The sequence below is a fragment of the Coenobita brevimanus genome, chromosome 62 (assembly GCF_032717465.1).
Source record: "Coenobita brevimanus isolate Jiangsu-jjx chromosome 62, ASM3271746v2, whole genome shotgun sequence".
NCBI lineage: Eukaryota > Metazoa > Arthropoda > Malacostraca > Decapoda > Coenobitidae > Coenobita > Coenobita brevimanus.
In genome coordinates, this window is record NC_137015.1 from 13,886,417 (window position 1) to 13,958,505 (window position 72,089).

The following is a 72,089-nucleotide window of genomic DNA, read 5'->3' on the forward strand; positions in this document are numbered from 1 at the left end:
ATCAGGTGGTGATAATGTCCAGTTTGTTAGAGGCATTTCACCTTTAAGTCTTTCCAACGCTTTACTAGAAATAATGTTTGTACATGACCCTGTATCTACGATCAGGGACAGTTGGCCTTTCCCTATGATCCAAGGAATAGATAATAAGTCCACCTTAGTAATACCTGCCACACACGCATCGGTGGATTGTACTATTTTAATTACTTTTGTGTGCGGCCCTGAGCTTCCCCCGAACTAGCTGGGTTCCCTAGTTTCTTCCTCTTTTCAGTGACAAAGGGGCAACAGTCTGTTTCATGAGGACAATGCCCATGTATGACACACCATCTTTTCACCTCTGGCTTAACAGCCTTGGTCCTTTGCTGTGGAGAACTAGTAGCTGTATCTCTCCAGCCTGAAGTTTGCAAGGCTTTGCTAGCTTCTGCATAGCATATGCCTGCCTTCGCCAAAGCCTGACTTTCAGTACAGTTAGGATGCTGCTGTGCTATATCAGTAGCCAGATTAGGTACAGGTATCTGCCACAAAGGAGGAGGGTTAGTCTGACTTTGCATTCCCATATTGTTAGTCATGCCCCAGGTATTTGGATAAGGGCCCTGGGTTTGCATGCCAATATTAGTATTCATGCCCCATTGATTAGGATTCTGAGTTTGCATGCTAATACCATCTGTGTTTATACCCCATGCATTTGAATAAGGAACAGAAAATAAATTCTGTCCAAAACCTTGTGGTGTATTGAAAACATCTGAAGTATACACAGGTATGTGAGTGGTTGTAGTACTATCACTAATGACTGGATTTTGCATATCCTGAGTGACCAAAGGTACTGTTGTAGTCTCAACTTCCACAGTCTCCTCACTAGGATTACCCTCATTAGCAAGACTAGTGGCCATTTTGGATCTGATTGCTCTGGGACTGTTGAATAAGTATGACAGAACGCAAATGCAAAACGTTCAAATCCTCATCCAGTCTTTCAGAAATATCCTCATCACCTTGATCCTCAATATGTCCTTCACTCATTTAATATGTCTGAGCACTTTTATTTGATGTATCAACCCACTCATAAAATGTTGAGTCTAGTGGGGTTGGCTTATCTCTATTTCCCTTAATTCTACATCCCCACTTTTTCACTGTATCCATCCAACCTTGTCAGTAATATTCCCCTCCCAGTTACAGGAAGATAAACTGACATAAAAAAAGGATAGTTATGGTAAGTGACAGAACGGGACACATATAAAATACACAGAAAGTATATTTATTTCAAGGGAATTCTGAGAAACCTTTATTTCCACACATTAACTAACTAATGTGTGTTGATTCAAGTGTGTGTGTGTGTGTGTGTGTGTGTGGATTACTAATGCATGGACACTACCTAGATATGAAAGTCCAGGATGATGTTCCACATTCCACGTTCCACACTCCACCAGACTCCTCCAACCATACGCAGCAGCCCGCTCGCTGTGGGAGTTAGCAAGCGACTGGTTCGCCCTGCACCACGCCAGACAGATGCCACAGATGCACCACACACAATCGTGGCACCTCTCGGCCGCTCTCGGCTCCCCCTCGGCTCGCTTCGGCCGTCCGCGCCTCTGGAGTTGCTAGAAGTCGCTAGTTGACCCACTCCTCACCGCACTGGCTTGAACTCCCCTCATCTCGCCTCTCGCACATGAGAGCGAGATTCTTGCCAGTTTGCGTTTGAAGATGGAGATATCTCGCACACCACAGGGCGAGATAACTGCCAGTTTGTGCTTAAGATAGGAATCTCGCACTGGCAGAATAATGGGAGGAATTAATATGCACCACTCCAGTTTATCTGCTCCACTTAACTCACTGGTAATTAGTCCCCTTACAACAGTAGAGTAAGATTTTCTGTTTCACCTTCAGGAACGAGCGATTGCAAGGGTTACTGGTTCACAGCATAAATCCCTTTAGCACTTGTCGTATCCCAGCACTGAGCACCAATTTAATGTATCGGTACACGGCTAGCACTAAATATCGTGCCACCGCTAGCACCAATAAAATGTATCGTCGCACTGCTGGCCACCAGTTTAATGTAGCCATTATGGAGTAGCAGTTGACTACATATTAAGTGTTCTGCTGTTTAGTATAACTAGACCACCGTGTTGGATCGACGACACTGTCTGTAGTACACGTCAGCTACTCGCCGTCACTGCCCGACACTTCCCACCAAAGGTCCTCTGCCACGAGAAGGTGGAAGCTGGTCTGTTATTAAGCGGTAGCGTAAGGTGACAGAAATGAGCAGATTAAATCTCTCTTTATTGGGTACAGAATAATATAACTGCGACCCGAGAGATATGTAAGAGCGATACCACCTCCCTTTGTAACTATAAAACGGCTTCTGATGCTGTACACTCACCGAGCCGACTAGGGCGCGGTGCTGAGGTCAGCTAAAAAGTGAGGTGCCGAGCATTTACATATACTCTGGGCTTATGCAAAAAGTAGAGATAAATGACAACGCTACTAGCACATTATACACCTCTGTTAAATGGCATTAAGTACATTCACATATACCAACATAATAAATGGTTCCCCAGGACTTTACACTTACGCACTATTCAGATATCTTATCACTTCTCCTAACCTTCATTTTATAATTGAAACAGGGTGGGACTTGTGGTCTGCCATCCACCTTCTTCTATACCACAGCTAACAGCAAAATGATATTTGGTTGTTCATCATTCACACTTCATTACACACTGTTAATTATGATTAAACAGCTTTAAAAATTATTATGTAAAATGTGTGATACTACAACTTCATATGGAAAAAGATGTTGACACCAGAACAAGTTTACACTAATATGAAATTATGAGGATAGGCTTACATGCAAACGCTTGCTCGCTCGTCACGCGCTTACAAAGCGCACTTTACTGGTAGTGAATTTTGAAGTGAGATTCAGAGCATGAGTGAATGGCTGCGAGTGAGAGGAAGAGGGAATGTACAAATGAATGCTGAGTGAATAAAAATGAGAATGGGAATGAGCAATATAGTGAGTTGGTAAGCATAAGAGTGAAAGCGAGAATTTGATTAAGAGAGTAAGCGTGAGAGTGAGAACAAGGGTAGGAGTGAGAAAACGTGCAAGACAGAAAAAGAGCAAGCAGTCGCACTGGGCAAAAGTGGATAGCATGTTAGCCACTTTTGCGAGCCACTTTCATTTAAACTTACCTCATGCTCTAATTAAATATTTCATTCACAGTTAAAAATATGTTGAAAAATGATATATACCTCATTTTAGTACTTAACACGTCAACAAACCCCGTAGAAAGCTGAATCCCACTGACTGTAAGTCATTCGGCTCGTAACAAAGGCTAACATGTTAGTCGTTTTCTGCCCAGTGTGACGCTGGCTAAGTTACATCAGTAGAAAAGTCACGATAAAAGCAAGAACAAGCACAAATAAAAGAGTAAGAGCAAGCAAGAATGAGATACAAATTAATAACAAATGAATAAGAGCACTAGTATGTATAAGGATGCTAGCGAGAAGAATAACAGCATGCTAGAATATAAATAAGATTAAAGGAAAACAAGCATACTCAGAGACCGCATACCCCTGACAAAGCAGATCATATTACGAAATGAAAGGGTTTTCTATAAGGAGCAGTATAATCTTGGCCCCATGTCACTATCTTGTTTAATTCGTGAGGCTTATAATTTTGTGATTTTTATTATTTGTGCATTACACTGACATTCGATTTTTTTTTTTTTCACGAAATTTAATCACATGTTCCTCTGATGGTCTTCATTCTTCCAAATTTGATGCAGTTCCGACCAAATGTTTTACCACAGTGATCATAACAGACAGACAGACAGACAGACAGACAGACAGACAGACCTCGCCAAAAACATAATATCCTTAGCGAAAGCACCGATAGTAGGAGTGAGGGTAATAGTCGGAGCTGGCGGAAATGGGTAAGAGAAAGTCAGTAAGAGTGAGAAAATGAGTAGGAGCAAGACAGTTAAGATCAAGAGTCAGGATAAAAGTCGAAAGAAATCAGCACGAGTGACAATAAGAGAACACATGAGAATAAGCGTGGGTGTAAAGATGAGAAGGAGAAGAAGAAGTAAGAACAAGAGAGAAGACAAGGAACAAGGGAGGATACGAATGCTGTAGGAATGAGAGTACGGGTGAGAATAAGAGCTAGGAACAGACGAGAAATACGAGAAAAAATAAGAAAGAAGAGAATCAGAGTAAGAACAAACGATAATAAGAGTAAGAGTAAGAATAAGCATGAGAGTAAGAATGAAAGTGAGAATAAGAGGAAGAGCAAGAGAGGATAAGGGAAACAGGGTAAAAGTGTGACAAGTGAAATTAAATAAGAGTATTAAAGTAAGAGTAAGAGTGACAGGGAGAGTAAAATAAGAGTGAGAGTGAAAGCGGGGTACATGGGCCTCTCGCAGCCAGACCGGAAACAGGGTTCATCTTGAGACACCTCCACCAAGGCAGATACCGACCCCTCCCCGCCCCACGTCCTTGCCTCCTCCCTTCTCCTCCCTCACTAATATTATTCTTCTCTCTCCTCCTCCTCCTCCTCCTCCTCCTTCTCCTCCTCCTCCTCCTCCTTTTTCTTTTTCTTCTTCTTCTTCCTTTTCCCTTTCTTCTTTTTATTTTCTTCTATTGATTCTGTTACGTATTTTTCTCCTGAGCATTCCTCTAATTCTTCTTTCATTTCTTTTTCTTCGTCTACTTAGATCTCCATACCACACTGAGGACACCTACTGTATTTCCTCTGTTTCTTCATTCTTCTTCTACATATTTTTTCATCTTCGCGCCACGCCTCTATTTCTTCACCAATTTGCTTCAGCCTTGGCACAATTGTTCCTTAGGTAAATACTCCATCACATCTTTTCCGTTTATTGATCTAGGGCCAATGAATGGTTTTGTAAGGTGGAAAGTCAGACCGTACGGACACACAGGCTTTGAAAACTTCCCATTCCTCTTACTCGTACGTCTCTTCTTCTCCTCCTTCCTCTTTCCCAGTTACTTGTTTTTCTTCTCATTATCTCATCTTCTTTCATAGTCTCTATCCCCCTCTTTTAATTCCTCTTAAGCTACTTCTTCTTCCCTGGCGTCTACTTTACCCTTTTACTTCTTCTACTTCGTCTTACCCTTTATCTAGTTCACTTTCTATTACGTCTCCTATTTTTCTTCCCCCTATTTTTTCTTTCCTTCCATCTTTCTCGTGTTCATCTTCCTTCACATTTTTCCTCTGCTTCTTTTTCCTCCTCTTCCTGTCTTTTCCTCGTCCTATATCTTTTTCATCGTCTTGTTATTTTTCTTACTTCCTTTTCTTCTCGATTACTCTCGATCAGTTTATTTTCTTGCTTTTACTTTTTCTCTCACTTTTTACTCTTCATCTATTCTTTTCCACTTTCTCTCTCTGCTCGGTTTGCTTTCCCCCCTCTTGCTTTTTCATCTCTCTCTACTCTCCTTTTATTTTCTCCCTTCCTCTTGTTTCTCACCCTCTTTTGTTTCACTTTCGTTTTCTCTCGCTTCCTCTTCTCTTTCCTTCTTCCCTTTCCTCTTTTTCTCTGTCCTGCTATTTTACTTTCGTCATCATCCTTTCCTTTATTCTTTCCTCTCTTGGCCTTCCTCTCTCTTTCCTTCTTGTCTTTTTCCCTCCGTTATCTCCTCTTTTGCTTGTTTTCGATCTCTTGCTCTTTCTTCTCCCTCTCCTTTTTCCTTCCCTTTTTCATAATCTTCAGTTTGCTTCCCCTTCACTCACTCTCTCTCTCTCTCTCTCTCTCTCTCTCTCTCTCTCTCTGTCCCTTCTCCTCTTCCTCTTCCTCCTCCTCCTCTTGCTCCTTCTTTTTCTTGATGATCTTTGGCTGCTATGTCTTCTTTTTTTTTTCTTCCTCCAGTTCCTCCTCCCTCTCCTTTTCTCTGACTGAAATCATACTTCGTCATTCTTCTTTCTCTTCTTCCTTCTCCCCCTGCTCTTCTTACTACCTGTTCTACTCTATACTTTATTTTTATTTTTTTACTACACCCCCCAAGCAAAGCGAGAGCGGGTTTTATATTTAGGGAAATGTGCGAGGGCCGGTGTGCATGTGTTAACCAAACTAACTAAAGATTTTTATTCGTTTTTAACAAGAGTTGTTGGAAGGGTTGAGGGTCAGCCCATGAGGGCACCTATTGTTTTTTAGAACAACAGGTCAAAGGTAATGGCCTCAGGGCTAGATCAAACACTGGCCTAGAATAATCCCCTTTTCTTTTATCCAGTTTTGATAAGACCTGGAGGAAAGGCTGATGGTGAAGATAGAATGAAGTTATTTAATTTTGAGAGCATTTGGTCAAAGGTCACCGTCATAGAGCAAGATCAAAGATCGAAAAATAAAAGGATTCAACTTTGAAAACGATCAATTAAAGGTGCAGGTCACAGGGAGAGGTCAAAGGACAAGATCACAGGGAAGGGTCTACCTAAACAGTTTTGATCTGATCTGAACCAATTGTAGTGGACGGGTCGAGAGACAACGAAGGGATTCAACGGTGAGAGCAGTTAGTCAAAATTCAAGGTCACTCAGCAAGGTCAAACTTCGACCTGTGTGTCTGTGTGTGATCGAAATAGTTAAGTTTTGATATGATTTAGATCTGCCTTACTGGTCGAGCTCAAGAGGCTGACCTAGCGTTTTGGAGGACAACAGGTCAAAAGGGAAGGCCACATGGCAAGCTCTACTTAAACACGTTTTTCTGATTTAGACCATACTTTGTGGAATGGTTCAGGGTATGACAACTAATGAAGGATTTGATTTTGACAAAAATTAGTTAAAGATCAAAGTTACTAGGAAGTTCTAAAGTTCGTGTCACCGGGCAAAGTCAACTCAAACGCATATTAAAATCTAATATGACCCAAAGCCGGTGGAGGGGTTAAAGGGTCAGTAAGAATGAAGTAGTTATAATTCTGAAAGTAATTAGTCGAAGGTCAAGATCACAAGGTAAAATTCTTCTTCGTACTCTTCTTCATTATCATTAGACATTATGATTATGATGATGATGATGATGATGATTATTATTATGTAAATGATGAGGTGAAAGAGAGATTGTACAGGTGCTTGAGGATGCAAAAGTGGATGAATGTGGATTAACTGAAACTAAATGGTGAGGCGAAAGTGTGAGAGAATGGGAGTATGGATGGGGATATGAGCGGGAGTGGGTAAGAATGAGAGGACAAAAGAAGGAGTGTGCTGCACCGTTGTATGCAAGAGATGGAAGGAGAATATAAGAGAGCATGGATCAGTTGGCTCAAGGATTGTGTGGGTAAGATTGAAAGCTGGACTACAAATGTCGGCGATTCTGTGTGTGTATGTGCCGATGCAAGATCGTGCAAGCAGAATGAAAGAAGAGTTCTGGACAAATGTCGAAGCATGCATGGAAAAGTAAAAAAGGAAAGAAAGAGTGTTTTTGCCTGGAGATATGAATGGAAAAGTAGGTTATGTGAAGGTGGATGGAGTAGTTGGCGAGTGGGGTGTGCCTGCAGAGGTGAATGAGAATGGCGGTGCTTTAGTGGACATTTGTGCCGGAAGCGGGTTGGTGAAAGCCAATACTCACTTCAGACACAAAGTGATCCACAAGTGTACGTGTCGAGTGATGAGAAGGGTGGGTGGTGAACTGAATGAACGGAAGGCAATGACTGATTATGCGTGTGTGGATGATTGGATGAGAAGGTGTGTAATGGATGCAAGAGCGTAAAGAGGTTGGGGGAGTGGACTTTCTAACCACCACTGAATCAAGGTTCAAATGAAATGGAGGAATAGAAGAAAGGAAGGACAGGAGGAAGTGGTTCATGCAAGGAGGGTGGAAAGGTTACAAGAGGATGGAAAAAAGGCAGAATATATAAGAGTGAAGTGGAGGAGTGGTTGGGTAAATATGGACTGGAGCAGATGGGGACGTGGAAGGTGTGAGCAAGATATGCACAGAAGAAATCTGTGCAGCATGTGAGATGGTGTGTGGGGTGAAGAGAAGACGAAAGGGGTGCAAAGGGACAGCATGGTGGAATGAAAAAGTGAGACAGGCTGTGGCACAAGAGAAGAAAGCATATAGTGAATGGATGAGAAACAGGGGTGTGGAAGAAGTTGAGAGACGGAAGAGACAGTAATATGTAGAGAGGAGGAGAGAGGTAAAAAGATTAGTAAGAGAGAGTAAGAAGAGAGTGGATGTGGAATTTGGAAGCAATTCGAGTGTAAAGTGGAGGGAATGTAGGAAAATGTTCTGGAAAGAGGTAGAGTTGGGCAGGGTGCCAATGAAGTTAGTCGGGGAGTGAAAGATAAAAATGGTAATTACTAGTGGAGAAGGGTGAAAGGGTGAGCAGATGGAGAAAACACTCAAGAAATTGTTGAACATAAAGAATGAAAGTAATGTGAGTATAAGTGGCGGGGGAATGGCTGGGAGATGGAGGGATGTGAGAAAACAGAAAGAAATCAGTAGGATGGAAGTTGTAGAAGCAATGAAGAAAGTCAAAATGGGGAAAGCCCCAGGAATTGATGAAGAGCGTGGTGAAATGCTGAAGCTAGTGGTAGAACAGATGTGGAAGATGTGCAGACTGGCCTGGGAGGAAGCTAGAGTCCCAGAAGTTTGAAAGTCGGGTATAACTCTTCCCCTGCTCAAAGGAAAAAGGGGAAAAAGAAGTGTGTGGTAATTATAGTGGCATTTGTCTTAGTGTAACAGGATACATACTGACAAAATTAGGGAAATAACAGAGGAATTAGTTGGAGAAGAACAGGGAGGTTTCAGGAAGGGAAGAGATTGTGTATATCAGATATTCATTCACAGGTCTTTTGTGGAACAGTTTTTAGAGAAGGAAAAGAAGTTGTATGCGGCCTTCATGTATTTGGAGAAAGCATACGACAGGGTGGATTGACAAGGATTGAGGAAAGTATTAAGAATATCTGGAGTAAATGGGAAGTTGCTGAATGCCGTGATGAGTATGTATTAGGGTGCTAAGGCTGCACTGCGTGTGGATAGTGAACTTTTTCTAAATGGATTGAAACAGGGATGTGTCTGTCCCCATGGTTGTTCAGTCTCTATATGGATGGGGTTATAAAAGATATATAAGGTAGGGCAGTGGATGTAGGAGCGGCCCTAATGAGACAGGGCAGTGTTTGGTAACTACCTGTACTGTTGTTTGCAGATGATAGTGTTGTTAAGTGAAGACGACGGAGAGCTGCAAGGCTTGGTGGATGAATTGTAAGAAACGGAATCTAAAGGTGAATGTAGGGAAGATTAAAGTTATGGTCTTTGAGAGAAATGAAGTCAGTGAATGTACAGTGAGGTTGGATGAGGAGGAAATGGATAATGTGAGTGCGTTTAAGTACTTGGGTAGTGTGATGAGTATGGATGGAAGTTTAGAGGGTGAAGAGCTTGAAAAGGTACAACAAGGAAGAAAGGTTGCTGGTTCCTTGGAAGCAGTGATAAGAAACAGGGAAGTGAGCATGGAAGTAAAAAAGTTACTGCATGACAATATTGTGATACCATCTCTGACGTATGGAAGTGAAGCCCGGACCTTGTTGGAGGGACAGAAGTCAAGAGTGAGAACAGTGGAAATGAGATATCTGAGAGGAGCATGTGGAGTCACATGGAGAGATATCTGAGAGGAGCATGTGGAGTCACATGGAGAGACAGACTGACAATTGAGGAAATGAAGGAGAGTTGTGGTGTGTATGTGGATGTGACAGGAAGCTTTAGGAGAAACACACTGAGGTGGTTTGGCCATGTGGAGAGGATGGAGAATGAGTGACTGACTAGGAGAGTGTATGTGAGTGAGGTGGGGGGGGAGAGGGAGGAGGAGGCCAAGGATGAGATGGAGTGATGGAGTGGAGACGTATATGAGAGAGGAGGGTGTGAGCTGGGGGCAGGGCAGTGAAATGCCAGCAGACAGTGAGACACGGACGCGATTTGTTTGTGGCCACCCCTGACGAGATTAACCCCCATGAGCCAACTGACGTGTGTAACTGTCACGATTTTGAGTGCGGAGCAACGCCTGTTGATGTGTGTAGCCGCAAGGATCTTTCCACCACCCTTTGAATTTTAACTTATCCTTACTCACTGACGGGACCACCTGGAAACGTGGGGATACTTTCATTTGAAAGAGGAAGAGTTGGTGAGTATCTTTAATTTTTTTCTCTGGCTGTAATAGTTTGGCAGATATTAAAGTCTGAAGTAAGGGTACTTTTTTCCATCATGAATATCCCCTGTAAGGAGGAGCGTGCGACATCGGAAAACCCCCGGCGTGTATGGATTAAGGCGTCTGGCAATAGATAGACAGAGATTGTTATTATTATCATTATTATTATTTTTATTATTATTATTATTATTATTATTATTATTAATATCATAATTATAATTATTACTACTACCTTATGATGATGATGATGATGATGATGATGATTATTACTATTACTATTATTATTATTATTATTATTATTATTATTTTTATTATTACAGGCATTATTATTATTATGACTATTATTATTGTGATTATTATTATTATTACTATTAGTTATTATTATTATTATTATTATTATTATTATTATTATTAATTATTATTATTATTATTATTACTATTATTATTATGATGATGATGATGATGATGATTTTTATTATTATTATTATTATTATGGGTATTATTATTATTATTACTATTATTATTGTGATTATTATTATTATTATTATTGCTGTCGTTGTTGTTGTTGTTGTTGCTACTGTTGCTGTTGCTGCTACTGTTATTATTATTATTATTATTATTATTATTATTATTATTTTTATTATTATTATTACTAGATATTTAATATTATTTTTATTGCTGTTATTTTTTTATCAATATTATTATCATTATTATTATTATTAATATTATTATTATTATCATTATTATTACTACTACTACAACTACTACTACTATTACTACAAAATCAACAACAACAACAACAACAAAACAACAACAACAACAACAACAACTACTACTACTACTACTACTACTACTACTACTACTACTACTACTACTACTACTTCTACTACTACTACTACTACTAATACTACTTCTACTACTACTACTACTACTACTATTATCATCATCATCACCTTCATTATTTGACGTTGGTGTCCAGACCACTGACAACAAGAAAACTATTATTTCGGCGACTGCTAACGGTACAGCAGATCTACGCATATTGTTGGATATCTTACGAAAAAGTAATGGATGTTTCGTAAATGAATAAAAAAAATGCCACATACTGCTTTACCATTCCAAAACCCGCCATAGTGAGCATCAGAGAGCAAAATAAAGTGCGTGAAATCGGATAGTATTAAAGTTTAGCGGATCTGTCTCCACGAACGCAAAGCTTATGAAAAAGTAAAGTGTGTTGTTATGAGGGCAACTTCTGTCAGATTTGTTTGTTTGAGAGAGAGAGAGAGAGAGAGAGAGAGAGAGAGAGAGAGAGAGAGAGAGAGACTAACTACAGCACAAAACGTGTATACTCGAAAATTTTAAAGCTATAGAAGATCCACGTATATCCGTTGGCGGCTTAAGCAAAGAAATATATAGCCTTCAACTTAAGCGCCTGTATCTGAAAATGGATCAAATGCTGAAAGACCCAAAAATCGCAGAATTGGGTACTGAAAGTTGGTTATCTCGTAAATTATTAAAATACAGCTGACCCACGCACACTGAATGAAAGCCCATGTAAGAGTGGTAGGCGTTATATGTGTCCAGACAACTCGAAATGGATGGATCTTGATTTTTTACATTCCTTTGCTGGTTTTTTTTTTTTTCTTGGAAGTGAGATTTTTGCGGACCTGAAGCATGTGTGTTGTTTCTTCCTATGGCCAAATAAATAAGAAAGAAAGAAAGAAAATAGCAAAGAAGCGCCAAATTCTGCGGGGAACTGTGACCCCCATCGTTTGGTGTGAGGACCCAAAGCTGCTGGGCTAATAATATGAACATTCGGAAATTGGATGGATATTTTCAGAGTTTGCATTACTACCAGACACTAGGAATGGCACACTTTATCCATTTTCCCCGTAAAATAACAACCAAAGCAAGCTTGCCCGCTGGAACACGTTCCACATTTACGAGTGTGGACACCTGTAAACTCATTATTATTGTTCCAGCGAGAGACGTGAGATCAATAAGAAACAAGTAATAGGATATAGATACGTATACAACTGACAGCCAAAAATGTAAAAAGGCCCATAAGTGCCATACTGAGGATCAAACTACGTTATATTAGAAACATTAAGGCTACCTCAAAAAAAATATTAGGTGTTACGTCGGTGGCCTTTCTAAAATTCTCCACAAAATTGCAAAAAAGGTCAAATCTAAGTAAGGATCAAACCGTTAATCTGGAAACTATTAAAGCTGCAGCAGACCTACGGCATGATTGGCAAGCTTATGGAAAATATTAGGTGTTACTTAAGTGGCTTTTCCGAAAATGGGCCATATCGATGAAAAAATGGCAGTACAGTGCTACCTGGGTATCAAAACTGGGTTATGCCGGAAAAATATAGTAAAACTGAAGCGGACCTACGAACATCGTATGAAGGGAAAAATAAAAAAGTTAGCAAACTTACTTGACGGGACATTTTCAAAAATTTGAGGTGTGGACGCCGCTGTGATTAGTTATTATGAATCCTTTTAAATTATCTCTTCTTGTTCTTCTTGTTCATCTTCTTTTCCTTCGTCTTCTTCTTCTTCTTCTTCTTCTTCTTCTTTTCTTCTTCTTCTTCTTCTTCCAATACCAATATAAATTTTGGGAAGTGGCATCCACCTTCCATTCACTTGAAGAGCAGCCACCACCAGCTGACTCTACTCTGGATGACAAGGAAGATATCTTGGAATCCAGGAAGCCACTTAACTGAGTTGAGTGATAACCGTATAAATAATTGGGCGTTTGGTGGCTTAGCGCATACTTGGTCTACATGTGGCCCTTAATGGTTTATATCGGATCAGAGATGGTTGGGGTTTATTGCACATATAATGCTGCTCAGGGATAGTGTCTGGTCATTTCGCTTTATGTGTCTAGACTAGGGAACCTAGCCCGGGTCCCCTACGCTCCGGATAATGCTTTATTTTAATAAAAGGCTCGGATAGAACGTTCAGTTAGTAGTGTATACCTGTATTCGTTCTAAAGACAACTTGAAGATTCAGGTTTTATAGGGAATGTTGGAAGTAACGTCGGTACAACCAGGGGAGTTTGTCAATAAAACTACACCCTAGCGCTGGCAGCCAAATAGGCCAGGTGTCATATGCACGGAGTGACTTTATGCTGGAAGTTACCGTTCCCTTCCTGTAAAGCCTAACCTAACCTAACCTAACTAAACCTAACCTAACCTTAACCTAACCTTATCCTAAATCAAACCAACCTAAATAAACCTAAACTAAACTAATCTTAATTCACGAAATGACACTTTTCACAATCTGCCTGTAACATACATATATATCTTTATTAATATATATATCCATATATCGACCTGTAGTTAACTACAGGTCGATAAGACATCCAAATACCTTCCTGACACATGTATTTCACACAGTGTTGTTGATAAATGGTACAAATTTTGAGATAACCTGCGGATACTTTCAAAATAGAAGCTAAACGGCCACTCGGCGCATGCGCACTGAGCGGAACGGTAACTTCAGCATAAGTCACTCCGTGCATATGACACAGGGAATAATGAAGATTATCTCCAATTTTTGCCATCCACTGCCGGAACAACAAGTTCCGTCATAGAGCGTTTCTCTGCAGAGGATATACTTCAGTTACGCGTCATTAATACGTCAACGTTGATATAAAAGGATACCGGTATATAAAAGAGTTTCAAACCGTTTAAGTAGACACTGGAATCATATCTATATCTGTCTGTCTATCTATATATCTACCCATATATATATATATATATATATATATATATATATATATATATATATATATATATATATATATATATATATATATATCCATCCATCCATCATCCAATCCTACGTTGCCCCATGAGAAGCGTAAGAGCCCGGGGCTAGGCAAGTTGGTCCTCACATTTAAGATGAGAGTGACCAGCCTCACTCATCCCTGAGTGGCATTATGTAAGCAATAACCCCAACCATCTCTTGGATATAAACCTTCTCCGGCAAAATCCGATTGGAGTGCTGCAATTACCCACTAAACCACCAGGTGCCGAAAGACCCGTCAGGCTGAAGTGATTAATAAATTATCAAGGTTGTTGTACACAATATCCATAATATCATAGGCTACAAATTGCAAGATAAACTATATGTTAAATGTAACTTGCAGCATGTGGCATAAAACCTGTATTCTTCCACTGTCTTCTAAGCTATCCTGGCCATTTGCAGTAGATAAAAAAAATGATCAGTACTCATGGCTGAGACACTTAAAATATTTTACAGCACCCAACTGCGTTCAGTCATTTTCAGCTGAAAGTGACTTTTGAGCCTAAGAGGGTTAATACGGTTACACTAACGTCTCTGGCTTAGAAACCTGACAGTCCAATCCCTAAAGCCTTCACGTCCTCCTTCGTGCCTCACCACTTCACATTCCAACACTCTGGCGGCAATACAGGCCTCTGCTTCCTACTGGACCTTGATATATGTATCTCCAACCAAAACGACCTTAAGACAGATAATCTTGAATGACTCTACTACACCCACATCCACACTCGCTGCTGTCGCTGTTGTTTCTGCTGTTAACACTCACTGAAAGCGCTTCCTGCCACAGCAACAGCAGGTTTCATTTAACGATGCCTATGTTTGTGTTAAATCTTAAAGCAATTTGCTTAAGGTTACCTCTTTCAACACAGTCACGGTGACTTACTATTAGCACAAATCTCTTCACGATCTGCATGTGCTCTAAGTCTGGAATCCAGACTCGGGATACGAAACCAAAGCCTTGCGGGTCCGCAATAACGATGCTGGTAGAATGTCCGTTCATATGCTGAAGTTTGTTTCCTCCCTTATGGTTTATAATGAAGCTGTGTGTGTGTGTGTGTGTGTGTGTGTGTGTGTGTGTGTGTGTGTGTGTGTGTGTGTGTGTGTGTGTGTGTGTGTGTGTGTGTGTGTGTGTGTGTGTGTGTGTGTGTGTGTGTGTGTGTGTGAGCAACGAAAAATGTTTTTATCTAATTTTGACCAGATTTGTTGGAGGGGTAGAGATATAGGAAAAAGGCTAACTTGCTGTTTTATAGAGGAATAGGTGAAGAGCAAGGTCACAAGGCTTAGTAAAAATTTAACCTAGCACGTTCAACTTAAATGGTTTTGTCCGATTTAGACCAAACTTGGTGGAGTTTGAAGGGATCCGATTTTGAAAACAATCAGTTTGTGGTCAAGGTCACTGGACAAGGTCAAGGTTTGACCTGTGTGAATGTGTGGTAATAAATAATGCAAAACATTTCTATTCTAATTTGGATCAAAGCTAATGGAAAGGATTAGTATTAGCCTAAGGGTTTTCCTACTAATTTTGACAACAAAACGTCGCATCACGAGGCCAACATAAAAAGTGTTTATTCGATTGATGTCAAACTTTTCGGAATGGTCCAGGGTATGGATTAAAAATTCTATTTTGAGAACATGAAGTCAAAGCTCAAGGTCAAAGGAAAAGGTCAAACATTAAGGATTCATGACAGGGTCACCTCATATAATATTAACTTTTTTGGTAAAAAAAAAAAAAAAATAGATAGGTTAAGATGAGACCAGGATGAAGTTGTCTGAGGATAAAAGATCGATGGTCAAGATCAAAGTGGAAAATCAAATGTTCGGTTCTGAAACCACTTGGTGGAAGCAGATAGTGAATTATCTGAGTGCTTCTTTTTAAAACCTTTTTATGGGTCTGTGGATTTCTTTTCGTCCATTGTATATTGCATACGAACTGTTAACAATTCTAGTGTCATACCTGAGTCTTCGTCGAAGACAGAGTTAGACTGAAGGCAGTCCCGAGAGCCTGATGCTACAAGAGGCGAAAAGGTTCATATACAGATCTGGACGATTTTTGAAAATCTAAGATTTAGAGAACACTTTGCAGTACGAGCATCTGTGAAGTATAATTATTTAACAGAACTACGGAATTAATCCATTTATCAACAGACGTGTTCACGAGTCTTAAATCGTCTGATTTTAAAGAAAAAAAAAAACTGTATATGAGGCTTGGGCAAAGAATTTTCTGGTCTTTTAGTAGGGGGCTTCTCCACTAATAAGGAAAATCACTTGACAGTGCAGTTCGTTCATGTGATAACAGTTTATGTATATAATCTGGTGGGAAAAAATTATTAAAGTGAAAACGCATTGTGCTAATAACGAAAAACAGTAAATGTGTTATGTTACCTACCAACACAGACTTCTCATTTAAGTCCTTCAGCCTCTTTAGTCCTCTTATGTAGTTTATATTCGTGTAGACGATAAACGGTTGTATTCAACTTAGTAAAACAACTGAGCTGTTGGGAACTTGGGATGAAGGAGTAGAAATGATGGAGAAAGTAATATCAGATGTGGCACTGCCTAGGTTGTTCAGTCATTGTTCCTTTGTGTAAGAAACGGAATCTAAAGGTGAATGTAGGGAAGAGTCAAGTTATGGTCTTCGAGAGAAGGTCAGTGAATGTACAATGAGGCTGGATGAGGAGGAAATGGAAAATGTGAGTACGTTTAAGTACTTGGGTAGTGCGATGAGTAAGGATAGAAGTTTGGACTTTACATGACAATTCCGTAACTAATGAGGTGGTATCTAATGACTGCTACAATGTTCATGTATGAGACAATAAACACGTAATTAAATGTGTATAATATCGGATCATATTTTCTTCGCTGATAACCTCACAGATGAGCTGAAAATATGACATAATTATCAATGGGACTGAGGACGAAACTGCCACTATGATCTTGAAGAAGACATTTCCAAAGGTTGATATAAGAGGCTTTAGAAGGCTGTTTAACACATATATTAATCATTTTAGTGTTATGGAAATAATGCATAAAGAACATAGAAGAATCACAATAATAATATGATATAGCCGTCTGCATATGTAACAGATACAGCCAGTGCTTCATGTGGACAAATTCAAAGTGTAACAATAATAATAATAATAATAATAACAATAATAATAAAAATAATAATAGTAGTATTTTTTCTCTGTGTAACGAGCATCTACAGTATATAAGCTGTCAGCCCTTTGAGTTGTTACCAAAAGTGTCAGTACAAGAGTGTACTACAAATAGCATTGGCACCGGTGTGCTACCTTCTGTTGATTGCGCTTCAACACTGCGGGTTTAATGGCGGTAGCTGTGCACTGTGTGATACGCTTAGTTGTTGCCAAATTCTCTTTGTCTTGCTCGAGCACGAAGGCCGTGTACAGCGATATCGGCCACAGTTTGAGGGAGCTGACTGCAACAGTCGCTGACTCTTGTGCTGCATTGGGAACTGTCTGAAGTGCTTACTGATTTAATTTGTTCTCGGAGTGATTATCTTCACTCCACCGCCATTTTCAACACAGACACAGCCTCGGATCCAGGTCTTCCCATTCACCTTCTGCACCAGCTTCTTACGGGTTGTACCTCCGTTACAGACAATGTTCTCACAGGCTGCGTTGCGCAGTTCCAAGTTTCCTTTGGTGGTGCTGAAAGTTAAACCATGGGAGTCGGCAGCAGCAGGCTGTGTGAGAAGTAGCAGCAACAGAGGCAGCAGCAGCAGTAACTGGCGCAGAGCCTGCTTAGCCATCATAACTCGGGTCATCGCAGTGAGAGAGACAAGGCTGGCTGTGATGAAATATCCTGCACCCAACCCGTATTTATTTGACTCGAGAGAAAGCCCGAGTTTGAGTTTCCGGGATAAAGAAGTTTGGCCCAGCTCTCTCTTTCCTTTCTAACCGACCCTCTGACGTCACCACTACGTCACTTACATGCCAGCCAAACCATCCGGTGTCATCATATCTGCTCTAATTTTTCATTGTCCTGTGAACTTCCGTATAATACTGACGCAAACACAGACAGTAGCAAGTTTGTAGTCTTGGTACAGAATTCTGCGAGTTTACTCACACATTTTTCATCTATGATTTCTCAGGGTTCCCTCAGCGTTTTACAGTTATCTTTTTTTTTTTTTTTTTTTTTTTTAATGTGTTCGACTCTGGGCATAGGCTTCACAGCCTGCTATCAAGGCCCAACAGTCCTCCTACATACCATACACCTCTTCATGTCACCACTTCGGCGCTAACACCCACCTTCCATATTGAATACATGCTAGGGCTGTCTCATACAGGACTGGTGTATTGGTATTAGCGGGGGTATTTTTACGACATGTCGGCGGGTCTTGTGGTAGATCAGTAAAGCCTGATTTAATGAAATTCAAATCCTTAAACTGTTCTCTGCCCCAGCCGGGATTCGAACCTGGGTCCGTTGGGACTGCAGGCCACGTCTCTACCGATTGAGCCACGCCTCCCCCAATCTGTTATTGTTATTGCTGTCGATTAGTCTAGTCTGTCTGACCGAGCATTCCCGTCAATCGCCTGCAAGCAACCGTCCCTGCAGATCCGTCCTGCGCAGTGACCCGATGTTCCATTGCAGCTGAGAGCGGCTCGCCACAGTTACGTGCGAGGCAAAATGTGTATTTTTTTGTTCCTAGGTGGAAGCCGCATTTGATTATCTCCATTCAGTTAACAGGGGGAGTATCGTAGGCTTCACTTCACCCCGTTATCTGGTAATGTGTGCGTACCACTTACAGCTTAAATGATTTCATGTTTTACAGGCAACCATTACTTTTATCACTTCGTGTAGAGTCACCTGAATTTGAAAGACGAGTAATGAAAGGCGACAGGAAGGAAAAATAAGAAGTACGAAGAGAGGAGAGCAGACACAAAGACAGAATGAAAAAGAGCAAGGAAGAAGTGGGCAGCACTAAAATAAATGTGAGGATTATTATTATTATTACCACCTACCACCTAAAGCTGTCTCTCTAAGAAACTCATGTGAATCAGAATATAAGTACCATGAAGCATCAGCATTTTTTTTTAACGTAAAGATTTGCTTAGAGACACAGATACATAACGTACTCATGATATTAGCAATAAGCATTGCTGGATGGAACCGACTTTACAGAGTTCATCTTCAGTAACCCAACATTGACAAGTTCGATACTGAGTCCCTGTGGGTATGAAATAAATGTAGTTGAGTATTTATATAATAATATAAAGTTCTAACCAATCCCAATAAACCGTTTGATTTTTACATGTGTGACCGAAGGAAATGCAACTATTATCTTGTATCTCTTATCGTCCCGTCAGACAGCGTTGCCTTCACAGGTAACTTCATTTTCCTAACATTGTCCCGTTCCAAACTAGTAGTCACGAGAACGGCAGTTGCAGCTCTCGGGGAGAGATTCTGTCATTTTTGAACACAGTCGCGCAGTGAGAGTGGGTGTTATTTTTCCTGTGTGTGTGTGTGTGTGTGTGTGTGTGCGAGTGTGTGTGTGTGTGTGTGTGTGTGTGTGTGTGTGTGTGTGTGTGTGTGTGTGTGTGTGTGTGTGTGTGTGTGTGTGTGTGTGTGTGTGTGTGTGTGTGTGTGTGTGTGTGTAAATTGACTCAGCTTTTCTCTTATTTTAGCTAAACTTTGTAGATGGGTTGAAGGTCAGCTATTCAGTAAGCTTACTGTTTTTTTTTTTTTTAACAACAGGTAAAGTGTTAAGGGTACAAGGCAAAATCAATCTAAAGGTTTTACTTAATTTAGACCAAAGTTGGGAGAAGTGTTAAGGGCAAGGCAAGAATGAAAAGTTCAATTTTGAGGACAATATGTCAAAAGTCAAGGTCACTAGACAAGGGCAAAAAAGTTAGATCAATGTTCTTTGTGTGAATAAAAAATATAAAACAGTTTTGATTCCATTTGGATCGATCTCGATGGATGGGTTGAGAAAGCTCCATGGGGTTGAATTATATTTTTGGGGATCATGAGATGAAAGATCGAGGTCACAAGGCAAGGTCAACTTAGAACAGCTTTTCTCAGATGCAGATCAACCTTTGTGGAAGGACTGAGGATAACGCAAGGATAAAGGGCTTTATTTTCGAGAACAATCAGTTAAAGGTGAAAAACACCGGGAATGGTGAAAGGCAAAGGTCACAGGACAAGGTCATGTAAAACAGTTTTGATCTGATTTGAGCCAACGCTAGGGGAAGTAGTAAAGGTCAAGTAAGAACGAAAGTTCAGTTTTAAGAACTGTCATTCAAAGATCAAGGTCAAAGGGCAGTATCAAAGTTCGACTTATCTGTGTGTTAAAGTAACTAAAACATCCTTGACCTGATTGTGGACTAACTTGGTGGATGGGTACATAACAATACATGTTAGTAACCTTCATAGGAAGTACTGTACGTATAACAGGCAGACTACTGGACCATAGAGGTTTTCTGCTAGAAAAGCTAATTTCACTAAGATCTATCCAATGTGTATGAGTAAAGGATTGAAAAGACGAAGGCTGTCCCTCACCCACCACACCAACCAAAAAATACCGGCAGGAAATTACAAAAAAAAAAAAAAAAAAGTCAGAAGGAAAAAAATATGAAAATCTGTACAGGCTTAGCAGAAGAGGAGAAATTCTGCACTATTTAAACTCTAATGTACAAATCAAGAAAAAAGAGAATATACAACCTCACAATATTTTCATAATTAAACAATTGCTCCACTGTCGTCTGAATAAACTTCAGCCTAAAAACAAACAAGAGTAGAATTGCTTTGGGACCTGTGGCGAGGCTCTTCGAAACAGTATGCTGCAAAAATTACTAGCCTTAACTAAGAAGCTTTACTAAGAACTTTGACCAAAGTTGCAGCTAGATGGCGCCACCGCAGGTATCAGCTGACAGTAAATTTGGATTATCCATGTCAGATAACCTTATTTGGAACCACTTTTATGTCTCCAAAGGTTTAAATTAAGAACATTTACTAAAGCTGTCGCTAAATGGCGCCACCTCAGGTGTCAGCTGATGGTTGATTTGGATTCTCCATGTCAAATTATCATACATGGTACCACTATTATGTCTCCAATGGTCTCCTTTTAACAAATCTGCCAGAAACAGAAGATGCTGAAGAAGAAGATCGTTGACCACTCATTGACCTGCTGACTATCGCCGCAGGTAACGATGAAGTAGTTACTTCCTATAGTCTCGAATTACTGGTCTAGGCAAATTTTAAATGTACTGGTAATTTTTGCACTGACTACTGCTTCTCGTAGGCAGTAATTTGTTCCATTGTTCAACATCGCGAATATCGAAATATGTGTTCCTTTTAGTGGCGCATTTCTTGCCTTTGAATTTCAGTCCATTATTTTTAGACGCAGTATGATCATGTATTTTGAACGAATTGTATTTAATATCACATTTGTTAAGAATCTGAAAAACATGTATTAGATCACCTTCGAGTATTTTTTTTTCTTTTTAACATATTTTGTTTCTTCAGTCACACTTTGAAAGGTAATTGCAAAGTGATAGGATTCCACGCTGCACACTCATCAACCTTCATCAGATTAGGGGACCTGTACTTCACACAGCATTATAGGTGTGATCTATCTAATGCAAGATTATATCAGGTGTGTTATGATTGAAGCTCTTTGCGATACCGAGTATTTTGTCCGTCTTGTTACTTACTGCTATATACTATTTAGATTTTTTCAGGTTGTTAGTAATCATAACGCCTTAATCTCGTTTGTCCTTTACTTCCTTCAGTGGGATATCGAACATATTGTATACATATTATTATTTTGTTGCCAGAAGTGCGTTATCTGACATTTATCTACATTCATTTCTATCAGCCATTCTTCATTTAAAATTATTAAATCCAAGTCGCTTGGTACTGATGCACTGTCTGGTTTCATAATTGCTCTGCCTCCAATTTTCGTCTCATCTGCACTTGCATAAATAGTGAAAAGAATTGGTCCTATGACTGACCTTTGAGGAATTCTACTACTTACTTCTACCTACTTTGATGATTTGACATACAGTAATTTTATCTCTGCCTCCTGCTTGCAGATCATTAACCAATCACCATTCCGTGAACATAACTTGATAGAGACACCATGGGATTTTAGTTTTCTTGTAATCTTAGATGAGAGACCTTGTCAAACACTTCCTGGAAATGTAGGTGATGACATCCAACGGTATCACTGCTTCCCAATTATCGTACATGTTTTTAAAAAGTCTAGCAAATTTATTAGGCAAATTGTTATGAAACACGGCCTGATTACTCGTCCTATGACTGGTTGCCAAGGAATAAGGCAATAGTCTTTCTAACCATTTTTTTTCCCGAAAATTCTGTTTGGTACTGACCTTAAATTAATTGGACAGTAATTTGCGGTGCTTTTTTTAATCACCATTTTTAAAAAGATGGGTAATAAATTAGCGTTTACTGAAAATTTAAGTTATAGGGAATATTAACTGTCTGTAGCACTCACAGAGTACACCTGGAGATATCTGGCCCGGACCAGTTGGTTTATTTGAGTCCATTTTCCTAAGATAATTTAATGCAATCCGTCTTGTCACTTTATTGACTGATATCTTATAATCTTTTGATCTTAAAAAAAAACAAAAAACTATGGGGTAAGAATGTTTACGCTGCTTTCTTTTGTGAAGGAAGGGGTCTGTGCTAGTAGTTCAGTGGTGTTTGTATTGTTAGGTTATCAAGAAGATGATATCCTTTGGAGTTTAATAGAGGGCCTATACTATCCTTTGCATCTTTCTTATTACTTACATAATGAAAAAGTATCTCACCACATAGCCTAGTTTGGTTTTACGGATAATTTTCGTACACTGCCACTGTATTATTAAATATTCGACTTTTCTCATGATTCCTCTATATCTATATTTTATTAAGCTTTTCTCTTGTGACTGACGATTTCTTCAGCATGCTCTGACATCTAAGCTGGCTTATAAATGAAATGATTTTTTTCGGGTATATTTTTTTGCTCGATAAGCTTCACTATACTAATGAATATTTCCCACATACCTTCGATGTTATCCACTTGCAGTTGTGTAATTCAGCTGGTGTTGGAAATTCCATTTTCATATTAGTGTCGTTATTTCTTTCTAAAGTCAGTTTATATTGGTCTTACAGTTTCATTTAATTTTACGTCTGATGATATTATGATCGATGTTACTAAAGTTTTCACCTACATCACACTAATATATTAGATCATTGTCTGTTGCTGGGACAAAGTCGAGTATAATATTAATATACGTTGTTATATTCACTGCATGTCTTAAAAATGCACTGTTTACCAGTTCTAACAACCCGTTCCCTTCTTTGCACCCAAATTATTCCAGACAATGTTTATATTACTGACGTCCCCTAAAATAATGTAGTCATGGTTTTCTACGACTGATTTTATTTCATAATAGAGTAACTTGTTATTTTTCTCATCTAACATGGGGGTTCATATACCTCGCTAATTATTGCTCTTCGTAAAAATTTCAGCATTCAAGGAATCGTGCATTTCATCATACAATGTACTGATCTGCGATACATTTATGTGGCTTATGCATCTATTAGAACTCCCCTGCTGGTTTTATGCAGTCACGATTTTAAAATGATTTTATAATCTTGTAGCGATACTACTCCAATAAGGTGTTTGTCACAAGGGTTTAACAAAAATTATGTAATCATAACTATGTCGTGATTTTTGGCAGTTGCATGTGTAATTAATTAAACTCGCTCTGAAATAATGCTTCTTTCCTTCATAAACATGTTATTCAATGTACGGCTAGATCTAGCAGTGCCATGAAACACTGAAATTAGCCCTGTTTAATAATTTACATCCTCAGTAGAGATGGCAACCATCCTCTGATGTGATGTCCTCTTCCTCCTCAATTATTCCATTATCTGTCTCAGGCCCGCAGCCAGGGGGAAGGGGGCGGTCGAGAAAGTCGGACGACCCTCCCACCTGCCTAAATCTTAACTTTCTCACAATCTGTTTTTTAATATCAGTGCAAAAGGGGTTACTCTCCGTTGTTCAGAAGTTTTGTGCTGCTTCTCAACGTCGTTTATGCATTCACTCAGACCCCCATAGCAAGCATGCAGCAGACCTTTGACCAGCCGGCTGCTCTGCAAGTCCAGCTTCAACACAGACGCCCTCCCCTCCCTTTGAAAGTCTGGCTGGGGCCTATGTCTGTACCTGAAGTAAGGTCATGTCCACGTCACTAGTAATGTGACCTCACCTAATGTATCCTACTGCCATTAACTTAATGACTGCAATGATAACAGTTATGTTATAAACTGTCCCTCTATCCACATCTCTATTACTATTGAAAACAAGCCAACATCCAGAACGCTAACTAATATAATTTTTCCAACCCTGTTGAGGTGCAGACCGCCTCTACCCAAGGGACTGACCTACTGTTTGAGAACAATATTTCAAAGGTTGTGGTCACATGGAAAGGTCAACAGGTCAACATAAAATTTTTATCATATGTAGCCCTTATTTTGTTGAAAGGTTCAGGTAAAAAAAAAAGAAAAAAAGAAAAAAGAAAAATGGATTCTGAGAACGTCAGGGACAGGTCAAAAGCCAAGACCACTGGGCAAAGACCAACACTTTTGATCTGATATGAACCCAACTTGGTGGAAGTGTTAAGGATTAGGCAAGAATGAACTAGTTTGACTTTGAAAGTAATCACATGAAGGTCAAGGTCACAGGGCAAAGGCAAATATTCGGCCATTCGACCAGTTGGTGGGTGCGGTTGTTGTGCTTTCTGAGTGCTCCTGATTGTTTATTTTATTTTGTTGTTCCCCCATTTCCTATTTGTTTTTTTATCTTTCACCCATTGCTTGCAGCTCTACTGTTCCTTGCCTCCTCCGTGCCTTGCTTTTATCTCTTTTTTCTTCACACACACACACACACACACACACACACACACACACACACACACACACACACACACACACACACACACACACACACACATCAATCAATCAATCTTTCTATCTGTGTCACTTAGTCTGTCTATACATCCGCCTATCTGTCTGTCTATCATATCATCTGTATCTATCTTCGTATCTATCAACATCAATGAGTGTCTATCTGTATCTGTCTGTCTATCTGTCTATCTGTTTATCTATTCGTCTGTCTATCCTGCCTTTCCTATGTTATTTCTCTCTCTTTTAGCGGCGGCTTTTCTTCCCTTAGGCATTTCCCTTTCCTCTTTATAACTCATCATCCTTTATCCACATCGTTATAAAATTCGTGGTAATATCTCTGTCATTTTCCTGCTTCATCTCTCTCTCTCTCTCGACTTTCCTTCACATTATTTCCTAATTATTTTTGGCATATAAATGGGGCGCTAAATGCTGTCTTCGTAGTCGTCGTCGTCGTCGTCGTCACTGCCATCATCACCATCACCACTATCATTTCAATCACCAAACATCCTCCCCATCATCATCATCACCACCACCAGTACCACCATCATCCTCACCATCCCATTATCACTACTACCACATCATCATCCTCGTCATCGTCACTGTCACACAAACACACACACACACACACACACACACACACACACACACACACACACACACACACACACACACACAAAGCATATACCTTATCGATTTGCAGGTGTTAGGAAGCCTTCTAAAGCCCCTAGAATACGGCTCACCCCATTCAGCCCAAGAGCTTCATTTGCATTTCATTCTGGCTATCTCAAGACGATTTTATGCAGCACCGGAGGAGCCTTTCGTACTGAAGAATTTTATTGATGTTTTTCGGGTCCTAAATGCCTCTAATAAACTAAAAATAAAATCATCCCAAGATAGTAGGAGTCTGTATAGCCAAACACCATAATCCCGGCAGTGGCAGCCCAACGATTCGCGTCCATCATTCAGTCCTCGCTCATCAATCTGCCCTCTCTTCAGTTCACATCCCATCGCTCAGGAACAAATAAAAGAAATACGTCCTACGATTGAAGGGGTTAAGGGAATGTATTAGTGGGACAGTTGGAAAGACGACAGGAAGGCGAGGGATAGGGTGGGAAGTGGGAACGTATTCGACTGAGAATGGTGTGCTGTGGGAAGAGTTGTTAATGATTAGGGACAGAAATGACTGGGAATTCTTATGTCGAAACCATCTCCTCACAGGATGTAGTGTTGGGCAATGAATACAGACAGATAGATGAGACAAACAGACATACATAAAATCGATTCATATAGACTTAAACAGAGACGCAGACAAAATCAAATCGGTAGACAGAGACACACACAAATAGACAGAGATGGCGAGGGACAGTCACCTAGAAGCAGAGGCAAACGATGACAAAATGAAATGAGACTGGTACAGAAAGAGAGCCAGTCAAACAAAAGAGATACACGCACAGACCAGCTAGGTAGAGACTGACAGGCAAAGACAGATAGACGGAGAGAAACAAGATAAAATACACAGAGATAGACCGACATTCTGACAGTCAAGAACATGCGGAAAATCCAGACAGAATGGTAGAGAGAAAATCATCATCATCTCGCCTTTTTTTCTCAGCTGCAGTTGGGGATGAGGTAGGGTCCACAAAGCAAGAGAAAAACAAAATGATAGCGGCAGAACTAACCAACAGAAAGCCCAGTGATGTAGTTCATATTTTCATCAACTCATCATTTAAGCCCCAAAATCCTGGTTCCACTTCATAGGCACACCTTCCTCAAAGAATCAAGCAAGGAAAAAAACGTGAACACAGAAGACAGGCAGATCAGGCAGACGGAAGTATACATTGGCAGATGGACTTACACAATCGTCTTCGCTAGCTGCGTTCCTGAAGACGCCAGCTCTGGCGGCTTTGGTGCCATCAGTGACCGTGCCACTGATGACCCATTCAGTGGTCATGAGTTTGGTCTCTCTCTCTCTCTCTCTCTCTCTCTCTCTCTCTCTCTCTGTTTTACACACACACACACACAAACACACTCACACACACACACACACACACACTTAAACGCCCATGCTCACGCCCACTTTCAACAACTCTACTCAACCTTTCACTCGCTTTTCACCTAATAAAGATTTTAAAGGTGGCTATAACACCTTATCACAGGGCATCAAGCCGGACCTTGCTCGAAATGTCGGCTATTATACCATCACTCAGCCGCTGCATGTGTCAAATTTCGCTAAAAACGGGTGCCAGGGCTTAGAATATTGATACATACATTCATACAAGCTTGACCTCATTAGCGTATTTGATAAACAGACAAGCACACAGAGCCTAATACACGACCAGGAACACAACAAGCACGCACACAAACATGCAGGATAGACATAAACAATTACAAACATACCCGCCCGCTGAGAGAGAGAGAGAGAGAGAGAGAGAGAGAGAGAGAGAGAGAGAGAGAGAGAGAGAGAGGAGGAGTGGGAGGGAGGGAGGACAGCAGCAAGAGGAGTGAAAGGAGGAAAACAGAGGAAGGGTAGGCGGAGAGTGGTGGAGAGGATGACGTGAGCTGGGAGGATGAAGGAGGAAAGAGGAGGAGAAGGGAGGAAGGGAGAGGGAGGAAGGTGGGGAGAAAGGGAGAGAAGAGAGGGAGGGAGGGTGGTAGCAGTCCCTCCCTCCTCCGTTCTCACATCACTACCTCCCCTACCCCCTCCCGTACAGACAAACACACACTTTCCTCTTCTGTTCAACATTCTGTCTTTAATCTGTTCCTCTCTACTGTTCTCTCTGGCTTGTTTTCTCTTCCCTTCTCTCCCCTTCTTTCGTTTTCTTCATTTCATTCCTCTCTTCGTTCCCTACTTATTCCTCTTCATTACTCTTTATCATTCCATCTCATCCCCTTCTCTCTTCTTCTTTCCTCTAGTTTTTATTAATTCTCTCTTTATTTGATGACCCTTGCATGGCTTTTCATAACAGTTTTCTACGCTCTCTCTCTCTCTCTTGGACTATCTGCTCCTTTTCCTCCTCCTCTTTTTCCTCAGCTCTGTCTGAGCTTCTGCTCGTTCGCCTCTAATGCCCTCCTATCTTACTCTTCTATTTTCCTTGGCATTTTAAATATAATTCCTCATCTCTCCCTCCCTCCTTCCCTCCCTCCTCCTCCTCTCTCTCATAATTTCTTCTCACATTTTCTCCCGCCGTTCTTTCCTTCCCGTACTGTCACCATGCTTTAAGGCTGTGGTGTCCGAGTGGTTAAGGAGATGGACTCGAAATCCATTGGGCTCTGCCCGCACAGGTTCGAATCCTGTCCACAGCGTAACATTTTCAAACACCAAGGCGGACTGATTTATGCAAGTCTGTTATGTGCATTTACCTGCCCCGAGGGAGTTATGGTAGTCGAAGGAGCCTAAAAGTGTGTACTGGGTGTAATTTCTTCCATAACTAGACAGGCACTCAGTGGAGCGCATCTCTCCGACAAGGGCAACGTAATATCCAAACCACTCTTCATAATGGGTTAGGTCTTTCATCAAGGATTAGGCTTTAGCAAAAAGTGCTTTCCGGATCCAGAATCTGTAATACGATCTGGATCGGTCTTAAAAGCTAATCGATTGTTTTGTTCCCTGAGACATGGGCTATCTACCCACCAAATTTGGTCCAAATCTCTCTTCTAGTTTTAGAGTAATCCTGCAAACAAACGTACAAAAAAAAACAAAAAAAAAAATCAGGGATGAAAACATACTCTCCTTGTTGCAGAGAATTACGACAGGGAACTGATTATAAGTTTATTTGTGAATTAGGCGGTGGAGCCTAGAGGAGTTACTGCAGTAATTTAACTTACAAAGTGCTGCTATATTCACACGAGAACAAAGAGATGGAACAATTATATATCCCCTGAAACAATAAGTAAATAGACATACACATAAAATAATATAAAAAATAAACAAGTAAATGAATTAACAGATAATGAAAATAATATTATGACACTCTGCATCTATCCAAGAGGGCTGAGAAATTAGCAGGATTTGGGTGATAACTGGCAAATGAAGGTTAAGGCTGGTAAATATAAATGTAATGTATTTTAGTGACAAAGCAGTAACAGTCAGCGCTGAATGTCTGGGACGCCACTGACGGAAAAAAAATGAAAATATACAACAGGGGATTATCAGCAGTAATATCAAAATTGTAAACGGTGATTTGATGGTACGCCCGTGATATCTCCAAACACCAAAGCTCGCCGGATGTGTCGTGAAAGTGTACGCTCAGTAGGAAGTGCTAAGAAGTATCGAGAAGAAATGGTGTGTGTTTATTTTTAGCAATGAACGGGGCCAGTACATTGTTTTAGTTCACAGACTTGTATCTTATAATTACTGGAGACAAATTAGAGAGGTTTCTTGTCGTAATTAAGAGAAGGAAATGTAACAGAAGGGTAGGCTTGTAGGCAGACAACAGAGACTCATGGACTGAATAGACGTGTTGGAAGAGTTTGGTTGAGTGATGTTCTCAAGACTCGCACTGGGCTCGTATGTGAAACTGTATTTACGCCCTGCATCTATTGATTGTCTATGCAGGTTAAGAAAAGAAGACCAATTTCTCAAATGCAATAAAAAAAATCAAGTGCAGAGCAGGGAAAAGTAAATAACTGACACCAAAATCTATTAATAATAATTTCGTGTTTAATGTTTTAGAACGTAATGTGATATTCATAACTAGGTTAGATTTGTTTTTAGTCGATATAGGTAGTATGGCTCTCGTATGTTTGCTTAGCTACCAATATATATATATATATATATATATATATATATATATATATATATATATATATATATATATATCGGCAGCAGCAGCAGCAGCCATTTCAAGTTCACTGCTGGACGAAGGCTTTGACTAAGCCAATCTCTTTTTTTTTTTTTTTTTTTTTTATGCAAATAAAAAACCAAAGGCCAGGGGCCTGCAAATCTGTCCCTCCAAGAAAAAACAAAACGGAGAGCCAAATTCAAGATTCATTCATTTCGAGATGCCTGGACACTGCGTTTGATAGACGGGAGATCATAGACAGTAGGCCAGGTTTTGCCTGCAAACTTCTCTGTCATTTCTCCACCTCCTGCCTGGCCTTTTTCTGCTGCTCTTACAATCTCTTGGAGTCCAGTCAGCCAGCCTCTTTGTTCCATCGGTTGTCCCTTCTTCTTGCAACATGACCTGCCCACTTCCATTTCTGTTCTTTTATAACTTCTATAACATCCTTTTACTTCAGTATGTGCTCTCACCCAAGCTGATCCATTCCTGTTTTGTAAAGATATTCCCAACACTCTTTAGAACGAATTAGTTTATTTTCCGTCGATTATGTCAGTTTCCAGGTCTTACAACCGTACTCCATTCGTCATATACTTTTTGTTTCATACATACCGGCAAGCTGATGACAGGGAGTGCTGGAGCTCCCGTTTCATCAGCCCTCAGGACTAGTTCCTGACCATCCCCCTTTGCTGAACTTTTTCAGTGTCTCAGTTACACAGAGAGTAGGCCAGCATGCTCTCCAGTACAAATTTCTCTAACTATCTTCACCAAACTACATGCACAGTACACACTACACTTCCTATTCAAAAATCAACAAAAATGGCGTCTACTAATCCAGCCTCGGAGTCCCCAGGGGGGGGGGGACCATAAATGCCCCCGCCATCTGCCCCTCTCCCGGTGACGACTCGAGGTGCCTGGAACCACTGTCTGACTCTCTTCTTCTTCATTTCTGCAACATTTGCGGCCTTTCATCTAACTTTCGCTCTGTTGAGCACCACCTCTCCTCCTCTAAACCTCACCTTCTTTTTCTGACGGAGACTCAGCTGTCTGAGGCAACCGACAGCAAACTCTTTTCTGTATCCTCCTACTTTCCCTATACTCATTTCAAAGCCAAAGGTGGCTGTTGTGTATACATACGCAACGACTTATCTTGCTCTCGTGTTCCTGAACTTGATTCTTCTGAATTCTCCACACTCTGGCTTCGGCTTTCCTGTCATTCTCTGACTAAATATATCTGTGCTGTTTACTTATCCCCTAATTCTACCGACTATCAAAAATTCTTCGACTATCTTACTTCTACGATGGAATACATTCTGTCCATTTCTCCTTTCTCTGAAATTTCCATTCTTGGAGATTTCAATGTTCACCACCACCTTTGGCTCTCCTCTCCTTTCACGGATCCACCTGGTGAACAAGCCTACATCTTTTCTATCCTTAATGACCTAGAGCAGCTTGTACAGCACCCTACCCGTATCCCTGACCGCCTTGGAGAGAGCTCCAACATACTTGACCTCTTCCTCACAACTAATCCTTCTGCTTACTCTGTTAATCTTTTCTCTCCGTTGGGCTCCTCCGATCACAACCTTATTACCTTAACCTGTCCTATTACTCCGGTACGGCCTGTGGACCCTCCAGGTAAACGTTGTCTGTGGCATTTTGGAGCCGCGAACTGGGAGGCCCTCAGGCAGTACTTCTTTGATTTTCCCTGGAATGATTATTGCTTCCATGGCCGTGGGCCATCTGAGTGTGCCTTTATGACACGGAGGTTATTCTCTCGGGCATGGAAGGATACATTCCTTTCTCATATCCTTTGACTAACGCAAGAAAGCCTTGGTTTAATCACGCTTGTTCTAATGCTGTCCGCAACAAGGAGAAGGCCTACAAAAGGTACCGGAGCCAATCCACCCCTGAATCACATCATCTTTACGTTTCTGCCCGGAATCGTGCTAAGTCTGTTCTTCGCTCTACTAAAAATAATTTCATCCATACTAAATGCTCTCAACTCTCCAACTCGAATTCTTCCCGCTCCTTCTGGCACCTTGCCAAAAATCTTTCTAACAACTTTACCTCATCATCCTTCCCTCCTCTTTTCTACTCTGATGGTTCTGTAGCTATTTCTTCTACTGATAAAGCAGATCTCTTCGCACAGACTTTCTCCTCCAATTCCAACTTAGACGATTCCGGTGCTGTTCCTCCATCACTTCTCCCCTCTGACTTCCTCATGGCTGACATTAAAATTTCTTCAGTTGATGTATTTTCTGCCATCACTGGCCTCAGTACTAACAAGGCATATGGGCCTGATGGGGTCCCTCCTGTTGTTCTCAAGAACTGTGCTTCTGTGCTTACACCCTGCCTAGGCAAACTCTTTCGCCTTTGTCTGTCAACTTGTACCTTTCCTTCTTGCTGGAAGTTTGCTCTCATTCAGCCAGTCCCAAAGAAGGGTGACCACTCCCAACCCTCCAACTATCGTCCAATTGCTTTAACGTCCTGTATTTCAAAAGTTTTCGAGTCAATTCTTAATAGAAAAATTTAAAGGCATCTTTCCTATCACAACCTTCTTTCCGATCGTCAGTATGGGTTCCGTCAGGGACGCTCCACTGGCGATCTTCTCACCTACCTTTCAGACTCCTGGTCATCCTCCTTTCGGGACTTTGGCGAAAGCTTTGCCATTGCACTTGACATCTCAAAGGCTTTCGATCGAGTCTGGCATAAATCTTTAATTTCCAAACTGCCCTCCTATGGTTTCTATCCTTCTATTTGTGCCTTCATTGCTATCTTCCTTTCTGGTCGTTCTATAGCCGCTGTTGTAGACGGCCATCGTTCTTCTCCTAGATCTATCAACAGTGGTGTTCCTCAGGGCTCTGTCCTATCACCAACTCTCTTCCTTTTATTCATCAATGATCTTCTAAGCTGTACATCTAACCCTATCCACTTATACGCTGATGACTCCACCCTTCACCTTTCCATTCGGTTCCCGCAACGCCCATCTCAACAGTTACTTCAAGAAACAAGGGATGAGGCTATGGCACACCTAATGTCTGACTTGGCTCGTATCGCTGACTGGGGTAAAAATAATATGGTTGTCTTTAATGCATCTAAGACTCAGTTCTTACACCTATCAACCCGACAAAATCTTCCACAGGTATACCCATTAATGTTTAATAATATTCAGCTTAATCCTGCATCATCCTTGAACATGCTTGGGGTTTCATTTACTCGGGACTTATCTTGGAAAGACCATATTACATCTCTTGTAAAATCTGCTTCCAAGAGATTGGGTGTGCTAAGCCGACTTCGCTCTTTCTTTACCCCTGCACAATTGTTGACTCTATACAGAGGTTTTATCCGCCCCTGTGTGGAGTACAACTCTCATGTGTGGGGAGGCTCCCCACACATGAGAGTTGTACTCTTAATAGGGTTGTACTCTTAATAGGGTGGAGTCAAAGGCTTTTCGTCTCATTAACTCTCCTCCTCTTACTGACTCCCTTCAACCTCTGTCTCTTCGCCGCACTGTTGCATCTTTATCTCTTTTCTATCGCTACTTTAATGGTCACTGCTCCTCTGAACTGTCTGCTTGCATTCCTCCACCTCTACGACGGGCGCGTAGCACCCGTCTGGCAGCAAACTCTCATCCCTCTTCTGTCCAACTCTCTAATGCAAGAGTTAACCGTTACTCCCAGTCTTTCATTCATGCAACAGGTCAGCTCTGGAACTGTCTCCCTCTATCTGTATTTCCTGCTGCCTATGATCTCCAGTCTTTCAAACGCAGTGTGTCCAGGCATCTCAAAATGATCGGATCTTGAATTTGGCTCTCTTTTGTATTTTGTTTTTCTCTTGGAGGGAACTGTTACTGCGGGCCATGGCCTTTGGTTCCTTCTTCCTCGCATTAAAAAAAAAAAAAAAAAAGCTACTTTTCATAATGTCTCTATGTTTACCGAAAGCATTTCATCCAACTGTGATGAGTCTTTTTGTTTCACTATCATGGTCTTTCATTGGTTTTAGTATCTGCCCCAAGAAATTCTACTCCTCGAGTTCTTCAAGAATTTCTTCGCATATTCTGATGACGCTCTTCGGTGTATTTGGATAAAGCATTACTTTAGTTTTACTCCGGTTCATCTTTATCCCTACTTTGAGACTTTCTCTATTTAGGTCATTTAACATTTCTTGCAATGTTTCTACTGCTTCTGAGGGTAGGACAGTGTCATCTGCGAATCTTAAATGGTTTAGGTTTTGCCCATCTATGTTTACTCATTTGTTCTCCCAGTCTAGCATCTTTAACATACTTTCTAGGTGTGCTGTAAATAATTTTGGTGAAACTGTATCTCCCTGGCGTACACACTTCTGAATCTTAATTTTTTCCGAGTCTTTATGTAATTTAACTATGGCTGTTCCCTCTTTATGCTATATACTGTATGTTTTAGAGCAGTTTTACAATGTTCTCAATGACCTCTTGTTCTCGCAACTGAATTTATAATTGCTATTTGCTCCACTGAGTCGAAAGCCTTTTTGTAATCAACAAAACCTAAGCACAGTGGTTTATTATATTCTGTAGTACTCTCAATTAGCTGATTCATTATGTGTAGATGATCAGTGGTCGAATACCTGCTTTGGGATTCTGCCTGCTCATGAGGTTGGTTTTCGTCGTAATTTTTTTTTATTCTGTTCGTAAGGACTTTAATGAAAAGTTTCTTAAAGCCTGGTAATAGGCTAATGGGTTGATAGTTACTAAGATCTTTTGAGCTGCCTTTCTTGTAAAACAAAGTAACTACTGCATTACACCATGCTTTGAGAATTTCCTTCTTTATACACAGAGTAAATAAGTCGGCGAGCCTGTTTTGTAATCTGCTATTATTCCATCTTCTCCTTGGGCTTTCCCTCTTTTTATATTATTATGAAAAATTTTACCTCGTCTGGTATTACCCTGGTATTTCACTTGTGTCAACTACAAAGTTAGCAATTGTTACTATTGTCTTTGATGCATACAGTTCTTTGTAAATTTCTTCAACTCTTTTAACCCTCAAATCTCTGCATGACTTCACTGTCTTTGTCTTTCAGTTATATAATTTGATGCTCTCCTAGTGTCACTTTACTTCAGACCTGTTTCATACTTTTTCCTGTTTTGATGTTTTCTTTGACCTGATCCATGTTTCTCTTTCTGTTTTCTTCTCTCTATCTCTTGATAAATTTATTTAATTCCACTCTATCTATTTAATCTTTATGTTTTTACTTTCATCTCCTTTATTCTTTTCATGAGCTCAAGGGTTATTTTTGATTACTTGTTGGCTTTGGTTGTATTTGCTTTCTCTACTACCTCTGCCGATTCTCCTAATGCTTTTGTTAGTCAATCATTCAACTTATCAGTGTCACACTCAGCATAACTTAGAGCCTGAATTCTGTACATTATTTCTAACTGAATGGCTGTTTTGATGTCGCTTACATTTATTGGGTATATGTGTTTATTCTATTCAGTTTTTTTCTTTCACTTCTGAAACTGAATCTGACTATGCAACCCACCACTCTATGGTCCCTTCCGATATTTACTTTGTTGATAACTGTGACATTTATTATCATACTCATTTCTGCTATAATGAAACAGATTTCATTCTTTGTTTCTCTCTTCAGACTTCTCCAGGTCCATTTTGTCCCTGTTCTTTTGTGAAGGAATGTGTTCATTATTCTCATGTCATACATTTCAACATTTCTTACTATCATTTCACCTTTGTAATTCCTCTCTCCCAGTCAGAATTTTTCCATACATGATTCTCCATTTCTCGATTTGACAACTTTTGCATTGAAGTCTCCCATGACTAAAGTATATCTAGTCTTTTCTTCTTCCATAATCTGGGAGATGTCATCATAGAATGTTTTTATTTCTTCATCTGAGCTTTGAGAAGTTGGTGCATATACTGGCATTACTTTCAAGGTGTTTCTTTTGCCCTGCCTAATTACAATCCATGCTACTCTGTCAGATACACTGCCGAATTTAACAGTGTTCTCTGCAATCAATCAATCAATCAATCAAGAAGAGACACATGCCACAGGGCACATAGTCTCACTCATACTCTGACTCCACCCTTCTGAGTCCCTGAGTGCAACCCTCCGGGCAGCGACTCTTCCACCTCTAAGTATCTCTTGACAGGAGTGATCAACCTGCTCCAGCCATGAGTTACATGGCTTTCCCCTTGGCCTCCTCCACCCTGGTTTAACTCATTCAGAGGTCACTCTGTGAGTAGGATCAGCCTCAGAAAAGTGGGTTACATGCTATATAGCTGGAGTTGGCATTGATATTTTATGTGGGCAATAGGCCTTGATTCAGTCTCACGGACTAGTCACTCGTTTCACACCCAGTTATACCCACGATATTCCATGATCCTGTGAAGACACTTAGTACTAAAGGAGTCAGTTTGCTGCTTCACGTCACTGTTTTGTTTCCATGTCTCACAGTCATAAAGTAAGACAGGGAGCATCAGCACCCTGAAGATGCGAACTTTCGTCCTACACAAATACTGACAATGCCATGAAGATGTGAACGTTCGTCCTTCTACACAAATATCGATAGAGCCAAATATCTGAACTGAGTGAATCCATAACCCCGTAGGCCAGATCAATGCTACGAGAGATCTCACTGTCTGATCAATTGTAGTTATGGACCACACTACCAAGATAAGTAAATCTTTCTAAGACTTCTATATCCTCACCACATTCGTGGACAGACTGAACTGCTTCATCCAACAAGCCACCAAATGCCTGGACCTTGGTCTTGGCCCAAGAGGCCTTTCACCCCTAAAAGGCGGGTGCCCGCATATGCTGTCCAAGGGTACTAGGGCCAAAAAGATGGGAGTCCGCATATGCGGTCAAGACCACCACCCCCACCCCCCTACCACCATACCCACACATCACCCCCACCCCCACCCCCACCCTAACCCCCCCACAGCACCCTCGCGCTTCCACCCCCACCCCCTTGTCGAAACTCAAGATTGTGTTCCAAAAGAGCTCGAACAGCTAGGATACGGTAAATGGTTGATTTCTTGGGCATGAACCCACATTGCTCAGGCCTCTGAAACTTTAGCAGGTGGTCCCGAATATGCATCAGGAGAATGTAAGCAAGAACTTTGCCTGGCACAATGAACACTGTAATACCACGGTCGTTACTACAGTCACGCTGGTCTCCTTTTCCTTTACAACTAGGGGTGATCAAACTCTTTGTCCAGTCAGGAGGAATGCCACCGGTCTGCCAAACAGCTTCTACGACAGCATGTATTCCCCTGATCATGGCTTCGATCCGGCTTTGATCAATTCTGCTGGGATGTCACAAACACCAGCTGCTCTACCATTTTTCAATCTAGCCACTGCCTTCTTGATTTCATCTAGAGAAGGCATGGCTTTGTCAATTGTTGGGACAGCAGTCAATGGTTGTACGCCAACTGACGGAAACTCTCCACTGGAAGGTTCAGCCACATACAGCTGCTCAAAGTACTCAGTCCAATAAGCTCTACACTCACTCACCCCCGGCACGAGCCATCCATCTGTTGTCCAAACAGAGTTACCCTGAGGGGTGGGTCTGGATTGGAGCCTCTTCAGGCCTCAGTAGGCAGGTCGAAGGTCATTTGCATGAAAACGGCCTTCCACCTCCTCAGCGATTTCCCTGACATACCTCTCCTTATCCCCTCTCAGTGAAACTCATGCCCGTCAAAACAGAAGTCTGTGGTGTCTCTGATCCCCATCCAGTCTGGCAGCATGACTCTCCTCAACCGTGGTCAGCATCCCCTGCAAGATGAATCCCCTCCTTGATCTCAGGCAGTCTCTACACTCATCAGCTGCTGCCAGGGTAGCACACTTAAAGGTATCCCAGTGTTCAACAGGATCCTCAACAGTACTGAGCACTGCAAACCAATTTGAGATGGCCAATGCATACTCTTACGCACAGTCCTCATCCTTGAGTTTCTCAAGATGGAATCTTTTTTGGTGGCATCGTGAGAATCTCTCAGTTTTGATTTGTAGCCTTAGAGTAGCAACAAGAAGTCTGTGATCAGTGGCAAAGAACTCTGCACTCCTGAAAACACTGCAGTTCTGAAGAATACTCCAGCGAGTACTGACAAGAATGTGATCAATCTTACTAGCAACCCCTCCAATATCGGGATACCAAGTCCAGCTGTGAAGATTTGGCTGCTGGAACCAGGATCCAGCAATTCTTAACTTACTGGATTTTGCAAATCCAGAAGGTAAGGCCTATTGGAATTCCTGCTTCCAGAGCCATAGGGACCTACATAATCCTTGATGCCCTCCCTGTCAGTGCCAGTAACTGTATTAAAGTTGCCCAAGATCAGAGTGTATGCTGCGAGGGGCACTGTTCCACAAGAGTCAAGTTTGGTGTAGAATAACACTTTCTCTTCAAGATTACTCATCTCAGGTAAAGCATACACTGCAATGAGAAAGATGAAGCCCAAGGAGTTCCTCAGTCTCACTAGCATTAGATGCTCATCAACTGGAGTAACCCTGTCGACACAAGAGACAAAGTGAGCAGCAATTGGCGCAGTGACACCCTTAAGACGGGCACCATCATCACAGCCAGACCAGTAATATGTGTAACCATCACTACTATAGTAGGACTCGTCTAAGTTTGGGGCTGTGGTGTGGCCCGCACCTGTGTACAGTGTTGCCACGTTTTCTATACCGTTATCTCTCTCTCTCTCTCTCTCTCCTGGCGGGAGATGTGAGCCACCCTGAGTACTTCTGATTCTTTTATAAGTTGTTTATAATTGTGCTTTCATTTGTTAATTCGGTTTTGTTATATTTAGTGATATTTATCATTTTTTGTATACGGCGACAGATGACTCGTTATTGCAGTACCATGATTGATTTTCATTCATTCATTCTCTTTCCCCTTCCTCCATCTCGCTCTCAGCCTGACAATGCCTCCACCACCAACACCCCCCGTCTCTCTCTCTCACTCTCTCTCTCTCTCTTTTATTGCAAGAGACATTTTGGATATTTTCTTTTACATAATATTGTATATATTGTAAATCTGATATCATTTCTACACCACCCCTGAGGTCAAGGCCACCGACTGGGTGTGGAAGTGTTGCCGCTCGCGAGTAAATAATGTTTTTTTTTTTTTTACTTCAGTATTGGCATATGCCTACTATTTTGTCCTACATATTAGCTTATGATTATAAATGTGATTATTCCTCGCCCTTAAAATTACGGTAAAAGCCAGTAAATGTGAGCATTTTTCCCTAGCAACACCTGTACAAGCTATCCTTGGGTCTACGGAGGGGTACGTACTTTACCTTAGGCCAGACTGGGTGTGTCAGTGTTGCCACTCACAAGAATTATATGAATTATTTCTTTTACTTTGGATATTGGCATATTTCTTCTTTTTTCAGGCTCATTCTCTTATATCCATAACTGTAATATTATTACCCACCCTAAAACTACGCTAAAAAACATTAAAAGTGACTACAATTTCTTTTAGCAACACTGTACAATATGTATGCCATGTTTCTGTGTTACTGTATAAATATTTTATGTATAATAAGATTACTGTTGATTCATCCATCAAAATACACATGTAAGTTTTATTCATCTGAATTTATCGTATTTGTGTTGCCTTGTACATAAATAGCTTCCGTTTCACATCGCAAGTTGGGGAAACATGGCACCATTGTACACAGGTGCGGGCCACACCACAGCCGCAAACGTAGGTGAGTCCTACTATAATCTCACCATGCCCGGGTCGGCTCACTTCAAAGAGTGCAACTATGCCAACCCCCAATTGCCCCAGCTCTTGTGACAACAAAGGCAGTTGATCATCCTTTGAAAGGCTTAAAACACTCCAAGCCCCAGCCTGCAGTGCCTTCTGAAGGTTAAGCCCGCACTTGGGGCGTCGGGCTTGCACGTCCTCTGCACCACCACGACGCGTAACAAAAGCAGAGTTTGTGCTACGAGGTCCCTCCCCATCGTTTGGTTGTTCGGGGTCCCGTAGGCATTACCCTGCAACCATCATGGTGGGTGCCAGCATGACAGGGCCTCAAAAGGCCTGCCAGGCCGGCACTCGAGGAAGGACCCCCAAGCAAAACTAGGTGAGGGTCAAGCAACACGTACTGACCCCTATCCCTCTTGCTTCTCTTATTTCACGCAAGCTTTTTTTTTTTGTTTTTTAGGGAAAGGAGGCAAACCCCACCCCAAACTCCCAAGTCAGGAATCGTACACCACTCTCTCTCTCTCTCTCTCTCTCTCTCTCTCTCTCATTTTGCCTTCCTTTGTAGCAAAATATGTGGTTGCTATCTTGGAGCTCAATTAATTTTTCTTCTTTTCTGTGGATCTCATTCAGATGTAAAATATCCCAACCAACAGTTTCTAATTCAGTCATTAAGATATCAAGTTTGTAATCTTCTGCTAGGGTTCTTACATTGTATGTGTAGATTTTGATAGATTTCAGTTTGTTTAATGTCCCGGTCTCTGATTTGCCAAGACGGTGCCCACTCACTTTCAGTGGCACACAGGAGGCAGTGCGGTAGGACCTTTAGGAGAGGATGATCCAACAGGAACGCACGTGAAATCAGTAACAGTAAAATTCAAATTTGGTTGGGGAAATCGTGGCAAATAATCTTACCTCCCTGCCACATAGTTTTTGATGAGAAGTAATTTTTTGCCACCTTATTCAATGTATTTGGTGGAACCCTATATATCTATAGGGGGTCCCATGGTCCACGCCGTCTAAGACGGTACCTCTTACATGTGCAAGGCCTTCCCCTATTTGGCACGAGGGATGCACCAGATAGCTGTGGGATCCTGTCCCTGGATATGTGTGTATGTATACATATACTGTATATATATATACATATATATATATATATTGTGTGTGTGTGTGTGTGTGTGTGTGAGAGAGAGAGAGAGAGAGAGAGAGAGAGAGAGAGAGAGAGAGAGAGAGAGAGAGAGAGTGCAACTCCGGGAATAGACTGGCAGCACAGTCCCTAAGTCCAGTTTACAGTATGTCACACTTTCACATGTCATTACTTAGGTGCTAAAACTCACTGTCCAAACTGATTATAGTCAGTCTTGTTTCGTCAAACGCAACTGGGTCACTACTGAAGTTTGAGTTCTAAATAGTGGTGGCATGGAATCCAATCAGCCACTGTTGAGAGCTAGGAATGTCTCTTTGGTTACTAAATAGTGCAAGCCTCTGATCTAATCTGACGACGCTTGGCCATCAACAGAGATAAATGAGGTTGAGGACCTTTGGGAGGTTATAGTAAATGTACTATAGATGTCTGTCTGATTCAGGACTGGCTTAAAGGTATAAGAGTGTGTGTTTTTATGACATGTCGATCGGTCTTGTGGACGATTAGTAAAATCTGATTTAATGAAAAGAAGTTAATTAAAATGTTCCCTCCAGTATCACAGGATCAAACTCATGTCCGTTTATATAACAGTCCACTCCTCTTACCACCTGGCTTCCGTAGCGAGACGTGTGTAAAATGGGTTACGAGGAAACAGAGAACAGAATTTTTATTGAATACTTCGTTCTTTGTAGCCCGAAACGTTAGAAAAATGAAAAAAAAAAAAACATGGGATCTTGCATAGAATAATAGAGATATGAAGAACTTGAAGTCCTTCTTGTGTTCCCCTGTCATTCAGCTTTACCTAGAGTGGTTACAGCGTGTGATTTCGTCTTCGGGATCTCGTTTCAGCCATCATGACCTTTATGTTTTTTGATATATCAAACTGATTTTTCTGCTGGCAATGTACTGAGAATATAAGCAGATTACTTTGCGCAATTAACCACGTTGAGTACACCGCTTCCCGTCCGATCAGCGAAGTTAAGCAACGTTGGGTCTGGTTAGTACTTGGATGGGTGACCGCCTGGGAACACCAGATACTGTTGGCATAACGTTCTCCCTATGTGTCAAGTGGGGTTGGTGGAGGAGTAGTGCCCCTCCCTGTAAAACAATTAACTCTAAGCCTTGGCCACCCCGTTTGGGATACATGGCGTCTGGCAATGAATGAAAAAAAAATGAAACTCCTTCAATCTGTTGACAACTTTTTTTTTTTTTTTTGCTGCTTCTTGTTACTTTTGGACAATTATACTGTTTTAAGTTTGGAAAAGACTTTTCGATCTGGAGAGGTTAGAAATAGACTTCAGTAACTCCTTTGATGCTAGATATCCCTCCTGATAATGAATAAAATGATCTGGTGGTAGTGTAACTAAATATATACGTCACTGGACTGAAGGGGTTAATAATGTGGCTATCCATATACCCCCACATTGCAGTGACGCCATTTTTAGCCTACTCTCGCAAATTCTAGATATGTAAATTCATGTTGGGAGAGACTTTTTTTTTTTTTCCACTGAGGGAGTAAGAAATAGCAATCATTAACCCATTCACAACTAGAGTCCTCTCATTAAAAAGTATAATCATTCGTCAGCAGCAAGGGCAAATAACAACGGCGTCCTTTGGCTGAGAGGGCTAATGTCTCAAAACGTGACGTCACCCTTTGTCTACAATGACTTTCTTAAGTCTTAACCCCTTAACCGCGGGGCATCACTTTCGTGACACTCAGGCGCAGTGGATCATACCGCGGGGCATCACTTTTGTGATTCTGTGTTATTTTGAATTATCCCAGGCTTACAAGTGGTGGCTTGTATCATCTATCATTACTGCCAATGTCCAACACTAGTCAGCACTCCAAATCTCATCTGTACTCCCATCCATTGTTGACAATTTAGCCATTTTTCCCCATTCCTGACTTTCATCCCTACCTTCCCTCCATTACCCTGTCCTCTGACCTCCCTGGCCGCGCTGCGCTAAAGCAAATTTCCCCCGGATTTATCCACTGACTTCATCCATTGAAATAAGTCCTATGCCCTATTCTTATACAAAATAATATATACCAAAAAGAAATAAGGTAAGTGATAGTGCTATACACCTTGATTTGGCTAATTATCACCTGACAACACCTCATGTGCACTAGTTCGCTAATTTCCCACGGAAATTTCCCCTTTAAAATATGCCGTTTAATCTGTTCTTGTAAAAAAAAATTATATAAGAAAGGAAGGGAGAAGCCAAAGTGACATTTACATTCACCTGGAACTACCTACTTTTTTCTGTATTTTTGAGATTTCCTACTAATCATTTTTTAGCATGTACTGCTACTGTCCACCAATAGTCCGCACTCCTAATCTCATCTGTACTCCCATCCATTGTTGACAATTTAGCCATTTTCCCCCGTTCTTGACTCCCCTCCCTACCTCCCCTCCAGTACCCTCTCACCCCTCCCTACCTCACCTCCTTTACCCTTTCCTATCGCCTGCCCTGCTGCACTGCGCTAAGCAAATCTCCCCCGGATTTTTCCACAGATTTCATCCATTGAAATAAGCCCTATACCCTATACTTATACAAAATAATATATACCAAAAAAAAATAAGGTAAGTGATAGTGGTATACACCAGGAACTGGCTAATTATCACCTGACAACATCTCACATGCATTCATTCGCTAAATTCCCATGGTAATTTCCCCTTTGATTATGCCTTGTAATCTATTTCTGTAATAAAAATATATATCAGAAAGGAAGAGAGAAGCCTAAGTGACATTTACATTCACCTGGAACTACCTATTTCTTTATGTATTGCTGAGATTTCCTACCAATAATTTCTTAGCATGTAAGTTAGCAGCTGTCAGCCCCATTGTCACTGTCAACCCTTGCCTTCTCAGATAAGCCGCGCCATTTAGTTCCTTGTCCTCCTCTGTGGTCAAAGCATGTCGCACTCGCGCCCCGCCATTTCTGCCGCTTCTGCGCCCATTGCAAAGGGTCCCGTGACCTCTAGACCCAGAAAAACTCGTGGGGGAAGCAGGAAAGGACTAAGTGACTCTGCAGTGGAACGTGAACTAGCCGAATTATGAATGATAATGATGGATAGTGACTATGACCCTTCGCGGGATTTGTGTGATGAGCCAGGTGAGGAAATCGTGCCAGAAACTACTAGTACGAATGCTTCAGTGTCCCATGTTATCCCTAGCTCCAAGGGAAAGGAGCCATTAGTGCAGCAAGGGAAGGAGTTTGGGAAGGGAATGAAAAGGCGGCAGGTTAGCCCCGGAACAATGGCCCCGCGTGACCCAGCTCGCCATGAGTCCCAAGGTGAATCACCTCCCCGTTCCCCAAGCCCCACTTCACTCATTTCTTCCTCTTCTGCTGAATTTTCTCCGGAGTCTTCGTCGTCGGAGTCACCACCAGCATCAACAGTGAAGGCAGGCCGTAGAGGAAGAGGTAAATCCCTGACCCGTAAAAGTAGAGTTGCCAGTAGAGTAAGGGCTGCTAGTGCTGTATGGCAACCCAGGGTCAGTGTGAGTGACCTTGAACCAGATAAATCTGCCTCACTGCCACCATCCACCCTCATCCACCCTACACCACCACGACAGGGAATCCTGGATGCCTTCTCGTGGAAGGAAGGGTCCGATTTTGTCCCTGAACATCTCCATTTCGACGAGAGTTCCTCAGGAATACAGCCTGCCTTCACTCTTGACGAGGATGCTGAGTGTGTGGACTTCCTTTTGGCCTTCCTCGATGATGAAGTCATGCAGCACATATGTGATGAGACCAACAGGTATGAATCACAACGTGCTGCAAGTGGTACAGGTGCAGCCAAGATGCAACAGTGGTCCATGCTGGGAGTGCAGGAGCTGTATGTGTTCTTCACCCTCATGCTTCTCATGCCACATTCAAAGAAGCATGAGTTGGAAGAATACTGGTCCATGAACCCCTTACTACTCTCACCCACCTTCAATAAGTACATGGCCAGAGATCGCTTCTGGAACATCATGGGAAACCTGCACTTTGCCAACAACGATGTACCTTCCCAAACCGACCCACTCTGGAAGATCCGGGAGATTCTGAGCAGAATGAAGGATAAGTTTATGACATTCTTCCACCCCTTTCAGAAGGTTGTCATTGACGAATCCTTGGTTTTGTTCAGAGGACGTCTTAGGTTTGTGCAGTACATTCCAAGCAAACGCCATCGCTTTGGAATCAAGTTCTTTGTACTGTGCGACTGTAAGACGGTGTACATCCTTGACTTCGTCATTTATTCAGCCAGCACAGTCGATCTTGATAAAACACACCCCCTTGGCTTCTCAGGCTGTGTAGTGAAAGTGCTCCTGGAAAGGTATTTTGGTGGGAATCATGTGCTGTATACAGACAACTATTATACAGCACCGAAACTTGCCAAGTACCTTTCAGAGCACGGCATCGGCTCCTGTGGCACTGTCAAGAGTAATCGTGCCCACTTCCCTAAATTCCCAGAGGCAGGAACCTCGCAGTGAGGAGACGTGCACCTACGCAAGTCTGAGAAGATGCTGGCAATACGGTGGCATGACAAGAGGGTCGTGCACATGCTCACCACCGTACACAAGGGGAAATGAAAGACAGTGGGAAGGTCGACCGTAGGACAGGCGAACCTGTGAGGAAACCTGATGCTGTCTTAAACTACAATATCAACATGTGGCTGGTGGACAAGTCCAACATGATGATTGGAGAGATCGACTGCCTCAGGAAGAATACTAGGTGGTACAGGAAAGTTTTTCTGCATCTCATAGACATGATGATGCTGAACGCCTTCATCCTGTACAAGATGAAGGTCAAGCCACCCAAGTCCTTCTCCCTGAGGTTGTTCGCCAGGACTTGTGTTCACCAGCTGCTTGAAAGATATGGTAGGGTGACAGCAGCAACTCCAAGGCGCCATCCAGTAACACTTCCCGACAGACTTGAGCAGAGGGCGTACATGGATCGGCACAGACTGGTGCAAATGCCTGCCACAACCAAGAGGAAGGCTGCGATCCGCAGGTGCCAGGTGTGTGCACATACCACCCAACGCACACCTGAGCACAAACGCACCTCTTGGCAGTGCGCTGAGTGCCAGGTTCCCCTCTGCTTCTTTAATTACCACAGCCAGAAGCAGTTCTAAAAGTGCAAGTGGGAAATGAAAATAATGTGTAAATAATGTATAAATAATGTGTAAATAGAAAGTGAAAGCAATGGATGTACAGTACATATGATTGAACAGCGTAATATAGTTTTATGTTACTGCAAGTGACAGTGAATAACATAGTGTAAGTAAAATAGAAGTGTAAATATTGAAAATACAATAGAAAATGTAAATAGAAATTAAAATAATTAGTAATATAAGAATATGAGTACAAATACTTGAGGTTATAACAGTGAAAGTGAATCCGTGGCTCTACGTATTTTACTGAATGAAAAATTGAATGACTTCAGTGACAATAAACTAATACTACTGAAGGAAACTTATGGATAAAGACTGCAGATATATATAAGTGTTATATAGTAATAGAAATATAAAGTGTGAGGGGTTTTATGAATAATAAATGACAGAATACCAACAGCGAACTAGCGCAAGTGGGAAGGTCATACGTGCTCGTAATTTTCATTGCTTTCACAATGGTTTTTTTTTGGAGTATGGATCCCAAACTACTTGATAATCATAGAATAGTGTTTTTAGTGATAATATCTGGCTGTGGTAATCATATTACGGGTTGTCGGGAAGTGTAAAGTGGAGACTTCGTTACCCAACTTCAGAGGTCTCCACAAGTCCTACGGTAATCGACGATGGCTCAACAAACATCCCAGGAGAAAGCTGAAGGTATGTGCCATAAGCATATGTAATTTTAATATTCTAGGACTAATAACTAATTTTTGGCAAATAATTTTTGAGAGTCTGTCGGAGCCCGAATATGCCCGCGGGACACGCAAAACAAAGCAAAACAAGCCCGCGGTGTAAGGGTTAATAAATACGACCAGTTTTATGTATCTTAGGAGAGACTTTTCGAACTGGAGATACAATACATTCTTAATGAATTCCTAATGCACTCTTTCAGGACAAAATCGAATGGTAGCAGCAAGATTAAAATACAAATTACGTCCTTGGGCTGAAAATGTTCCAGCTGGTGTTCATTCGTGTTCTTGCGTTCATTCTACGTGTGTCGGTGTGTTCGCACGTCCAGGGTTAGAAGTAGTAATGGTAACTGCAACCCCTTACTCATCTGAACGTGAACTCGGTGGATTGCAGGCTGAAGCTACCCTTTTTTTGTAGCCCACCACCCTGTCTTCGGAGCATAGGGAAGAGGTTGAGGGACGTTTGTATACTCAGTCAACTCCACCGTCTAGTCACATTGGTCCCTCTCAGCACCACGTCCACGGCTGAGAATCGCACACACATACGTTCAATTTCCTGTCATATCCGTGATCCGTCTCTTGCAGGATGGACAAGGAAACATCAGGACCGGGCCGTAATAGACATGCCATTGATTCAAAGACAAAGTTACGATGGATGTGCTGTCGGAACTGTGATTTCTTTACATAGGAAGGACGGGGAAGGCATCAGAGAAGTTGCCAGGACATCGATTATCTCTACACGGCAATTTTATTTTTAGTTAATCATAGCCCTTAACATTTATCAGGCTTTTTTTTTGTGTGTTCCTTATTCATCCTTCATTTTCTTAACCCCGTCGCTAAGATGACGCACTTTTTCATTTCAATTTTTTCCGCCCTCCTACGAATATGTTCAACTGAGGAAGGGCCTCTCGTACGGAAGGGTGAATTAAAAGTTATAATAATCCCTCCAGTTAGGCATGTTTAACCAACGCTGAACAAAATCGTATGGTAGCAGGAACAATTAACCAAACTAATGTCACCTGGCTAAATTAGTTGTCTTCCTTCCCCCCTCCCCCCCATTCTCATATTGTCTTCCTCCTCCTTGTGTTACTTCCTCCTCATCTCCCTCCACGTTCCCCTCCAGTGCAATTTTCCCCTTCCACCTCCCCCACCTCTCCTTCTTTCTGTCACCCGTCCATCACTTCTCTCTCCCTCGCCTCACCTCTCCTTCATCTTATCTACTTTCCGTTATCTACTTTTAACTCTCTCTCTCTCTCTCTCTCTCTCTCTCTCTCTCTCTCTCTCATCACGTCTCCATCACTTCTCTCCCCCTCACCTCACCCCTCCTTCTTCTTATCCCTATCTCCCCCTTCCTTTCCGTTACCTACTCTCTCTCTCTCTCTCTCTCTCTCTCTCTCTGTCCACTCCACTTCTCATCCGGTAACCAGATATGCTTCAAGAGGCCGCTACCAGCCTTGAAAATGGTGGTAGTTGTGGTACATGTGGTGGTGGTGATGTGGTAGTTTAGAGGCTTGTGATGATGTTAGTTATGGGAGTGCTAGCGATTGTGGAAGGAGAAATAACTGAGGCGAGGGTAGTGGATGATGGTAGGTGAGAGAGTTGAGGTTGTATTGGCAGCTGTGGCGAGGAGAGGGTTGTAATGGTTGTATATGGTAGTAAAGAAAGCTGTGATAGTACTGTGTGGTTGCGGCTGTGGAGGTAATGGTAGTTTTGGTCTGAGAAGTTACTGAAGTTTTGAAGGTGGTGGTAGATGGTATAAGTGTTGGAAGCGAAAAAGTTTAAAGAGTTTGTGTTAATAGAAATGATAGCTGTGGTAGTGTGGTAGTTGTGGTAAATACTAGTTGCTGTGATGAGATATTTGATATGGTGGTATTAAATGTACAAGTGGCTTGGTGGCTGCGAGGTTTGTGGTGATGGTAGTTATGGTAGTTATGGAAGTGGTTGTGGTGGTATTAACGGCAGTGATAATAGTACACTGGGTTAGAGATTCAAATTTTAGTGTGCAGTGGTAGTGTACAAGGCACTGATGAGAGTACTGGTGGCACCTGCAATTATTAACTGAATTCCAAGGCGACGCAGTCGCTACCAACTATAAAACGAAAATTCCATCTCTCTCCTAATTAAGCCCGTTGTGGCACTTTCCCCTCTCTGAACCCAGTATACTTTAGAATAACAACATCTAAGGCGGTCAGTATCCGTAGTAAATGTTGTGCTGAAAATTTTGCTCTTTGTTCTATTTGACATGAACGACGAGTGCATCTAAGTTTAATCAGTCTTCCCTTGGTACACTTTAGTAGTTTCTTTTAAACTGTGTTGCTTTTTTTTGGATCCTGATGATCATGATCATAATCATAAGATCATATTCATTATGACGATGATGATAATGATGATGATGATTATCAGCAGCAACAGCAGCATATAATAATGCAAAAGCGGCAACGATCAATGCAGAGTTCACTTGCACCCTACATATTGCCCCAGACAGTGGAGGAAGAGGCACAGGTGGTCACACACACACACACACACACACACACATACACACACAGTCTGTTGCCACAATTAAACCTTAGCATTTGGACTGCATAGCCAGCGAATAGCAACACGCATTTTTCTTTAGTGAACTGTACTACACATACACATACACGTACGGTGCAACCATACAGATATAAGTTTACACACACACACACACACACACACACACACACACACACACACACACACACACACACACACTCTGCTGCCACAACCAAACCTTAACATTTGGATTGCACAGGCAGAGAATTGCAACACACATTTTCCTTTAGTGAAGTGAGAGATGTGTTGTGCAACCCTACAGATACAAGCGTACATACATGCAAATACACACAGTCATACAGACAAATATACACAGAGGCACATACGGAAGCGCAAGCAAAAGCACACACGCACCTGCAATCTCTCTGTCTATCTCACTCATTCACACACACACACACACACACACACACACACATACACATACCTTCCCCCACCCACTCCCACAAACACACCGGCACCCAGGGCAAATTCACAGCATGATTCGGTAAGCGAGGTCAAAATTGGTCGACTGCCCCTGCTATCAGATAAGTAACGCTATTAGGCCTGATAACGCGATTACGGGTAACGCTCGCTGATGAATGCTAAAAAGGTCAGCTCATCCAATTTGCATATATCCGAATCAAGTAAGCTCACCGAAAAGCCGATTCACCATTACTAGTTTTATTATTTTTATATGAGGATTTATTTGATTTAACTTTTTTTATTGCCTAGGAAACTGTTTCAGATATGAGCCAGTTTTGATTGATTCAGGATGCTGTTGGGGTTTTAGAAGGCTCCCCCAGTAGTTCTTCGTTTCCAGTGTTTTTCTCCAAAAGGGCGTATTCTTGTGGGCTTCGGAGGCTCCCGAGTAGTTATCCTTACTCCAGTTATTTTTACCTGCGGTGAAGCCGACAGGTTTATATGCGGTACACCTGGGGGATTTTTTTTTTCTCCTTCAAGGCAAGTTCGAATATCTGCTCTTGGAGTGCTATGAGCGATTTTCTCATGAAATACAGACTTGCTCACCTTGAAAATCTGAGTTGATTTAACGTGTCAGCTGTTGCGTCAAGTGACGCATCAGCTGACTGGTAGGCGATATTCAATTTTGACTATAAGGAGGCATTTTAGCGACTTTCTTATGAAATACAATGCTGCTCAGCTTAAAATTTTGAGTTGATCTGACATGTCAGCTGTTTCATCAGCTGATTATTTAGCAATTTTCAATTTTGGCCATAAGAAAGCATTTTAGAATGTTTGAAAAAACTTTGCAGCAGGTCTATGAACACAGTCTCCTCTTCTTTTTGTACGGGCTTTATGTGAGTTTAGGAGACTCCCTGTTACTGTACTCAGACCGTTAATCATACTGAATCCATTCTCACCGGGATGACTCTTAATACCTCTCTCCACACTTCACCACAATTCCAGCTCACCCATTTATTTGCTCCCAGGCCCATTTCTGTTCCTTCTCTTATACTTTCATTCGTGGAGGATATTCTGAAATAAACCTTCTCTGCAGTCAAATCACTAATCCTACAACACCCATTTTTGCAAGGTATTCATTTCTACCCAAGATCCATCGCCCACCACATTTTCCACCCATAACACCCTTTCCACTTCTTCCCTTGCCCACTTCTTTGCCATCTCTTGGAATGATGCATGGCGAGACACAGGCACGCAGACGACGAATGCATTTGTTAAACTACAGAACTGTTTGTTTTCTGCTGTTAAGGACATTCATATTTAACTTCATCATCATCATCATCATCATCATCATCATCATCATCATTACCACCACCACCACCACCACTCTATTCTCATATCTGAGAACGGGAAGGTTAAAACCCAGAAACAGAAGGAAACACACAGAAGGGAACCCCTCATTAGGGGACTGCAAAAATAGGCCAAATCTCCATTCACTCGCCACGCAAGCCTTCGAAATTCTCGAGTCTTAATAAAGGTAAAAATCTGTGCTGGTACAATCAAGATCTTCGAGAATCCCTGGAACAGTCCCAGATGTAAACTTATCTTCGAGCAAATTCACTGCGTGGGAGTAATGATTAAACTCAGAATTCCATCTCCAACTGGAATAAAAGTTTTTTGCAAACATATTATTAGGCCAGGCTAAAAACAATTAATTTTTAGTTTACCTAAGTACATAGTATTTTGCCTGGCATTAGAAGAAGCACTAAAAATTATGCAATTCATTAGGAGCAGATTTTCGGATGGTGTGAATATATTTATGCTACAGTGATATCTTACTGCTGAGATGGCAGAGGTGTATGTCAGGCCGCAATTTCTGAATCATTAATGGACCAACTGAGAGCACTGGATGTTGCCAGCCTGTAGGCCGTATGACAGCGCATTTAGCGGCGAGGTAGAACAGCCAACAGACTTTATTCTCATCATGTGTTACGTCAACGTCAGATACTGAGGCACTGCCTACTGTACAGCTTTGTGATCTCTTTTTGAAATAAGGTTGCTTGAAATTATCCCTGAGTGGTAAAATCAAGGATAATAGTTCGCGTGCTCTTCCACTTTGTCTACTTCACTTGTAAGGCATGTCTGTTACTTCCCTCCCCAACGCATCATGTCAGAGAGCACGATTTATGGGCAGAGAAACATACCAAGTTTCTCTCAGCTAAGGAATACAACCAATAGAAGAAAGTGACAAGCAGAAGAGGTAAAATATTACAGGAACCTTTTTAACTAGCTGTATCAAGACAAATAATTTGTCCTCGATCCACCTCAACTGAGTTAAGCCCAAGAGAAATATCATTGCTTCAAGGCAACCAACGACTCGCTTCCGAATAAACTTGGTGTGTACATCCCAGGCCAGCAGGCAGGGTGTATCTCTAGCCTTGAAGAGCACCACCGCCACTCCAGTGACACACCAGCGTTTATCTCTAAATATTTGTGTCCATCACTCGGAGCCACGCACAGCAGGCCACCCACTACCTCCAGCCTTGGGGATCCCCGCGTCTACACACACAAGGTGAATTTACATATCGCATCCTCTCTTTAACAGTTGTTATATTGGACCGAGAGCATAATTAATTTACTCTATCCTCAAGAAGCCATTCCATTAATCACGGGAAGACATTCAGGAAAAACAAAAAAAGCTACTGGAGCGCTAGGCGTGTCGTATACCGTATGCTAAACGAAGGAACGATCACAAGAAAACAGTGCAGCCGGCTTCGTAGAAGATTCACTGAAACCTGGAGGCTCATAGCAAACATAAATAACAGAATCGGTCGCCATTAAAAAAAAGTCTTCCCTAACAATAAAATAGTTAACCCCCCAAAACTGCTTTCCGTAACGCTCCTGTTGCTAGAAAACATTTACGGTTGGAGCTGTCTTCTCATTATCAGCATGGGAGGGGACTGCGATCTTGCCCAGTTTGTGAAATGGGAAAAATGTGAACAGTAGTCTCTAAACCCATATTCTTAAAAAATTATGGTGCCTTCTGGTATTTCCTGCCGTCAGTTCTATACACACTACCAACATATATTTTACGATGCACCCCACAACCGGGCATACAACCATTTATTTCCTAGCATTCGTACCCAGCTGTTCCTATACCTTTGTCTCTGAATTTGTATGTTGGTCTGTCTGTCTGTCTGTCTGTCTGTCTGTTTGTGTCTCCCTTCCTCTCCCCTCTCTCTTTCTTTCCTTCTCTCTCTCTCTCTCTCTCTTTCTCTCTCTCTTTTTTTTTTTCTGCCAACTTTCTGTCGTCCATCGAAGAAATGATCGTACAGGGAACAAGTGGGCTTAGGGGAAAAAGTTCCATTTTCATATCAGGACAGTTTGTAGACAAAGGAGAGACGAAGGACGATGAAAGGGGAGGAGGCAAAATGAGAAAGAGGAATAAGAGGCAAGAGGCTGAGTTTGCGAAGAAGACAGAAGGAGGAGAGAGAGATGAAAACAAGAGGGTGAAAGATGAAAAGAGAGAGGAGGAAAGAGGAGAGAGAGGAGGAAAGAGGAGAGAGAGTAAGAAAGAGAAGAGAGAGAGAGAGGAGGAAAGATGAAAAGAGAGAGGGGGGAAAGATGAGAAAGAGGGGTGCAAGGTGAGAAGAGTGTGTGGGATTGGCGGAGACAGAAGAGGACATGAGATGAAGGAGGAGGAGGAAGAGGAAAGATGAGAAAGACGGGTGATAAGTGAATGGGTTTGTGGGAAGGGGAGACAGAAGGATGGACGAGATAGAGGGGGATGAAAAATGAAAAAGAAAGATGAGAGGTAAGGAGGGGAACGGAAAGAGAGGAAAGATGAGAGAGGGGGAGGATAGGTGAGTAAAAGAAAGTCTGTAGAGAGGAGAGAGAAGGACGGAAAATGAGAGAGGAAGAGGAAAGACGAGTGAGAGGAAAGTTTATGTGGGAAGGGGAGTGAGGGAGAGGGAATATGAGAGAAGAGGAGGAAAGCTGAGAGGGAGAGATGTTAGGGCAAGTGTGTTGGGGAGACTGGAGGGGAGATGGAAGAGAAAGAGAGGAACTAAGAGAGGGAGGTTCAGGTGAAGAAGAGAAGAGGAAAGGAAAGGAAAGGAAAAGAAGGAAGGGAGATGAGATGAGAGGAGAGGAGAGGAGAGAGAGAGAGAGAGAGAGAGAGAGAGAGAGAGAGAGAGAGAGAGAGAGAGAGAGTTCAGGTGAAAGGATGTGTGAAGAGAGAGGAGAGAGAAGGAGGTGAGTGAGAGGTAGTGTGAAAGGATGAAAGGGAATGTGAGGGAGGAAAGGGAGGTCTGTAGTGCTGGTAAGGTGATACAGTAAACCATAAGGCAGTGTGCGGTGCATGACATGGTGAGATGAGGTGAGGCAGGATGAGGAGATAACTGAAATATCAGGAGGACTGCATGCAGGGAAACTGATGCTATTGTTACTGATAATCTTGACTGTGAATTTAACTAGAAATGAGTTAAGAGTAATCAGTTCATGTTAACTTTACCTATTTCGGGGTCTTAGTTTCCTCCTCCCGCAATTTTAAAGTTGTAGTGAGTACAGAGCCAGGTCTGGACTGTTTTTAAACTGGTAAGATAAAACTACTGTCATGATCTTAGAGGTCCATGATCTTACAAGTATATTACAATGAGAAAGATGGGGAAGAGATAATCTTTCGGTTGGGGCAAAGAATAAAAAGAAAAAAAAGAAAAAAATAGAATGTCCCAGAGGTCTGGAACAACCGTTAGCTTGAGAGAAATTCCTTTTCACTTCAGTGACCTCTACTTTTGGACAAATGGTATTTATACCTGCAGCTCTGTAATTTAGATACTTTTGGTTTCCAGCTGCCAAATTACAAAGCACTTTTTTTCTAGGTGAAGCATTAAAAATGTTAAAGCCAGGGTTGGAAGACTTGAGGACACGCAGGTATACAAACAAGCGGCTGCGATCAGAAAAGACACCTGCAAAATACATAGGCCTTAAAAAAAGTCATCGTTCAGGAGGGGATGAAAACACAGTTAAAAATACAAACTGGAGAATGTTTGCCAGGTTAAAACTGCACCTCCAATATTTTCTCAGCTAATTGCACTTTGTACAGCTAATGGCTACGAGCACACAATGACATCATGAAAAATTGCACCGAAAGTTTGTCAGAATATATCGGCCTAGGAAAGCATGGCTGCAAAAATAAATACAGGAGTGAAGGCCAGCATCCCAGCAATTTAATATGCATGACTCACACCGCTGTCACTAGATAAGATTTTTTTTTTCTTTTTGCGGTTCTGCATTTTCCTGTTAACTGATGCACAACGAGAACGACTTTTATGTTTTATGTATACCGGTATTAAGACGATTATCAGCTCAGGGGAAACTTTACCCTGCTTCTTCTACTCACATTCCTCCTACCTTTCCCTTTTCTCAGCTGATCTTATTCGTTTGCTTTTTTTTTCTCCTCCTCCTCCTCTTTCTCCTCCTACTCCTTTTCCTCCTCCTCCTCCTCTTTCTCCTCCTACTCCTTTTCCTCCTACTCATCCTCTTCTATCTCTCCTCCTCCTTCGCCACCTCCCACTCCCACCTCTGTCTTGAGTGGCTCTCAAAACGCGTCCCATTTCTAACTTATCGCACCCTTCCTTCCTCTTCCTCGTTTTCTTCTCCTTACACTTTCTCTGTCGTCTTCCTCCATCACTTTCCTCTTCCCCCTCCAACTTCTTCCTCTTCCTCTTCCATTTTTCCTCCTCATCTTTCTCTTTCTCTTTTTTGCTTCTTTTTCGTCCCTCTCATTCTTCAAAATTCGTCCTGCACACCTTCTTCCACATTCTTCTCGTTCCTGCTTAATTTATATTATTGTTCTATCTCCGCCGGCGTCTCCTATTTCTTGATCTTGTTTTTTTCCCCATCATCTTTCTCCGGTTCCCGCCCTTCCTCCTGCTCCTCCTCCTATTCCTTTTCCTGCTCTTCCTCTTCTATTTTCCTCTTCCTCCTTCCCCTCCTCCTCCTTCTTCTTCTCCTCCTCCTCCTCCTCCTCTGCCTGCGTCACCTCCCACTCCCACCTCTGCCTTGAGTGGTCGTGGTGCTGGCAAGAGCCCTCACACCGCCTCGCATTTATAACTTATCACATTCTTCCTTACTCCTCCTTCTCCTCCTTCTGCCCTCATCTTCTTTCTTTCTTCACCATTTACCTCTTCTTACTTCTCCTTCTTCCTCCTCCTTACTTCGTCCTTCCTTATCTTCTTCCTTATTCTTTATCTTCTTTCTCTATCTCTTCCATCTTTCTCGAAGGGATCTAAATTATCTATCACTTATAACTTATCCATTCCTGCTTAATTCTCTTTCTTCCTTCCTTCTTTCCTCCTTCCATCCCTCCCTCCCTCCTTCCCTTTCCACCTACCTCCCTTCTCACCTCCCTTCCTCCTCCTCATTCTCTTCCTCCTCCTTCCTGTCTTTTTCATCCTTCTGTAGCTTCATTTCCTTTTTTTTTTTTTTAATTTTTTTTTCCTTCTTCCTCCCATCCCATCTGTTTAACCCTCTTTCGATATGGTGACGTGTTTCCTCATTTATTATTATTATTTTTTTTTACAAGTAGACGGTTTTATTTATAGCAGAGACAAAGACAAAAACAAAGACAGCGACAGATAAAAAGAAAACAACAGACAAGGACAAAGATTAATACAACAACAATGACAAAGACAACGGCAAAGAAATATACAACTATGAATACGAAGACAACGACAGGCAGCGACAGTGATAAAGACAGCTACAAAGACAATGACGAAGACAACGGTAAATTTGAAGATGACTAATGTTTCTCCCTGTTCCTCTTGGCTACTCTTTTTTTTTTCCTCCCTTCCATTAGTCTTACCCCCCATCTCCTCTCCTTCCTCCTCTTCCTCACTACTTTTTCTCTTGTCTTTCTTCCTCTTCCATGCTTCACCTATCTCCTTAGTCCAACCAACCCGTCTCCTTTAGTTAACACACTCTTCCCTTCCGCCCCTCTCTCTCTCTCTCTCTCTCTCTCTCTCATCCTATTCTACTTACTTTTTCTTTCATTTTCTTTTCATTATTCTTTTTTCTCTCTCGTGTCTACGTATGTTGCTTTTGACCGTTTGTTTAAGTAGTCTTTTTGTCTGTCAGTCTGTCTGTCTGGCTATATGTGTTTCTTTATCTGTTTCCCTTTCTGTCTAAATCTGTTTCTTTGTCTGCGTCTGTATCCGTCTGTGTCTATTTTCCGTCTGTCTGTAGCTATCTTTGTGTCTGTCTGTCTGTGCATGTGCCTGTCTACCGACCTGCCATCTGTGTTTGTCTGTCTATCTATCTGACTGTCTGTTCGTCTGTCTGTCTCCTTCAGAACGGAGTAAGAGGAAGCACTTGCCCCTCATCACTGAAATCCCTCTCTCTCTCTCTCTCTCTCTCTCTGTCGGCCTGTCTCTGTCTCTGTCTGTCTGTCTGTCTGTCTGTCTGTCTGTCTCTCTCTCTCTCTCTCTCTCTCTCTCTCTCCTGTAGCCCCGTTCGTTCTCTGTTTTTTACTATATTTTTATCTCTCCTACCCACTCCTCTCTCTTTTGTGTGTGTGTGTGTGTGTGTGTGTGTGTGTGTGTGTGTGTGTGTGTGTGTGTGTGTGTGTGTGTGTGTGTGTGTGTGTGTGTGTGTGTGTGTGTGTGTGTGTGTGTGTGTGTGTGTGTGTGTGTGAGAGAGAGAGAGAGAGAGAGAGAATATCCCCTTTCCCCCTTCCATTCTTCTTTACACTTCCACACACTTAAGGCACAAGTATCACAGCGCGTTACTTAAGTCCCCAAGTTATAAATAATACGACCCTGAACTTAAGCCACAAGGTATTTCACTACGTACACTTAAACACAAAGTACGTATGACTTAAGTAAATTCTCTACCTTACTTATACTCAACCCCTTCACTACGAGGCGCCAACCCCTTCAGTTCGGTGACGTCTTGCCAGGTTCTATTCTCGCTGCCTCCAGACGATTTTCTTCAAGTTACGGATGGTGTAAGGTAGTAAAGGAGGTTTATTAAGATTATATTTATTGTTTTTTTTTTTATCTGACGGAACTTAATCTCTCAACTCGAATGTTCAGTCGTGGGTGCTTGAAATTTGATGAGTTTCAGGTATAACACGAATGAGTCTCCATGGTTACTAGGCAAATTTACCCTCTAATCTGACTACACTTGGCCATCACCCAAGCTGAAAAGGGATTACGGATCTCGATTAAAAAGTTTGCCCCTGACTGAGTACGATGAGCAGGGTATAGCAAGGATGAAGGACAAATTACACACGGGATTCAAGGATTTATTATAACTATCTGGGGGAAGCAGGAGTGAATTATACAACATGACGCTATGGTACTGAAAGGAGTAAATGGGACTGTGTTTAGCTGTTTCATTATGAGAGATCTTGCCCGAGATAAATAAATTAATCCGGATATGAACGTGTAAATTCTGAAAGATAACTCACCATCGTACTGAAAAGGGCTGATTCTCTCTCTCTCTCTCTCTCTCTCTCTCTCTCTCTCTCTCTCTCTCTCTCGCCAGCGTTCCATCCATTACTCTGTGCTAGCGAAAGGAAGAGGGAGAGGGGAAACGGCTGTCATTCCCTCTCTTTCTCCCCACTGTCTCCTTGTCTCTCTCCCCCTCTCACTTTCTTTTTTTTACTCTTTCCCTCCGCGCCTCACTTTTTTTTTTTTCTTAGTTTTCACTTTCACAGTTTCTTTCAATCGTTTTCTCCACTCATTTTTTTTGGTTACCGTGGAAGGGAGACATATTGAAAAAAGAAATTGGAACTGTTATTTCTTTTATGTCCTTCTCTTTATTGTTATTTGGTAGGCTTCACGAAAAGAAAAAGACCATATTATATCCTTCTCGTCAGATTTTTTTTTATTTAGATCTGAAGAGACTTTGGAAATGGATTATTATTATTATTTTTTGCTATTACTTAGAGCATTAAATATTAGTTCAAACTGGGAGGCTCTTTCTGAAATGAAGAGGCTAGATTCTTTGCCATAAGATAAAGCAGACGTTATGGAAAGCACTGATCAACCTTTTAGCTCTGATGGCGTGTTGGTCGTTGTTTTTCTCATCACATAGGCTTCGTTGATTATTTGCCAGAGGCTCTCCTACACTGATCAGAATAATTTGGTAGCAGTAGAGATGATGATGATGATGATGACGATGATGATGATGATGGTAATGATGATGATGATGATGATGATGATTATAAAAATGATGATGATGATGATTATAAAAATGATGATGATGATTATGATGATGATGATGATTAAAATGATGATGATACAGATAATGATTATAAAAATGATGATGATGGTGATGACTGCAGAAGTAATAACAAACTAAGGAAATACGTCACCGTGTATCGGGCCACAACTTCTTCTGGAAAAAGATGTTGACACCAGAGCAACAGTACTAAAAGAGTTAAGGGAAACGAACACAGAAGAGAGCTTGTTGAAATCTTCCTGAGAAATATTAATGAGCAGGCGATACGTGGCACTAACGACTCTATCTCTACTAGGCAAGACAGACTATGATGGTGTGAGATGATGAAGCCTGTGACAGAATCCTTCCTGTTCATTGAGGATACACCTTGACCTTACGTATGGCTGGATAATGTAAGTGTCTGCCATATAAAAAGCACCTTTCAATTCCCACCCTCTGCCCCTCATTTCGGGATTCAAGAGAGCTGTGTGTATACGCTATCTGTTGTCCGAAGGGGTCGTGAGTTCGATCCCTAGCTGGAGCAGGGAACAGTTTGATAGTTTGAATTTCGCTTCACGACATGATCTTACCGATCTTCCACGAGACCCTCAGAAATACTACAAAACACTCCCTGCTAATCCCATTACAGTGGTTCTGTGCAAGACACCCCGAACATGTATTCAGTAATGAGGATGGGTATTAGCGCCAAAGTCGTGACATGTGAAGGTATGTCATAAGACTGCTGGATGTTAGGGAATAATCTCACAGTTTACGGTATGTACAGAGTCGGGTTCGTGAGCACGCACATGCACGGACGCAAGCACTCATATGAGTGTCACGAATCAAATTCGCGACATTTCCCTTTTGTGAGAAGCCACGAACTATTAGTGGAAAACTCACTGTGTATCGCTCAGTTAACCGTTTCTCTCTCCATTTCGGGGTATACTTTTCAAAACATTCGTCACTGTTTTCAAAAGTGACCGATTTAATGCACGTCACTAAGTGCTGTACTGAGCGATACTATTGTTTCTTTATTGTTCGCCCCTGCTTGCCTCGACCGTTAGAAAATGCGGCCTACTGCTCCCCCTTTGTTCCCACGACTTAGGCAGTCGAGTGTTTGTTGCGACGGAGAGAGGTCCTGTGCTCCAGAAGTGTGAGAGGTCAGCTAGCACCCAAGCTCCACCAGTAGTGTTGCCTAGTGCTCCCACCCCCCGAGTGATACACAGCATTCATCGATCAGTATTTCCTTTTTGTATTTTCGTAGTCTTAAGAGTTTAGTTAAGGTGTTTTCCTAGACGTAAGATTTAGCTCGTGAGTGAGTGAGTGAGTACGTTCTCTTTATTTGAATTCATTTGATTTGAAATGTAACGTTAAATTTATTTTTTGTAATCAATAAATTTAACAGTTCTTTTTCTTGAGCTTAATGTAAAGTAAACTCTTGTTTCATTTCTCCATAATTAAGCTTATTTCCCACATAGCTCCTAGCTTGCATAGACGTTTTACTATTCATAACTGGTACTTAGACCAGTCTTGTTGTATTAACTTAAAATCCGTTGTGCCAGGAGTTAAGCATCAGCAAGGACCTGATTTTATTATTAGTATTAGTTATTTATTGTCAGGGGTGAAGTAACTTTCTCCAGAGGCTAACAGTACTAATTCAGCATTTGTGAGTAATTAGTCTCTGCTGTGTACTGTTGAGAAGTTTATAAATTCTCGTTCTTAGAGAATCGTGCGAAGAAGCAGCGTAAAGTAATCATTGCTGGATGTAGCAAGACAATCATTGTCCCTGCTCTTTAATATTATTGAATATTAATATCAATTAAATAATATTTAAGCATTTATTTTAAAAACTACCGTGATATTATAAAAACCCCGTGACAATTGGCAACCTCGCCAGGATATTAACTCCTAGCTCTAAAGCTATTCACGAGATAGTGCTCACTCGTTCATATTTAGGTATTTATAATTAAAGTTTATAGGCACAAGTTTACTGGTGTTTACCGTTAATTTAGCAAGTGAATTTTTGCTTTATTAATCAATAGAGTACTTAACTCTAGTTTATTCTTGGTAACGCCAGACGATTTTATTCGCTCCTGGGTAGCCGCCGTACCCATTGTGTTAATTATTGAGAGTTCTTAGTTATTCGCATTTTTGCTTTAATCTTTGCCAGTTAACTAGATAAGACTGGTCACCACTAACTTGTGTCTGTACTCTTTACTTGTGTTTATTAGTATTCATTTGCGAAGCAGTCAGTACTCAGTTTTGGTTTGCTTAGTAAATTAGCGCCATGGCTACCACCATATTTTTACAGGAAGCCAAAGATATGGGTCTTACAGACCCAACCGAAATTAAAGAGTATATACTCTCACGGCATAATCAGGAGCAGCAGCGCGAGAATGATGCCCGTGAAGAGCGTAAGATTCAGCGCGAATGCGAGCGAGAACAGCGCGAATACGAGCGAGAACAGCGCGAATATGAGCGTGAACAGCGCGAATACGAGCGTGAACAACGAGACAGAGAACGAGAACACGAACGTGCCGAGCGAGAAGCACGCGAAAAACATGAACTTGAAGTGCTGAAGCTCAAGCGAGATTCCTTAGCTTCAGATACATCTGGTGCAGTTGGTCCAAGCTCCACGAGCGTTGCCCCTGCACATGTCCTGGCGACCCCACGCATCAAGCTTCCTTCATACAAGGAAAGCGAGCGAATCGAGCCGTACATAGCTCGTTTTGAGGACATGGCAGACATGTATCAACTGGATGAGGCAGCTAAGCGGCTTCAGTTTCTTAGCCTATTTGAGGGCCCTGCCCTCGATATTCTCCACAGAATTCGTGGAGACAATCTCACATATGAGATGATGAAAGCTGCACTCATTAAGGCGTATGGTCTCACAGTAGACGACGCCAAAGTTCAGTTCATGCGAGCTCGTCTCCAAGACAAGGAGACAGCTGTTCAGTTCCTTGATCGTCTCACAGCTTACTTAAATGAGTGGATGGAGAAAGATGAAACTCCTTCCACGCGTGAGGGGATAATTGACCTTATGCTGCGTACACAGCTAGAGAGGTCGTGGCCTGCTGAGCTCATAGCACAGCTTAAGATCTGCCAGGTGAAAGATGCCAGCCAAATGGCAGAAAAGGCTGACGCATTCTTTACTGCATACGGGTATCAAACTCGTAAGCAAAACACCTGGAACAGAAAACCTGATAAATCTGGGAAATCGTCTCAGACTGAACCCCAGCAACAAGGCCATTCTCATAATAATGGTCAAGGTCCAAAACCGCAGTGGAAGGACCAGGGGCAAAACACTCAGAAACCTGAGTGGAAGAGGTACAACAAGTACCCTAACCAGCAGCAGTATCAGCCACGCAACCGACCGTCGGGACAAACTTTTTCACCACCAGCTCAAAAGAGGCAGGAAGCGAACACAGCCTTCATTCCTCAGCAGCAGCACGGTGGTCACGTCCCTACCAGTATGGGTACTTCCCCACAGTTCACTAGTCCCACAGTGACAGTGAACCCCCCTCCACAGATGGCCAATGTTCCATCTTCTTCTCAAGGCACAATGTTTGCCGCATCAATTCAGCAGCCTCATGAGTGGCTAGCTGCTTCCTCCACAGGCCCTCCCACAGGTGACAGTACCTTCCTTGTTCAGCCAGGGTTTGTGGGAGGCATTCCTGTGAAGGTCCTGAGAGACAATGGTTCCTCAGGTTGCTCTGTCAAGCAGAGTCTAGTTCGGCCTGAGCAGTATACAGGTCGACAGATCCATGCTAAACTTATTGATGGATCAATGAGATTGTTCCCTGAGGCATGTATCCAGGTGGCATCTCCATTTTATACTGGTACGATACTTGCAGTTGTCATGCCAGAACCTCTATTTGACCTTATAGTAGGCAATATTCCCAATGTCAAGGATAGTTGCTCCGATGATGACGCTACTCAGACTTCGGCTGCTGCGGTAACACGAGCCATGACTGAGGCTCCAGACTGTGTCACCCCAGTGATCATTGAATCGCCGCAAGATCTGATGTGTAGTCAACTTGTTGTACAAGAACAACATTCTGACCCGACACTTGCTGCCGTGTGGAACAAACAAAAGGGTCGAGTGATAAAGTATTCACGGGGAGGTCGAGCCAAGTTCCTTCGTAAACAAGGACGGCTCTACCGTGAGTCACGAACACCTGAGGGCGAGGTTCGACTGCAGTTTGTCGTTCCCACCAAGTACCGCCAAGCACTGTTACAATGGGGTCATTGTTCAGTCTCAGGAGGTCACCTGGGCAAAAGGAAGACCCAGGGCCGTATCCGAGCTGACTTTTTCTGGCCAGGGATGGGACGGGACATAGATAGTTTTGTCCGTTCCTGCAGTGTGTGCCAAAGTATCACCACTAATCAGGGACATGCCCTTCCTGTGCCATTTGTAACCACACCCGTAATCTCTGAGACAGTTGAGAGACAGGGTAGTGGTGAAGTGGGTGCAGACCTGATGTCTCGCCTACTAACTGCTGACTAACATGAGCAGTTGTTGTATGCTGGGTTCCATGATAGGCATCCTCTTAGGAAATTCCCCCCTTTTTCTATTTTAGTTGGTGATGGGCGAATAATATTTCACCAGTCCAGCTTTTATTTGAGTAATCCAAGGACCAGCCTGGTTCCCAGTCAAAAGTGTAGACCTGACGTCTCACTTGTTGGCCCCACAGGACACAGTATGTCCAGGGCCTGTACATACACGTGTACTGTAGGTTAAGGGGGAAGTGAGAACTCCGCAAAGGTGACTTGAGGCTATGAAAGATCTGAGTTTGCACAGGGATTCTCAGCTCCTCGATACTAATATAAGTACAGTACTGTAGGTTAAGGGGGAAGTGAGAACTCCACAGAGGCGACTCGAGGCTATGGAAGACCCGAGTTTGCACAAGGATTCTCAGCTCCCCGATATTAATATAAGTACTGTGGGTTAAGGCACTTCCTCCCATTTTCTATTTTAGTTGGTGATGGGCGAATAATATTTCACCAGGATAGGCATCCTCTGTCGGAAATTTAGGAATAAAGGTTGAGGACCCGTGTGCAGTTCGAGGCTATGGAAGACCCGAGTTTGCACAAGGATTCTCAACTTGCCGACCATGATCGTGTGCTATAATTAATGGCAACCTCGAATGTATGAAGCTTAGGCTGTCACTTGTATTTTTCAGCCAGAGCGTATTTTTCGTAGCATGTACTGATTGCTAGGCAGAGAGAGTAATTGTAACATAATAAAATTTTGTCTCATTGACACTTTTGATGCTCCACCTCAATTAATTTTGCAGGTACAGCAATGGCCGTAGCAGTTTTGCTGTGCAGGCCAGCTGATCGTCCGCCGCACGCTGCCGCCTCTTCTCCTCTGCCTTCGTCGTCGCCATATTATTATTATTTACTGTGTCATTTTACACGTAGGTACAGTTACACTACAACTGTCACACCTACACCGTGTATTACATACACCATGCTACACAACAATTAGTTGTCAGTGTAAATGTAGCGAATTTTCGCTCAGTTTGACCTGAGTACAGGATTTTCACCGTCGTCACGGAGTTTTTCCCTCAAGCTTGCTTCTATTAACGTAAATACGAGTTTTTTTTTCGCTCACTGGCAACTGCGACTTTCTCCTGTAGCAGGATAGCACACACACCACAGTGTGAATCTTGTGTGACTGAGTTAGGATGTGTACATATATATATATATCCACAAATTTTTTCCCATAAGGAAAAAATTTAATTTTGTAGGGGCGTAATGTCACGAATCAAATTCGCGACATTTCCCTTTTGTGAGAAGCCACGAACTATTAGTGGAAAACTCACTGTGTATCGCTCAGTTAACCGTTTCTCTCTCCATTTCGGGGTATACTTTTCAAAACATTCGTCACTGTTTTCAAAAGTGACCGATTTAATGCACGTCACTAAGTGCTGTACTGAGCGATACTATTGTTTCTTTATTGTTCGCCCCTGCTTGCCTCGACCGTTAGAAAATGCGGCCTACTGCTCCCCCTTTGTTCCCACGACTTAGGCAGTCGAGTGTTTGTTGCGACGGAGAGAGGTTCTGTGCTCCAGAAGTGTGAGAGGTCAGCTAGCACCCAAGCTCCACCAGTAGTGTTGCCTAGTGCTCCCACCCCCCGAGTGATACACAGCATTCATCGATCAGTATTTCCTTTTTGTATTTTCGTAGTCTTAAGAGTTTAGTTAAGGTGTTTTCCTAGACGTAAGATTTAGCTCGTGAGTGAGTGAGTGAGTACGTTCTCTTTATTTGAATTCATTTGATTTGAAATGTAACGTTAAATTTATTTTTTGTAATCAATAAATTTAACAGTTCTTTTTCTTGAGCTTAATGTAAAGTAAACTCTTGTTTCATTTCTCCATAATTAAGCTTATTTCCCACATAGCTCCTAGCTTGCATAGACGTTTTACTATTCATAACTGGTACTTAGACCAGTCTTGTTGTATTAACTTAAAATCCGTTGTGCCAGGAGTTAAGCATCAGCAAGGACCTGATATCATTATTAGTATTAGTTATTTATTGTCAGGGGTGAAGTAACTTTCTCCAGAGGCTAACAGTACTAATTCAGCATTTGTGAGTAATTAGTCTCTGCAGTGTACTGTTGAGAAGTTTATAAATTCTCGTTCTTAGAGAATCGTGCGAAGAAGCAGCGTAAAGTAATCATTGCTGGATGTAGCAAGACAATCATTGTCCCTGCTCTTTAATATTATTGAATATTAATATCAATTAAATAATATTTAAGCATTTATTTTAAAAACTATCGTGATATTATAAAAACCCCGTGACAATGAGTAAGTACACACACACACACACACACACACACACACACACACACACACACACACACACACACACACACGTTACCAAGCACCCCCAAGCGACTGAGGTGTAGGCACAACATTGCTGCTATTCCTGACGGCATGTACTCGTTATACGTTTTGTATGGTGCATCAGTCATGCCTACAAGTTGCACAGCGGGACTAAATACACCTAGACACAAAACAAGGTGTAATAAAGTGATATACCCAGCATTTCGGCAAAGAGAAATAATGAGGCATGAATAGGCACTTGAAATGTGACAATATTTTTCTTTAGTGTTCTTGGAAGACGCTCAACGAACCTTATTTTCACAGCTGTTCACATCCTGTTTACTTTCATGGAACTCATATTTGCTTATTACACTAACAGACCAAGAGCACAACACGAGAAAAAGAACGTGACAAAGGAAATAACTTATTCATTCGAAGTATACACATCATCTTACCTCATACATATCAAAGTTTTCCCATTATACAATTCTTCTCTCCAACCAACTAAGATTACAGTAAGTCGTTAGGTACAAGTATGTATTCTGAACAATGATCCAGGCGAGTGAAGCAGTGTGCCGTACAGAGTGTAGGATAATGCACTGGTCTGCGACTGGGTACAAGAATGGGGTTGTCAGCGTGACCGGTAGAGCGTGACCTGAGTGACGCCTCGCCGCACTCTCCCCTTCTGAGGTTCACTTCTCACTCCTCCTTACACTTCTCAGCCATTTCTCTCTGTTGTTATCCACTGTATACTGGACAAACAGACAATGAAATACACGTGCTTAGTGCAGTTTGTGTATGAACACAGCATTATTTGCCTGCTTCGCAAGACGCCATGAATATGAGAGCAAGCCAAGTTTATCTTGCTCTTGTTATTTGTCAAAGCTGTCAAAAATTCTTTTCTCTTGCATACCTCATCTATTTTCTTTACCAACTTTGGAGGTTTCATGGCACTACGCAGGTAACACGGTCGAAGAACGTGTTTGTTACAGGAGTGTTGTTTAATCGTCACTGTGTATGACGTGCACTGTGGTGTGAAGTCTCTTTGTGTTACTGTGTACGAAGCATGGAGTGTTGATGGAACAGGGGAAAAAAAGTACTTATTTACTGCTTATTCTAATACATCGCACGAAATGAAAACGCGTTTACATGTACAGTACAGGCTATGTGTCTGTGTCTGTGAGAATGAAACAGTATGTATTTCGTGCGTAGCGTAACGTTGCGTGCAAGGGTGAAATGGTGTGTGTGTCTTACTGTCTGGGTAAAAAAAAAAAAAAAAATGGTTTTGTAGATATTACACAATGTTCTGTCCTTTTTTCTAAACTATGTAAACATTCTATACATTACTTATGGAATACAAAGTTCCTCATGGATGAAACAACCCATAATCACCACAAACTCTTCAGCAGACGATGTTTTTACTCCCTGAGGATATGTAAGGAAACTGAAACAAAAACTGTGACATCCGCACTAATGCTGTATATTTTACGTATACGATGAAACATGTGAAAGTGTGGAATTACATATATATATATATATATATATATATATATATATATATATATATATATATATATATATATATAAGGAAAAGGAATAATCAAGGTAGAATGGAAAAGCAGAGAGGAAGAAGGTAGGAAGGAAGGATGAGGAGGTCGGCAACGGCGACGGCGACGACGACGACGACGACGACGACGACGACGACGACGAAGAGTTGATAGAGGGTAATTGCGATGCGTTGATGGAAATGGAGAAGTAAAGGTGAATGGAGATGATGGAGGGAGATGAAGGGGAGGGAGGGAAGAGAGGAAGGCAAGTGAAGGAGAGGTAGAGGGAGGGGAGGGAGTGTAAACTGGGGGGATGTGGAGAGGTGGAGGGAGGTGGTTGGAGAGAGGTGGAGGGAAGTGGAGGGAGATGTAGGGAAACGGAGGGAGGTGGAGAGAGGGACGAGGAGAGAGGAAAGTGGAGGGAGGAAAGTGGATGGAGGGAAGTGGATGCAGGGAGAGAATGGGAGAGGGATGCAAGGAGTTGGATGGAGGGAGTTAGAGGAAGGGAGGGAGGAAGGTTGAAAGATGAAGGGAAAGAGTGAGGGATGGTGGGAAGAGGAGGGAAGCGGAGGAAAGTGGAGGGAGGGAGGAAAGTGGAGGGAGGGAGGGAGGGAGGGAAGTGGAGTGTGGTGGAGGGGCGTCCATCACAATATGACCCCGAGACACACGATCCACCAATGACGTCACCAGGTAAACAAGAGGAGGGAGAGGGTGGGAGGGATGAGGTAGAGGGGAAGAGGAGGGGTTGAGGGGAAGGAGAAAGACGACAGGTTGAGGGGGAGGGAGACGGAGAGCGGTTGTGGGGGAAGGGGAAGAGGAGGGGTTGTGGGGGAGAGGGAGGAGGAGAGGTTGAGGGGAAGGGGGAAGAGAAGTGGTTGTGGGGAAGGGGGAAGAGGAGGGGATGTGGGGAAGGGGGAATAGGAGGGGTTGTGGGGGAAGGGGAATAGGAGGGGTTGTGGGGGAGAGGGAAGAGGAAGGGTTGTGGGGGAGGGGGAAGAGGAGAGGTTATGGGGGAGGTGGAAGAGGAGAGGTAGAATGGGAGGGGAAGAGAAGGGGGTGAGAGAGGAGAGAGAGGTGGAGGGGAAGAAGAGGAGGGAAAAGTGGAGTGAGAAGAGGAGGGGTTGATGAAGTGAGGGTGAGAAATATGAGAGAAGTAGCAGGGGAAGAAGAGAAGGGGAAGAAGAGGGAGTGAGAAAGGAGAGAGACGGGTAGGAGTTGAAGGGGGGAAAGAAGAGGAGGGGCTGAGGGGGAGGGGGGGAAGAGAAGGGGTTTAAGGGAAGAGGAAGGGGCTGACAGGAAATGTGAAGGTGCCTATAGGAATACGAAGAGACTGAAGGGAAGAGGTAGGGATTGGGGGGAAGGAGAGGACAGGGTGAGAGGGGGAGGAAGGAGGATGATTGGATATGATGTGGGAATTGGGTGGAGGAGTAAAGATGTGGAGAAGGATGAGAGAATGAGGAAAACAGAGTGAAGTGGGGAAGAACAAGGAGGAAGGACGGAGGGAGGGGAGGCGGGAAGGAACGAAGGAAGTACAAAGAGGACGAAGAGATAGAAAGAAGTGAGTGGGGGAAGAAGGAATAAGAAAAGAGAGAGAGGAAGTCAGAAATTGCTGAGAATAAGAGACAGGAAAGGAAAAGTAAGGGAAGACGGAGAGTAATAATAGGGTATGGGCTCTGTTTACTGTTGGGACTTTAGACAGGTAGATAGATACGTGGACAGGTAGGTAGGCAGACAGATATGTAAGTACATAGACAGGTAGGCAGACATGTAAGTTCACTGGATGGTAGGTACGTAGATATGAAGTTAGGTCGACAGGTAAGTAAGTAGGTAGGTAGGTAAGTGGCAGGTAGTGAAACAGACAAATAATTAGGTGGATAACAGTTATAAGTAAATAAAACTAGAGATTAAAGATATGTATGTGGGTAAATATGTAGTGATATAACTGCTGTGTAGGTAAACTGGTAAAAATGTAGGAAGGTAAAAAGGTAGGCAGGTAAGTCCTCTAAGCAGGTAGGGAGGTTGGAAGATAAGTACTGGTGCTGTTGCAAGGATGGCGAAGAGTTAAGTGGTGCGGCTGGTAGATGAGCTAAGTGGTAAGTTGGTGGGACGGCTAAGTAGGTGGGTAGAAAGTTAAGTGGGTATCGAAAATTTAAAGTGGGTAGCTGGGTTGGTGAATGGGGACTTGGAAGGAGGTAGAAAGGTTTTGTGATAAGGAGGAGAGCGAATTATTAAGAAGGTGGTTAGGTTAAAAAGTTGGTATGGATGACTAGGTACAGTAAGCAAAGACATATCAGCAAACCCATTCATTAAGAGATGCGCACCGGCTGCAAGCTACTGTATATTGTCTAAATAGTACTTAGGTATGGCACTGCAATATATTTAGTAAAACAAACCATGGTTATATATAAACCTTGCTCTATTTAATTTACCAGTTCACCTATATTAATAGATTTATCAGCTTGAAATCTATTTAGTTAAATATAAAACTTGGTCATAGTATTTATACTTTACTATTAACAATCGTACTTGCTGGTGTGATGAGCTTAGCATGAACATCGTTACATATACTTTTTAAGGTCGTCTTATACAGGTAGGAGGAGGCACCCACTAACCTCTCACTCGATGTTGTGAAACCATCAGGTGAATCTATACTATGACATGCCGAACGGTTTCCTGTAATCAGGCAGCCCATATACGACGTTGGGTGGCACTTCAGCTGACTAGTTCGTAAGGATTTTCCCCCCGAGGGGTTGTTGGGGATTACTATCCATATAATGTTGCTCAGGATAGAGCAGGCTGGTCATCCTGGCCTTAACTGACTGAACTTGGTGGCTTATTCCGGCCCGGGCCTCTACCCTCCTAATGGGGGAAAATGGATCAGAGAGAGATACAGTGAGCTTGTATATAAATTATTATCAATATTACCATTATTATTACTATTATTAGTCGTAGTAGTAGTAGTAGTAATAGTAGTAGTAATAGTAGTAGTAGTAGCTGTACTGCTACTGCTACTGCTACTACTACTACTACTACTACTGCCACAACTGCTGCTGCAGGTGCTACTGCTACCGCTACTACTACTACAACTACTACTACTATTTTTCTTTTAATTATGAGCCGCAGAGTAGGGTGTCAAGACCCACGGGCGATCCCTAGGCGCAGACTGAGTACCACACTATTAGATGCAGCGTCCTGAAATACACTGCTGTACCGTGCGGCTAAAGAAACAACCCCTCTCCCAGCTCCATCTAAAAAAAAAAAAAAATCATAACTGGACTGAATACAGTGAAATCCCTATCTCGACTAGAGCTTGTTTCAATCAGTTCGATTTTCTCGCTATGTATTCCTCAGACTTTGGGAAGATATTCTCTCTCTCTCTCTCTCTCTCTCTCTACGTCCCACCTCAAATACCCAAGCTTGACATTTTGGCCACATCAGTCTTCAAATACCCAGGCATGATTCTCCTGGCTTCATATCTCGTGAAAGAAGAAAAAAAAGGGCAACAAAACAAAGCCGTAGTTTCTGTTTGGTTATGGGTACAATGGGTAACGATATTTTTATGATACAGGTGAGTGGATGATAGAGTAGGTAGGTAGGTAGGTAGGTAGGTAGGTAGGTAGGTAAGTGGGTACGTAGGTAGGTAGGCAGATAAATGGGTATACATGGATTTAAGTAACAGATATGAAGGCTGATAACAGGTAAATGAGTGAGTGAGTAGGTAGCTAGGTAGACAGGCAGGTAGGTACACAAAGATGTAAAGATAGGTAGATCGATAGCCTTACATGCTAAGAGTGTAGTGTGTGGAGGGACAAGCAGGTAAATCGATAGACGTATGCAGACAGGTAGAGTGATAGGCGTGGAAGTATAATCTGTAGAAGGCCATAAGTAGATAGGTGGATCGATAGATGTAAGCATACAGGTAGACTGATAGACACGGAAGTATAATGTAGTGTGTAAAGGACGTAAGTAGATAGGTGGATCGATAGACATGTAAACATAGACTGTAATGTGTAGATGGGAATGAGAGGCACAGGCACGGTCTATAAACCCTACCATAATTCCTTACCACACCAGGGGTTGGTAATTGAAGCGAGATTGAAAGCAGCTTGATTATTGCTCATTAGTTTAACAATATCTTATTAGGTCTGGACAGTTCTGAGGCAGTATACGAGAATATTTCAAGCCACCTGATTGTTAATGAATAGTCTGGCGAAATTTCATTATGTTTTACATAAAGTCGAAACACTGAAGAGGAATATTGCAGTCCATATAATACTGCTGATTCGCAGTAATACAGGTAAATCATTATATTCTCCAACAGTTACCAGATAGAGCAGTGAAATTACTGACCGACTGCATGAGATGGAGTTCTTATATATTGCAGAGGAATCGTCTGTTACCTGAATTAGCTCGAGTTTAATTAATCCCTGGCTGGGGCAGGGTTCGATTTGTTGAACTGAATTTCGTTAAAACAGACTTTATTATTCTTCCACAAGACCCATCGACATGTCATGAAAATATCCCCGCTAATATCAATGTACTAGTCTTGAATGTGACAGTGTAGACCAGTTATTGACTCCAGACTGTGCGAGGGATGACGTGAGAGGCGAGAACACGGGAGGAAAACCAGGAAAACAGGCTATAATATTATTAGCCCTGCCGGATATCAACAGCAGTCACTGGCATCCGGCCCGGTAGTACCAACATACGCACATGGCAAAATTAGCTTCAACGGAGAGAGTCAAATATGGATACGATACATAAAAGTACGCCATAAAAATACTGCTGTTGGGCGGAAGTTTGTAGTGGATAATAAATTTGGAGCGTCGATCAATTCACGGAACCTGTATAAATAGATGCCGAAGCGTCATCACAATCCTCTTCCTAATTCCCAATGTTATAAATTCAGCCGGAACCAGGAACAAAACGGCCTTGGTTTAAATTCCCCCTTTCCCCTGTTTATCCAGTTCTATGATTAGGCACCTTGATGTAAGCGAATCATGAACCCAGTTTGATTCCCCCTCGTCCCTGTTTCTCCAGATTTATAGTGAGGGATCTCGATGAGGAGTGGAGACTGGAGGAAAAGTGATTATCTGCCTTAAAGATCTTCGTGCAATCTACAGGTGTAAATGTATGCCTTCTTCTGAGGAAAATATGAAAGTAGCGA

The 72,089-nt window shown here is 42.1% G+C and overlaps 1 non-coding gene and 1 pseudogene across 1 annotated transcript; both read left to right on the forward strand.

Moving 5' to 3' along the window:
- Window positions 1-28,098: 28,098 nt before the first annotated feature.
- On the forward strand, window positions 28,099-28,180 carry TRNAS-CGA (transfer RNA serine (anticodon CGA)). The gene has a single exon. It is a non-coding gene; the product is annotated as a tRNA-Ser (tRNA).
- A 13,251-nt stretch (window positions 28,181-41,431) lies between these two features.
- On the forward strand, window positions 41,432-41,545 carry LOC145404169 (5S ribosomal RNA; annotated as a pseudogene).
- Window positions 41,546-72,089: the final 30,544 nt, after the last annotated feature.